Raw genomic sequence first — 72,089 nt, 5'->3', positions numbered from 1 at the left:
ACATTAGCAATTTTTCCACCCACTAACCCATCCATCCACACCCCCAAACATAATTACTTTATCATTTCCTGTCAGTCACCTTATGTACAGACACACCTGTACCTGGCGTCACTTTATGGACATACAATCAACCTATGTATATAAGCTATCTTACATACATAGGTTGATAGTATGTCCACAAAGTTAAAAGTAAAATTTATTATCAGAGTACATATATGTCACCACATCAAACGCTGAGATGCTATTTCCTGTGGGCATACTTAGCAAATCTACAGAACATTAACTGTAAACTGTAAACAAACTGTAAATGCAGATATAAATAAATAGCAATAAATAACAAGTGTGAAATAACAATCTAACAGAGTCCTTAAATGCATGTAGTTATTCCCTTTTGTTGAAGGGCCTGATGGTTGAGGGGTAGTACCTTTTCTTGAAGCTGGTGGTGTGATTCCTGAGGCATCTGTACCGTTTACTTGAGCATGGCCTGAGAATCCTTGATGATGGATGCTGCTTTTCTATGGCAACGTTTCATGTACATGTACACAATAGTCAGAAGGGTTTTACCCGTAATGTACTGGGTTGAATCCACTAACTTTTGTAGGATTTTCTATTGAAAAGCATTGCTGTTCCCATTCCAGGCCATGTTGCAACCAGTCAGCACACTTTCCACCACATGTTTAAAGTTTGCTAAGGTTTTTGATAACACGCTGAATCTCCACACACTCCTGAGGAAAATAGAGGCGCTGATGAAGGGTCTCGGCCCGAAACGTTGACTGCTTGTTTCCACAGATGCTGCCCGACCTGCTGAGTTCCTCCAGCATTGTACGTGTTGCTTTGCAGTTTATTTTGTGTTTAAGAGGCGCTGTTATTCTGTCTTTGCAGTAGTATTTATATGATGGGTCCTAGACGGATCCTCTGAGATAGTAGACACAAGAGTTTAAAGTTACTGACCCTCTCCCCCTCTGATCCTCTGATGATTACTGGCTCACGGACATCTGGTTTCCCACTCTTGGTTCCTTTGTCTTATTGATACTGAGTGACAGGTTGTTGTTATTACACCACTCAGCCATATCAGTAATTATATTTATTTCCGGGGATAGTTCTCCACTACTGTTAAAAATCTAATGCTTAGTATTTGGGAGATTTTAACATTAACCTCCAACTGCTTTGGATTTACTTCATATCATCATTCAGGAGAGAATTTTGAGACTGAAAAGCAAGTAGGAAAAAAAATTCAGTGGCAACTTTATTAGGCGCACCTGTACACCTGCTCGTTAATACTAATATCCAATCCACTAATCATGTGGCAGCAACTCAATACACAAAAGCACGCAGACGTGGTCAAGAGGTTCAGTTATTATTCAGGCCAAACACCAGAACGGGGAAGAAATATGATCGTGGTGACTTTGATCATGGACTGATTGTTGGTGCTAGATGGGGTGGTTGGAGTATCCCAGAAAATGCTAATCTACTGGGATCTTCATGCACAAGCCTCTGGACTTACAGAGTATGGTGAAAAAAACAAAAATCATTCAGTCAGCAGTAGTTCTGTGGGTGAAAATGCCATGTTACATAGAAATACAGAAACAGAAAGTCTACAGCACATTACAGGCCCTTCAGCCCACAATACTGTGCTGACCATGTAACCTTCTCTAGAAACTGCCTAGAATTTCCCTTCTGCATAGTGCTCTATTTTTCTAAGCTCCATGTACCTATCTAAGAGTGTTTTAAAAGACCCTATTGTAACTGCCTCTACCACCATTACTGGCAGTGCATTCCAACCACCCACCACTCTATGTGGAAAAACTTACCTCTGACATCCCCCTTGTACCTAATTCCAAGCACCTTAAAGCTATGCCCCACCATGTTAGCTATTTCACCCCTGGGAAAAAGCCTCTGGCTATCCATACAATCAATGCCAGTCACCATCTTGTACACAGAGAGGTCAGAGGAGAATGGCCAGACTAGTTCAACCTGACAGGAAGGCGACAGTAACTCAGATAGCTACACATTACAATGATGTGCAGAAGGACATCTCTGAATGCAAAACACATTCACCCTTGAATTACAGCAGCAGACGAGCATACACCCTGTGGTCACTTTATTTGTTCCTCTACCTAAGAATTTGATCCCCAGTAGTCAAGTGGATGTTGCTTTTTCAAGGAAGCTTTGAGCACAACCCAGAAAGCTTTATTCTGTCTGCCTGTTAATCTCCTCCCATGATAGAGTTAGGAACCAGCCATCTGCTCTGGGAGTCTGGCATTAGGCTTGTGGATGACTTGTCTAACACAGCCCACAGACTGGGCCCGTATACTTGTATTTATTTATTTAGAGATACAGCGCAGATCAGGCCCTTCCAGTTCTTTGAGCCATGCTTGCCAGGACATGGATAAACTTTTAGCACAGATGGTTTGTGCTTATTCTATGAAACAGCATCAAACTGACTCCCACTGCTATGTGGATGGAATTTCCCCATGAGGTGAGTGGGTTTCCTCCGGGTGCTCCAGGTTCCTCCCACAATCCAAAGACCTACCAGTTAGTAGGTTAATAGGTCTTTGTAAATTGTCCTGTAAATAGGCTAGGGGTGAGTTAAGGGTTGCTAGCCGGTGTGGCTCAAAGAGCTTATTTCTCAATAAATAAATAAGTATTTTTCGATTCTTTGACATAACTTCCTTTCCTGACTCTCCTCCCCTGATAATCACTTATATTAGCTAAACTATCTAATCTATCTCATTACTAATGTATAAAATTATGAAAAGGATTGATAAGATAGAGGCAGGAAAGTTGTTTCCATTGGTAGGTGAGATTAGGACTAGGGGATGTAGCCTCAAGGTTCAGGGGAGTAAATTTAGGTCAGAGATGAGGAGGAATTGCTTTTCTCAAAGAATGGTGAATCTGTGGAATTCTCTGCCCAGTGAAGCGATGGAAGCTACCTCAAAGGTTACATTAGCATCATCCATTCCCATAAGGAGCATCCATCATCAAAGATTGCCACCGCCTAGGCCGTGCTCTTTTGTTGCTGCTGCAATCAAATAGAAGCCTCGGGACTTCCACCACCACGTTCAAGAGCTGGTATGGTGTGTGTGTGTGTGTGTGTGTGTGTGGGGAGGGTGGGGGGGGGGAATCTTCTGCTCAAGATCAAAAGAAGATGCAGAAATTTGTAAAATTAGTCAGCTCTATCATGGATACCATCCTCCATAGTATCCAAGGTATCATCAAGGAGCAGTGCCTCAGGAAGGCAAAGTCCAGCATTAAAACCAGAACATGCCCTCTTCACACTGTCATTGTTGGGAAGGAGGTACAGAGGCCTGAAGGCACACACTCAGTGATTCAGCTTCTTCCCCTCTGCCATCTGATTTGTAAATGGACAGTGAACCCATGGGAACTACCTCACTATGTTTTTATTTCTGTTATTTTGCACTACTTATTTTAACATAACTATTCAATAGACATATATAAGCTTAATGTAACTCAGTATCTTTTCTCTATATTTATTTATCATGTATTGTGTTGTACTCTGCCGGAAAGTTAACGAATTTCACGACAGGCTGGTGATATTGAATTTGATCCTGATTCTGATTGAGTTACTATTCAGAATGCGTGATTTCATTAGATGCGGAGAAAGCATTTGACAGAGTTGAATGGCCTTACTTATTTAATGTGTTGGAGAAGTTTAATTTTAGTCCGATATTCATATCGTGGATTAAATTGATTTATCACACTCCAGTAGCCTCAGTGTTTACCAATAATCAAAGATCTCCCTTTTTTCGCCTATTACGGGGCACTAGACAAGGATGTCCTCTTAGTCCATTACTATTTAACATTGCCTTAGAACCTTTGGCAATTGCCATCAGACAATCACAGGATATTTTGGGTATTAATCGTGGGACAGACATTCATAAGTTATCTTTGTATGCAGATGATTTATTACTATTCATTTCTAACCCTGAGAAATCTATCCCAGCAGTTTTATCATTGTTGGCTCAATTTAGTGAGTTTTCTGGGTATAAGTTAAATCGTAATAAAAGTGAATTGTTTCCTTTGAATAGACAGGTCCCAATTTATGGAAATTTACCTTTTAAATTAGTTAATGATTCTTTATTTAGGGATCAAAATCATAAAAAACCATAAAGATTTATTTAGATTTAATTTTTTACCCTTAATTGATCAGATTAAAGGTTTGTTTACTAAGTGGTCACCATTATCTTTATCTCTAATAGGTAGGATTAATGCTATTAAGATGGTTATTTTACCTAAGTTTTTATATATTTTTCAAGCGATACCAATTTTTATTCCGAAATCTTTTTTTACTAACGTTGATTCAAAAATTTCCTCATATATATGGCAGAATAAAAATCCCAGGTTAGGTAAAATATATTTACAGAAGACAAAGAAGGAAGGCGGGTTAGCATTACCTAATTTCAGATTTTATTATTGGGCAGTTAATATTAGATACTTGGATCTTTCGGCCCTCATTGGGTGAGTTTAGAAATTAAATCTGTATCAGCTTATGCTCTGGGTTCTATTTTAGGGACTGCTCTCCCTTTTGTTCTTTCTAAATTGCCGAAATGAATTGACAACCCGATAGTTAAACATACTTTACGTATATGGTTTCAATTTCGGAAATTTTTCGGGTTGACTCAATTCGCTTTAAAGAGTCTATTGTATCCAATTGTTTTTTCCACCCTTCCATTATAGATCAAGCTTACTCAGCTTGGAAAACTAAGGGATTACTAAGATTTTCTGATTTATTTTTGGACAATTGTTTTATGTCTTTTGAGCAATTATCCAACAAATATAACTTGCCTAGATTTCATTTTTTTAGATATTTACAGATTAGACATTTTTTAAGTTCTGTACTCCCTACGTTTCCAAATTTTGTGCCTTCAGATATTTTGGAGAGTTTGTTTGAATTAGACCCTTTTCAAAAAGGGCTTATTTCAAAACTTTATAATATAATTATGAAGATACGTTCAGAGCCCAAAAAAGGATTGGGAAAGAGAGCTTAACCTTATTATTTCTAGTGAGAATTGGAAGAGAATTCTTCAATTAGTTAATACATCATCGATATGTGCCAAACATTCATTAATACAATTTAAGGTCGTACATAGGGCCCATATGTCCAAGGATAAATTAGCTCAATTTTACTCTCATATTAGTCCTATTTGTGATAGATGTCAATCTGAAATTGCGTCTTTAACTCATATGTTTTGGTCGTGTTCATTTTTGGAGAAATATTGGAAAGATATTTTTGATATTATTTCTGCGTTTTTGAATATTGATTTACAACCTCATCCTATTACCGCAATTTTTGGTTTACCAATCTTAGACTCACTGCATTTATCTTCTTCTGCCCGTCGAATGATTGCATTTCTAACTCTGATGGCTAGAAGATCTATATTGTTGAATTGGAAGGAATTTAATCCTCCCACTGTATTTAATTGGTTCTCTCAAACTATGTTATGTTTAAATTTAGAAAAAATTAGAAGTGGTGTTTTTGATACTTCTATTAAATTTGAAAAGTTATGGAGACCATTTATTCAACATTTTCATATGATGTAATATGACCCTGTTCCAAGTTCATTTGATTTCCCAGCTTTTAGCTTATGTATGTTGAGAGGACCAGAAGTGACGACATTGATGAATATTTATTCTTGTGAGATATTATAAACAGCCCCCTTTTTTACTTTCTTTTTCCAATGTTTCTTTTTTTTTCTTTTTTTTGCTTCTTTTTTCTTCTTTATTAGTTATTAGTTATTAGATTAGTAGACTAGCTAATTTTGCATTATATTTTTTTTCTTTCTTTTTTCTGTTTTTTTATATCATATATTATGAAATATTTAGACTTACCATGTTCATACATATACTGTATGGTTTATGTCTTGGTAAACTCATTTATACTGTAACTATTGTTTATGTCTTTTTTCATCTGTAATGGAATTTGTATTTGTAATTTCTTTATTAATATATCATTTGTATTCTGTCCATATTATTAATAATAATAAAAATATTTAGAAAGAAAGAAAAGAGTTACTACCCTTCAACCATCAGGGTCTTGAACAAAAGGAGATATCTATGCTCACTTGCCCATCGATTGAGATATTCCCACAATAAATTATCTCATTTTTAGGACTCTTTATCTCATGTTCTCATTATTTATCATTATTTATTTATATTTGCATTTGCACTGTTTGTTATCTTCTGCACTGTGGTTGATCTTTCATTCATCCTGTTATAGTTACTGTTCTATGGATTTATTCAGTATGCCCGCAGAAAAATGAATCACAGGGTTGTATATGATGACATAGAGGTACTTTGATAATAAAATTTACTTTGAACATAACTTTGATACTTTGAGTAACATATTCGATCAGTATGCAGTAGCATTTTGTTTCTCCAATAGTTTTTTTGTATTGTAGTAAATGTAACATTTAGTTAAGATACAAAGCCACAATCATTAGTACAGAATAAGAAATCAACAACTACGATCTGTTTAGAAAACTTAACTTCAGACGTGGTTCCTTTTCCTCACAGTGGTTGCAGTATTTTAGGCTTTGTACAGTAGAACTTTAAGTTACCCCATATCTATTAACTGTTGACTTAATGCCAGGCATACTCAAAAATGTGTTCTCTGAGGAAAATAAATTCATACATAATCCTACTTTTTGATGAAGCTGGAATAAAGCTGAACTATTGTATCTGTTTAGCTGAGTAGCAGGAAGCAGCTATATGATGAAAAATGTTGCTATGTCTAAACACTGCTGATAAATATTCGGATGGATTTTCTACAAGAACTTCCTTAAATGTGTCACAAGAGTATTGTTCTTTTTAGACTATTTCCAACTTACAAGTTATTAGATTGAGTCCAAAATGACTTTGCAGTTATGATGAAATGAAGCAGACATACACCAAGGAAGGAAAATCCACAAAGAGAAATGAAGTAGAAAAATGTGGCTCCTGATTTATTTATAAAGGACCAATTACAGTAAATCCAAGACAGCTTTATATATTCCATTCAATATTGCAGTTGACCCAGGGGTGTGTAATGGAAAATATCAAGCATTAGCAAATCAAGGCAACTGGACTTGCTGTGTTGTCTAGAAGACGTTTCACCACTCATCCCAGAGGCATCTTCAGTTCTGATCCATGGTGAGTAGTTTTCTGGCTTATAAACTCTGTGAGTTGTTTAAAGCTATAGCAGTTACATAAGGGTCATTGAGAGTTATAGATGCAATGAGAGGGTCATTAGTCTTATTGTGCTGTCTTTACGACAGTTATTTAGTTTATAATATTTTCGCTTAGTAATTCATTCAATAGTATTTTCTAGTTAGAATTAGAAGTGTTTAAAGTGTATTCATTGCATGTAAAATATATCGGCATGCGATGACGTCACATCCGGTTTCGCCGCGTCTTGTGGGAAAACACCGGTTTGAAATTAGCGCGAGGGTGGGGGCTCACCACGAGGCACACCTGAGCACAAGCAGTTTGCAGGCATGAGAAATCACAGTGAGAGCAACGCTGTAAGTTAATAGATAATCGATATATTGAACTAAGATGTTAATGCCGATCCTGTTAGAAGTAACGACGGTAGATAATGTTTATGCTTTCGTTAGTTAAAGAGTCGCGGATAGTTTGCATGGAAGTGTATTTAAAGTAGTCAATGGAGCAGGTAAACTCTGCCTGTATACTGCACCTTAGTGTAATGTGGTTATAGTCACCTTTGCAAGTATTTACACTTGAAATGTGATATTAAGGAAGGAACAAATACTGTATCAATCTTGTATTGTTTTATCAACAGTTTTCACCATATGTTAATGTGAAGAGTGAACAGTAAATGGTTAATCTTACTGCGATCTGGTTTGCATTGGCTGTGGTTTATCCGGACGTTAAATTCGGCGTTTCGTTACACCCGAAGGAGGACGTTACACTTATCTTTGCATGAAAGGAGGTGTGAACTGCTGTGGAGGCACTGGGGTAGGGATGTTAGGACTGCATTGTAAGAGTTTAAGACAGAAAACTACCTAACATGGATCAGAACTGAAGAAGCCTCTGGGATGAGTGGCAAAACATTTAGACAACACAACAAGTCCAGCTGCCTTGATTTACAACTGCTTGATACACAATGACCAGGATGACTGAGAACCTTCATAGACTTAAATACAGTACAAATACAAATACTTATAATTTTAACAGAAAATTATAGTCACTAAGATAATATCCTCTAGTCTAAGCTGTGATTTAATGGCAGGATTTAAGCATTTATTTTAAAGTTCCAAGTAAATTCTATGATCAAAGTACATATAGGTCACCATATACAACACTGATATTAATTTCCTTGTGGGCATACTCAATAAATCTATAAAATAATAACTATAACAGAATCAATGAAAGATCACCCAACTCGGGCATTCAACCAGAATGCAGAAGACAACAAACTGTGCAAATTCAAAAAGAAGAAACAATAATAATAAATAAATAAGCAATAAATATTGAGAACATGAGATGAAGAGTCCTTGAAAATCAGTTCATTGGTTGGGAACATTTTAATGATGGGGCAAGTTGGTTCAAGAGCCTGATGGTTGAGGCTAATAACTAACTGTTAATAAAATAAAAAAAACTACTTTTATATCCAGAAACTAAAATGCCTACTGACATTTTCAAATCACATGTCCATTACTTTAACATTCATCACTGAAAATCAGCCAGTTTTATAAAACATTTCATCTGAGAATGTGGGCAGTGCTTTAATTAAATGTCATAGAGTCAGTGACTATCCAGGCAGTAAACACCTTCCAGAATAAGTTCACCCCCAATAAGTTACACCTTTTGTTTTGGAATTATCCTTGAAGGACAATAATGAACACTGGACAGGTGCAAGTTATTGTGCTGCAATCTCATTTCCATGGAAGTTAAAGGGAGAAATACAAATAATGGTCCTTTCCACCCGCTTTGGAACATAAAAATTAGTAAATAACTTTCCAGATATTTCATCCTTAACATGGAAATGGATATTAATTATGCTGCTACTTCTCCAGATTTTCATCTTCACAGATGCAGATGGTTCTATCTTTTTGTCAGTTTTTATGATTTTTGTTTACCCTTGAAGTTGGTTCAAGGTCAACTCTTGAATGTAAAGGAAACTGTCACCTATTCACTAAGAATCCAATTTGCATGACTCATTCAGCAAAGGTCCTTGATGTGTATAATACCTCAATCTACATCTCCAGTGCTTCACTCTTGTCCTCAATCAGTCTTCTCTTTGATTAATGCCCAATCTGATATTGCAGCATGGATGGAAATCTCAACCACATTTGTAGAAACATAGAAAAAAAACATTGCTGATCTCCTTAGTGCTGTGTCTCTATCGAGGTCATAGATTTGAGAGATGGTTGTTTTATAGGTTCGTAGAGATGATTTTGGGGACAGAGAGGGGAGCTAGGGGTCATGCTAGGGCTTAGGGACAGGGTGTTAAGAGGTCTGACAAGAGTCTAGGCCTTTGCTCTGTTCTCCATATTCAAGGGCCAGTGATGTAGAAATGTAACGAAGGACATCTGTGACAGATGTCGGGCTGGCAAACAGCGTGGACAAAGATCAGCAAGGACAAAGGCTGGTGGCCCCACCACCTCAGCTTGGAGTTCAGGGTTAGGTCATTGAGGGTACTGGTTATGTGACCACCTTCGCCCAGGCAGACATTCTCTAAGTAATATTGATAATGGCTGAGGTTATCTGCTTTCTAAGGAGTTTGCCCAGAAGGTAATGGCAAACCACTTCTGTAGAAAAATTTGCCAAGAACAATCAGTATTATTGGAAAGATCATGATTGCCCTCATCATAGGATGTGGCATGTGATAATGATGATGATTAATGGCTCACTTTTTCTTTGATTATTCTAAGTCATTCACAGCATCTGCTGTAAACCAATGGTGTTGTAGGCAAGAAGCCAGCTCTGGGAACCAAACAACAGTGCAGATAGAAAAGCAGGAAGCGAAGTTGCTTGCAGATTGCTGCCCTTTGAGATGGGCAGAAAAGCACCGGCCCATGGGCTTCAGTTTTATTGGTTGCATACAACCATTCCTCCCACTTACCACATTGTACCTACTTCCTCTATATATCTCTTCATAAGAATTGAATGACTCACTTCTGCTCCAAGTAAATAATTCTTTTTAAAAAAGCAGCTGGTTGAAATCTAAAATCAGAAAGCCCTAGAATTATTCAGCAGGACAAGACATCTGTGGTTAGAGAAACAGAGCTAATGTTTCAAAGAACCCTTGTTGAAACTGAAACATTAGCAGTTTCTCTTCTGACTGATGTGGCTTAACCTAGTGGCTACTTACAGCATTTTCTGTTTTATTTCACTTCTCCTTCTGTTCTGTGAATTCTGAATTACCTGCTGAGACCAACATCAGACCCAAAGACCCCATCACTGGAGGGACAGGAGTGTAGTTTGGGAGATGTTCTACTCCTTCCGCAGTTTACTTCAAGCTTCTATGTGCTTCTAATTATCAAGAATGCATCTCACCCCAACCACGGACTTTTTACTCTCTTCCTATCCGGTAGGCGCTACAGGAGCCTCCGCTCCCACACCAGCAGGCACAGGAAGAGCTTCTTCCCAGAGGCTGTGACCCTGCTGAACCTCACATCACATTAGTATTGCACCCATATTGTACTCTCAGTACTTTTATATTTGTGTGCTGTAGCACTTATTTTTATTCACAGTTATTTTGTAAATAACACTATTCTTTGCAGTTCTGGTTAGATGCTAACTACATTTCATTGGCTTTGTATCTGTATTGGGCACGATGACAATAAAGTTGAATCTAATCTAATCTAATTGGCTCAAGCTAGCTAATGCCATCCAAAACAGTCTTTGCCCATGTTGAACAGCCATAGTTTAGGAATCCCTGAGTCGATGAGGATGTTATATTTTTAAACAAGGAGCTATTCTGAACATCTTGGATCCTCGTCTGTTACCCTGTAAACTCTTACTGAGATTAATGTGCTTGTTCTGGTGTTGGGCACACAAGTACATTGTCTACCCAATAGATTGGTGAAATCAAGTCTGAGACAATGGCCAGGGAGTGAACACAAACATCTGTTTGCTTATTCTACAAGTATATTTACAGGATTTTCCAGTTGCAATGGCTTGAGATGGAAGATCATCCATATTTTTCGATGTCTTGCTGTTGACCATCAGAAGAAGAGGGTAATGTTGTACACTGGGAACAGGTAGAGGGCCTTTGCTTTTCATATAGCTCATTCTCTCCATTTTTCAGTGAATTGCTATGCTTTCTCAAACAATGTACGTACAATTTGAGCACCAAATTTGGGATGACTTTATTTCTGGGGTGGATAAAATTCAAACTTTTACTCACCTCCCCTCCCCAAATTACACCATAACCTCCTTTCCAATTCTCTTACGCAAGTACTTAAATACTTTTAACAATTGGGGATGTTTCTGATGAATTTATATTGCTGCTGCTCACATTTCTTCATTTCTGCACTTTCTCCTCCAAATCCTTTTTACAGTTGGATTACCACCTGCAATGCGGTTAAGACCATAAGATATAAGAGTAGAATTAGGCCATTTGGCCCATCAAGTCTGTTTCACCATTTTATCATGGGCTGATTCAATTCTTCCAGTCATTCCCACTCTCCTTTCACCCCATACCTGTTGATGCCCTGACTGATCAAGAATCTTATCAACCTTTACCTTAAATATACAGAGACTTGGCCTCAACAGCTGCCTTTGGCAACAAATTCCAGATTCATCACTCTCTGGCTAAAGAAATTCCTCCTCATCTCCATTCTAAAAGAATACCCTTCTATTCTGAGGCTCTCTCCTCTGGTCTAAGACTGTCCCACCATAGGAAACATCCTCTCCACATCCATTCTATCAAGAGATGTCACCATTTGATAGATTTCAATGAGGTCATCCCTCATTCTTCTGAATTCCAGTGAGTACAGGCCCAGAGCCATCTAACGCTCTTCATATGACAAGCCATCTAATCCTGGAATCACTTTTATGAATCTCCTTTGAACCCTCTCCGGTTTCAGCTCATCCTTTCTAAAATAAAAAGGAGCCCACACCTACTCACAATACTCCAAGTGAGGCCTCACCAGTGCTTTATAGTTTCAACATTACATCCCTGCTTTTATATTCAAGTCCTCTTGAAATGAATACTAACATTATATTTGCCTTCCTCACCACAGACTAAATCTGCAAATAAACCTTTAGGGAATCCTGCACAAGGACTCCCAAGTATTTTTGTATTTTCTCTCCATTTAAAAAATAATCAACCCTTTCATTTCTTCTACCAAGGTGTATGGCCATACACTTCCTGACACTATTCCATCTGCCAGTTCTCCCCATCTGTCCAAGTCCTTCTAGAGCTTCCCTACTTCCTCAAACTACGTACCCCCACCCCCACCTATCTTCATATCGTCTGCAAACTTTTCAACAAAAACCATCAATGGGCCCGTAGCTTGTTAAGCAGCCTCAAGTGTGGCACCTTGTCAAAGGCCTTCTAAAAGTCCAAGCACCTATCATCAATGAAACAATATATGACAGTCAGTCGTTGAGTACCATCAGCAGCTACACTGAATACAGACTTGTCTTGCACATCACATAAATACACACCACCTACTCTGTCACTCATTACAGACTAAAATTGTGCTGGAAATCAAATTAAACCTACTCATCTTGCTTGATACTTCCCTATTGGTAACAACACAGATGTTCTACTGACAACTGAGCATATTGGAAAAGATTGACATCAGTTGGTTAGGTCTTTGTGGGCAGCAGAAAGCACCAACTGCTGACCACAACAAAATAGTTATCCATTAGCCATTTAGACCTTTAAGATGCACCAAATGGAAGTAACACAAATGCTGTTTTTTTAAAACTTCCATTTGGTACAACATCTTGAAGGATGTTAAATCCACATCCAGCTTTAATAGGAACATTGCCACAATAGCCACCATCAAGGCTGGAGAGCATGAAGATTTTTAAAATTATTTCTATTTGGTGGTATGGTTTATTTTGAATTTCAATTGAATTAACTGAAACACATTTGGAATTTGTGTTTCATTGATGGACCCTAAAAGGACCACCAACACTCACTCTGACAAAGCACACCTTAAGGTATAAATGTTCAAAGACAAAGTATAACCCTAATTCACCTGAACATTACGTAAATGGTTTTGTAAATGCTAAATTATGAAGAGAGATTGATCAATCAGGTTTAATTTCTCCGGAATATGCTGTGAAGTTGTTTTATTAGTATTCCCCAAATTATTAGACGTTAAAAATAATGTGAGGCATTAAAAATCATAGGTTGGATGAACAGAAAATATTTCCTGATGGAAAAATCCAGATGTAAACAAAAAAAGCAAGTAAACATAATGCAAGTATTAAGAGTATCACCAGAGATGGCCAATACATGCTGGCTGAGCTGCCGACACCCACATCCCATAATTGTATTTAAAACAACTTATGCTTATATAATAAAAAAGATCAAATAACTGAAAAATTGCAATATTTTGATGACTGTTTTAATGTGGTTAAAATAGGGATGTAAAATTAAAAATTTGAGACACGCATTAATTATGATTTAATTGAAAGATTAAGGAGGCTTAATGAATAGTCTTCTTGCTTTTAGAACCCAACTTGTTATAAAAACATGTGGACAGTGAATACAACGTAGAAAGGGAACACTCTCCACAGAAACAGAAGCAGAGTTAAAACTGCTTTCCTTGTATTATCTGAGCACAGTATCATAGTCATTAACACGCCACTATTACAGCTCAGGTTATTCCAAAGTTTGGAGTTCAGATCCAGTGCTGTTCTGAAAGGAGTCTCTGTAGGTCTTCCCTGTGGAACGTGTGGGTTTCCCGCAGGTACTCTGATTTCTTCCCACAGTCCAAAGGTTAATTGGTCATTGTAAATTGTCCTATGTTTAGGTTAGGATTCATCGGGCTTGTGAGGTTACTGGGATCATATGGCTCAAAAGGCCAGAAGGGCTACTCAATGTTGTATCACTAGGTGAAACACAAAACCTATGTTACAAGTACCTTAGAATATTTAAATATTGCTCTATTTTAATACATTAAGTAAAACAGAAGAGATTAAACTCTTATCTGAAAGAAACAGCACAAATTTGCTCAAAACTCAATGGGCCAAATAGCCTAATTTATCTCCTGTGTCTTACGGTCTTAACTGCAATGCTTTAACATATGAAAATAGAAAACATACAGCACAATACAAGCCCTGCGAACAAGCTGTGCCGAATATGCAACCTAGGCTTTACCCATAGCTCTCTTTGTTTCTAAGCTCCATATAGCCATCCAGGAGTCTCTTAAAAGACCCTATCGTTTCCACCTCCACCACCAGCCAAATACAAGCACTCACCACTCTCTGCATAAAAAAACTTACCCCTGACATCTCCTCTGTGCCTTCTTCCAAGCAACTTAAAACTACGCCCTCCTGTACTAGCTATTTCAGCCCTGGGGAAAAGCCTCTGACTATCCACGCGATCAATGCCTCTCATTATTTTATACACTTCTATCAAGTCACCTCTTATCCTCTGTAGCTCCATCTAGGGAGGGGTAGCACCTCTGGTGGAGGGGCCTGCTGTGGCCTTTTGCAGGGCAGCTCGTCCATCCTTAGTCCCCACCGGGCGCTCAGCTCTCACCTGGGGCTCCAAGTAGCTGTAGCAAATGCAGCAGCCACACCCCGGCAGACGGGCCAAAGCAGGTGAGGGTAGCCGGCGTTGGGATTTGTCTTTCCCAACGTGTGAAGTCTGGCCCTGGTGGATTGAGCGGAGGAGACCGAATAATCGTCCAACGGTCAAGAAGGCAGGCCAGCAGGTGTTTGTGGAGCGCTAAGAGCACAACAAGACACTCAGATGTCCTGGTCATCCGCTGCAAGAGGTGGTGATCTCTTTAAACTCACGCGGCTGAAGGCAATGTGCAGGAAAGCACAGAGTCGACTGTACTTCCTCAGAAGGCTGGCGTCATTCAATGTTTGTAGTGAGATGCTGAAGATGTTCTATCGGTCAGTTGTGGAGAGCGCCCTCTTCTTTGTGGTGGCGTGCTGGGGAGGCAGCATTAAGAAGAGGGACGCCTCACGTCTTAATAAGCTGGTAAGGAAGGCGGGCTCTGTCGTGGGCACAGAACTGGAGAGTATGACATCGGTGGCAGAGCGGAGGGCGCGGAGTAGGCTATTGTCAATCATGGAAAATCCTGAACATCCTCTGCACAGCACTATCCAGAGACAGAGAAGCAGCTTCAGCGGCAGGTTGCTGTCAATGCAATGCTCCTCAGACAGGATGAAGAGATCATTACTCCCCAACGCCATTCGGCTCTACAATTCAACCACCAGGGGCAAGACATGTTAAGTGCTGGGTTTAGGACTGAGCTTAAGTTACCACTCAATGCACTTTAGTAAACTATTTAAGAACTTTTTAAAAGCTATTTATTAATGCTTTTTGGGAGGGTGATTTTAGATGCACATCATATTTATACTGAGTTAAATACTGTATGTAATTAGTTTTGCTACAATAAGTCTATGGGACACTGGAAAAATGTTGAATTTCCCCTTGGGGATGAATAAAGTATCTATCTAATGGCAAACAACTGCTGTAACCTGCCAAGAAAATGATTTCCCAATATTTCAGAGCGGCTTGGAGGGAAATCATCCGCCAAATGTAAATTCCAGATGCAACCTGATGACGATTCTCATAAAGCATGCTCCCCAATCCAGATGACATCCTTGTAAATCTCCTCTGCACCTTTTCTATGGTTTCCATATCCTCCTTAACGTGAGGCAACCAGAATTGAGCACAGTACTCCAAGTGGGGTCTGAGTGTTCAATACAGCTGCAACATTATCTCAACTTGTAATCTCAATCCCATGATTGAGGAAAGCCAACGCACCATATGCCTTCTTAACCACAACCTGCGTACCTGCTTTGAGTTCCTATGGACTCTGACACCAAGATCCCTCTGATCTTCCGCACAGCCAAGAGTCTTACTATTAATACTATATTCTGCCATGATACTTGAGCTACCAAAATGAACCACCTCAAACTTATCTGGGTTAAATTCCACCTGCCACTTATCAGCCCAGTTTGGCATCTAACCAATGTTCCATTGTAACCTCTAACAGCCCTCCACACTATCCACAACACCCCCAACCTTTGTGTCATCAGCATCTTTACTAACCCATCCTTCCACTTCATCAAGGTCATTTATAAAAATCAAAGAGTAGGGGTCCCAGAGCAGATCCCTGAGGCACACCACTGGTCACCAGCCTCCATACTGAATATAACCTGTCGAAAACTACTCTTTGCCTTCTGTGGGCAAGCCAGTTCTGGATCCGCAAAGCAATGCCCCCTTGGATCCCAAGATCAAATGTCTTGCTAAAATCCATATACACACCTATGGCTCTACCTTCATCAATGTGCTTGGTCACATCCTCAAAAAATTCGATCAAGCTTGTAAGGCACGAGCTGCCTTTGACAAAGCTATGCTGACTATACCTAATCATATTATACCTCTCCAAATGTTCATAAATCCTGCCTCTCAGGATCTTCTCCATCAACTTACCAACCACTGAAGTAAGATTCACTGGTCTATAATTTCCTGGGCTATCCTACTCCCTTTCTTGAATAAGGGACCAACATCTGCAACCCTCCGGAACCTCTCCCGTCCTCATTGATGATGCAAAGATCATTGCCAGAGGCTCAGCAATCTCCTCCCTCACTTCCCACAGTAGCCTGGGGTACATTCCATCTGGTCCCAGTGACTTATCCAACTTGATGCTTTCCAAAAGCTCCAGCACATCCTCTGTCTTAATATCTATATTCTCAAGCTTTTCAGCCCACTGCAAGTCATCTTTACAATCACCCAGATCCTTTTCCATTGTCACACTTGATTGGTCCTACTCTCACGTCTTATCCACTTGCTCTTCACATACTTGTAGAATACCTTGGGGTTTTCCCTAATCCTGCCCACCAAGGCATTCTCGTGCCCCCTTCTGGCTGTCCTAATTTCTTTATTAAGCTCCTTCCTGCTAGCCTTATCTTCTAGTCACATCATTACCTAGTTTTTTTGAACCTTTCGTAAGCTCTTCTTTTCTTCTTGACTAGATTTACAAGTCTTTGTGCACCACACATCTTGTACCCTACCATCCTTTCCATGTCTCATTGGAACATTCCTACTCAGAACCCCATGCATTTGCCACATTTCTTCAGTACGTTTCCCTGAGAACATGTTTCCAGTTTACACCTCTAAAACTTAGTGTTATGGAGACACCCATATTAAAGAATGTGTTAGTTTTTAAAAATAAAGCCCAACTTTTTAAATATTTTAAGTCTCAACCTTGCACTGTCATGCAACTAGTAGAGCTGCTGCCTGTGTGAAATTTGCATGGTCTGCTTCTCAATGACAATGGTTTCTTCCAAAATCCCAAATATATGTAAGTTGGTAGATGATTTGCCCCTTATAAAAAGCATCTGTGTGGATGAGTGGTAGAATTAGGAAGAGAAATGTGGAGGTAATTAAAATAGAATTAGTGCAAAAGAATACTTTGATTTGGACTGAGTAGTTTATTCGTGTGTTGCACAATTCTAAATATACAAATATAGGATGCTCAACAAAAACAACACATTTCCCAAATTCTATAGATACTAAATTTACCATTTCCATTCATTTGTCTTACCTTAAATATCAAGGAATTTAAAGATTACACAATGCAAAAGAAACTAGTTAAAATAACTTACAATAAGAATTCAGGAGAAGCAACAGCATGAATTGGGTGCAGAGTAAAGAGGGATACCTCACCCCAAACACACCAGCTATTTCACCAGGAATAAAAATTTCTCATTCTTGATGCTGTATCATTCAATGAGGGGATAATTTTGTGCCCACACGGTCCCTATGTTTAAAATAATAGTGACAAACTTTATGGGTTTAATTTGTTTCATCTGGTAATTTAACCGCTATTTAAAAACAAATTATCAGATGAAATAGAAATTAAACCCATAAAGTTTCAGATCATCTTTTTGGGTAACTTCAATGATTAATACCTGTTAGAGCATGCAATCATTAAAAGTGGGTAACCCTATACTGTATATGCAAGACAATCTAACAAATGGACATGTAAAATCTGTTTAAAATCATTTTATTTTTTTTTAAATACAGAACAAAGTATTCTAGACACAACAATGTCATTTTCTGCATGTATTCATAATCCACCCATACCACACCTAACACTCAAATTAACAAACTTGCGCTTTTTTTTTTACAGTATGAACTGCACCAACATGCAACCACTCAAAACTATTTTTAAAATGAAGTTTAATAAATGGTACAGATTTTTGGTCTGCACTGGCAATTAATAAATGGCACGTTTTACTGGTAAAATTAAACAGGTGGTTTAGACATGATTTTACATATTACAATTTTAATTTTAGACTTAAAACACTCCTGTGCAGACATCCTGAAAACATTCAACCTTGCATTAATTTTATATTGTTCAGATATCTTAAAGGTTTCAAAGCACAGCAACAGAATTAAAACTTAAAAAAAGCACTGAAACTAATGTTACTAAACCTAAAGTTGCCTAAAGAAATAAAATTTAAGGCTTTAGTTTGAAGTTTACTTTGTATAATTTTACATACCATGTTACGGTAGAAGGGAAGATATATTAACATAATTTTATGAAACACAGCCATATACTGCATATCTTGGGCAACTGGCTATATCGGTTCTGTACAAATGAATAGCTTTTTTCTTTTAATAACTAATTGACACAAGTGTCATTAATTGTGATACCTATACAAGAGGACATGCTTTGAAAATCATCAGTATTAAATGTTCTTTATATATTTACATATGTAACCTGCACCCAAATCCCCTTTCTGTAGATGTACGCACATATGTAGAGTACATTTTTAATAGAACCACAACAGTGCAAGGGATGCCAGCAATCCAAATATAGCTAGTGCTTCTTTTATATTTTCCTGATTTTTAGAGTGTAGTGCAACCCACTATTAAAAAAAATGCTGCCTCCTCTGCTGGGTTTTTCAGGTATTAGATGCTGAAACTAAACCAACTCAAAAGCTGAAGGTCAAACATTAAATTGAAGGGTGATTTAGAACTTCCGATAAAACAGCAAGTAGCTGGTCTGTGGCAATGAGAAACTCTTTAATCTTAAGCCTGGTTTTAGGAGACAAGGCATTAAAAATCCCTTTATAACAGTATGTATGTAATTAATATAGAGGAATGTTCAAATTAAAGAAGATTGTCAGAAGTCTGGTAGACATTTTCCCACTAACACTGTATTTATTTTTAAATTCAGACAATAGCACTTCATTTTCAAAATAAAATTCATCATTCTCGATTACTTCGCTCTTCAAAACCAATTAACAGATTATATATTCACACCTCCCCCAGCCCCTCCCCATTCCAGAGAAAAAGAAACTGGGAAATACTTCACATCCTCCACCATGAGCTCAGCTGCGATATAATTTTCAAAATATTCAGCTCTAAAATAAATAGTCTATATTTTCTTCATGGTGTCAGTGAATATTGATGTCATTAGAAAAATCTTGGCTCCTCTATGAGGTAAACAGAATGAGTCCCTGCTCATTGTGTCTGGTAGCCTGCCATTCCAAAGCCAGCCTGATTAGGTATAACAGCTGTACCCTGTCCTTGGGGTGGCTGAGCACCAAATCCACCTACCCAGGCTGTTGTAGACGGAGATTGACTGTAAAGGAAGAGGAAATAAGTTTGTTATTTATGCACTTTAAGTGAAAATATCTGAGTTACACGATACAAGTTTCTCAATCAACATCCAAGTTACAAGATTGCTCAAGGTGATCAGGAACATGCAGACAAACTCATTCACTACAAGGAAATCACAAGAACACAGTTTTGCATGCCCCCTTTCTCACAAATGCTAGAATTTTCTTTGACATTAACAAGTTTAATCTTTATTCAATACATTACTTACTCTACTCCAAATCCTTGCTGATTCCATGTTTGGCCATACATTCCATACGGGGGCACCTGCCAACCATTGGCTACATATTGACCATATTGTTGGGCATTGCCGTACCACTGGCCCCACTGACCCCAGGGCTGAGCAAATTCCACCTGAATAAAAACAATAATATTGATGGAAATTAGATTCTAACATTCACTAGTAAAAGTTCCGTTTTCTTGCAAAAGATGTTTTAAAAGAACACATCAAGTTACCTGTTGATACTTGTTGGTGGTATCAGTTGTTTCTTTGCCCCAATAGCATTTAACAACATGACCTTCAATAGTAGTTCCATTGACCGACACTATAGCATGAGCAGCACTATCATGTGTGGCAAATCTACAATAAAGATGAGAATGTTTATAAAATACACCTGAATTTTGTAGTATGTTACTAAAATTTGGCAAATCACAAAGGTTTGTTTTTGCTGGCAGGAATACAGAACCCATACTGGAAAGGGATATTTTGCTCAAATCAAAACTCTTAAATTTCCCTAATGTATACTTGACCACAAGCTTATTTTCTTTCAATTTTTTCCTTTTCTGGAAGATCATATTTACTTGATGATTCAGAAACTCAAGCATTGTTCAAAAAGCCACTCATCAGTGGGTAAAAAGAGGCACGTCAAGAATTTCAACTGATATACTTTCATCTAACAGTCATGGGCATTTCTAATTATCTAACCTGAGACAGGAACTTTTGAAAGAAAAGAGAAGAGTAAAGATTTAAACTAACAGCTTTATACAAAGTGCAACCAAATAGATAAAACTGGGTGTACTGTTGAGAATTGCAGTTATGAAATAAAAAGAATAAGATCAACAAGTGGCAATGCAAAAATGCAAGATACACAAACATCTGCTTAAATAAATATTTTATATTTCAATTAACATCTTCTATTTTTTAAATAACACAAATAATTGTGGTACAATCAAAGCTTACCTGACAAAGGAGTACCCTTTCTCAGGAAAAACTCTGATTTCCATAATTTGTCCAAATGGCGAGAAAGTCTGACGCATAAGTTGTTCTAAATGTTAAAGGATTGCAAAATTCAAAAGATGTTAATACCAGAATACTTAATACACATTGCTCCTGTTGACACATACCAAATGAACATTATCCATACCTGTAAGTCCTGATGATATACCTCCACAGTACACTGTACAATTTGAAGGACTGGATTGAGAAACTACTTCTTCGAATCTTAGCTGCTTAGAACTATCTAAAAAATTGGGGGGAGGGGAAAATCAGGTTACTTTTGCACATATTCAAAGAGTAAGGAATAAATATAAGTCATAATAAGTATGGCTCATTTACAAATTGCTCTGCCTTCTGGGGTGCACCACTGATTAGAAGCTTATCTGATCTAGCCAGATAACACTGCAGATAGAACATCAGGCCAGTGGCAGGGCATCCTGGAGCAAGTGACTCATCTCCTGATACCCCAGAGTGTTCCCAGCAGCTACAAGGCACAAATTAGGAGTGCAAGGAAATATTTTCAACTTGCCTGTGTGAATGCAACTCCAAAATCAACAGCAGCTGACACAAAGATATAGTAGTTCACCTAAATGGCATCCATCAGCAATCAAAACATTCATTCCATCCACCACCCACACAAAATGTCTGCAGCATGTACTATCTACAAGATGTAGTCTGGTTAGAAAGGCTCCTCTGATTAAACCTCCTTAACATCATGGAAACCAGTTTCCCCCTGCATGGACTGTCTATACTTCTCACTTCCTCAGTAAAGCCGTCAACATAACCAAAGACCCCACTCACCCTGGACAAGCTCTCTTCTATGAGGCAGAGGACAGATCAGCCCAAAAAGAAGCACAGCCTCGACCTCACTGTTATAAGACTATTATGGTTCCCTTGTACGAAATGATGACCTCTTGATTTCACAGTATACCTCATTATGATCTGTCATTTTTTTTTTATGTGCACTGCAATTTCTCTGTAGCTTTGTTCTGTATTGTTTTACCTTGCTGCACCTCAAAGCACTGTGTAATGATTTAATTTGTAGGAACAGTATGCATGACAAACTTTTCACGGTATACGCATCACAATAATAAACTAATTCCTAATCCATGAAGTTGACTAGCAAGGACACGGGCACTTGGGAACTCCATTACTACTTTCCTCCAAGTCACTGCTTTGGAAAAATACTGCCAGCATATTTTTGTTGTTGCTGTGTTTAAATCTTGTAACTCCCTACACATCAGCAGTAATAGGACTTCCTTTCCCCAAACAGTTGCCAGATGGATCAAAATGGTTGCACACAAGCACCTAATAAAGGGCAGTTAGAGATGAATCACTAAAGCTAGCCTTGTCAGCAACTTCCAGATTCCCTCTCGCCCTCCCCAAATAAAAAAAGTTTTTTAAAGATGTTACAAAGGTATGAGAGTATTGCACTGTTTCACTATTAAACAGTAACCCTAAGCAAGCCAATCGTACAATGAAAGGGGAAATTCAGATAATGTAGTAGTCCACAGTAGTGTTGCTTGCTTTATGAGCTGTAATGGTAATTTCCTATCACCAGTATTCCCCGTGTAGGTGATGGCAATCACTTAAATCAGTGTAAAATAACGTCCATGTCAGTGATAAACTCCAGTCTTGCAGCTTTCTTCTGCTTTTCCCCAAATTGCTGAATTTTGTTTACAAGTTGCTTTCCTTGGGTGGTTGTTTTCAGCCACTTCATTAGAAAGCATCTTCATGTACAATCACTGGTGTTTAAAAGAAACTATCTAGTTTCTTCTATGTGTGACAGCTTGTTTCATGATAACAGCATCCCATAAATCAGTGCTGCACCTTTATTTTTAAACTGAAAATCATTAATCATGAAGCCAATGCACTGGATCAGAAAAAAGCTGTAGAGGACTGCAAACTCAGTGAACTCCATCATGGACACAGCCCTCCCCACCATTGTGGGTATCTTCAAAAGGTGGTACATTCTTTATGGACTCCCCCCATCCAGGACATGCCCTCTTCCCATTGCTATTGTCAGAGAAGAGGTACAGGAGCCTGAAGACACACACTCAACATCTTAGAACAACCTCTTCCCCTCTGCCATTAGATTTCTGAAAGGACAATGAACACTACTACCTTCTTGCTCTCATTTTGCACTACTTACTTTTTAAAAATATTTCTTATTGTAACCCATAGCTATTTTTTCTGTATTGTGCTGTACTGCTGCCACAAAACATCAAATTTCACAACATCAGTGATAATCAAATAATTGATGAAATGGTATCAAAATGCTATCAGAATTAAAATGAGAAAACACTAGCATTTTGGCTCATATTAAATTTCAAACTCAATTTGACATCACTACCTATGGCATTGTGCCAAGGTGGTCAGAGCAAACCACAGTTTGACATCCTTGAAAGAAGGTGACCACTTTCTGACCATATATCTGCTTTCTTAAGTCCATGTTGCTTATCTCAAACATTTAGATAATTTCATTGTTTCCTCTACCTTCAACACCTATAACACCTAACTTGTGTCTTAGAAAATAGATGGTCAAAAATTTCAATAACACCAGAGTGTTATCCTAATAACAAGTGGACTGAGAATAAATAAAATTCTCCTCTTAAAACTATTCACATAAATGGATTGAGAAACCTACTCTCTGGTGCACTCTTTGGAGCTGGTGGTTTACGTGTTGCCCAGTTGGTTCGAATTTGCCGGCCTCCAAGCCACTGTCCACCCATGTGCACAATTGCATTTTCAGCATCCTATAAACAAAATACAAAAGAAAATGTAACTACTGATAAATAAATTAATAGCATGAATTTTCAGGGTCAATAGCCCCCTCCCCCAAATTATGCCAGAGATAAAGTGTCAGTGCCAAGAGCCCATAAATTCACCCGTCTCGTAAAATGACTAATACACATAATTAGGTATGCTTACACCAGATTACCACTGCTATACCATCCCAACAGTATCGGCATAACAACATAACACTGTGACAATAGTATTTATACTCGAGTTGATGCTTACAAGATCAAATGTGATGACTTCAGATTTACCAAGACATTAGCTCTCTAGCCTCCAAGTTACCACAATCATCACTTCCCAATTTCTTTCTGCCTTAACATCATTAATTCAAGAAGGCATACAATTACTTCAAAATAACATGTAATCTTCAAATAAGGCTAAAGTGAGAATTCAAGTTTTGTACAACTACAAGAAATTCACACTGAAATTTGAACAGGTTTATATTTAGAATTGACAACTTTAGCACAACAATTTACAACTGATTAGGGAAAAGGTATCTCACAATTATAGTACTGCATGATTAAAATTAATCACCAGTTTGTGTAATCAGAATACAATTATTAAACAATAACAGAATACTAATGATTTTCCAATGATGCAACACTCAGTGTTAAACCTTAAATTTCAACTGGTACAATGATTGCTGTAATTTAAAAACTAGTTTGATCTTATCACAACTTACTAGACGGGCCTCCATAAAACTGCTTGGTTGCATTCACAAATGTTCGTTAAAAAATTGGATTTTTAAGAATCAGGATGACTAATCTAGCCCATGGAAGAGAGTAGTGACCCAAGAGAATTGGGTTAAGAAGCCAAAATAGTTTGGAAGGAGGGAAGAAGTGCACACTTTCCCACCCCAGCCCACCCACAAAGGTCCTGTGCCAAGAATTTTGAAAATGGAATATTACTATCACATGTACCGAGGTACAGTATAAAGCTTGTGTTGTGTACCATTCATAAAGATCTAGTTATTACACGTGCATTGAGGTAGCATTAGGTAAATCAATAGCAGTCTGCAGAATCAAGTGTAACAGTTATAAGTAGACAATAAGGTACAGGGTATTACTAAGGGTTATTAACTCAAAGGACAAAACATGGCATCATTAGAGTTAGACACATGTGATTCCAGGCCCAAAGCAATATGGTTAACCCTGGGAAGAAAAATACCATTGGAAATGGTGCAAATTGTGTGTTTGCTGGGTCATCTTCCCCTACCTTAAAGTGGGGTGGGGATATGAGGAGGGAAGGAATCTCAGTTGACCATACAGCATTTTGCCCCAGGAGCTGAATTCTGATATAGTAGTCACCGACAGACCTCTCTATCATGCAAAGTCTTCTCCAAACATTTTGAGGACTGGTGTCCAAACTGGGAGAGTTACACAGACCAGTCAAGTAACAGCTTGATTACAGTCTTACTCACATTGGAGATAGGCATCAACACAGTAGTATTTACACAGGACATTCCAACCCTGGAGGTCCTCAATAGTTACTCTTTAACCCCTCAAAAAATCTCCTGACACTAAGTCTAACTTTCCCATTATACCTTGATGTCCATCTCAGGTGATAGTCAGTGCTCTTTGTTTATGACAAAACAATGTTAACAGTAAATGTACTCAAGATGAATAATTCGATGTCCATCAAGAATGGTTTGGTAGCATCACAGATCAATCCATTGTTCTGAAGGTATGAGATGTTAAGTTGTCTTTGCAGTGATAAACATCATTCATCTCTGACTCCTTTCTGGATTTCTGATTCAGTTTATTGTCATATACACCAGGGTGCAATGAAATTCTTTGTTCACATGAAGTTCGCAGTTTCCATTTAACAACAATTTTCCATTAGAACATATGCGGGTAGATCCAGAGCCTGATCTGGAGCCTACAACTAGTAAGAGGACTCTGCGGAAATGTGGGGCGACAGCAGGGCCAACAGCAGAACAGGCTAAGCTGGCTTCCACCCGAGAGAGAAAATGATTTGGAGGATGAAGACCTGGATGTGTGGTATATGCTGCCTCTTGCTAACTCCCCACTGATTTTGAGACTTCCAGTCCTTCTCCTGCTCAATCAGGTGAAGTGGGGGGGGTGGGGGGGCACTATCTGTGGATAGCCTGGGTTGCAGCAGGACTCTGCAAGTGGTGAAGTGGGCCTGGCCATGGGACAGAGGGGTCCGAGTGATAAACCAGGGGAAGCCTTGCCAGGTAGACCAGAAGTATCCCCAGTAGTGTCTGAAACTGAAGAATTAGGTGAGAAGGAACAGAGGTCTCAGAGAATAAGGAGACGACCGGATAGGCTGGCCTACATAGCACCAGGGGAACAGAGTGTGACCCCTACCGTTTTAGGGAGATATGTCACTGCTTTTTACACCTGGGGTGTACTTATGTGTTTTGCAGTAAGGGTTGGTGAATTATTTCAATGTCATGAGGACATGACTAAATCTGGTGGGGAGAAGAGTGTGATGTGCTAAGGTTTCACAGCTAATGTATGGTTTCTTTGTAGCAGCAATGTTTGGATTATGACTAGTGATAACAGGGGCTTTGGAATGTGAGCCATCCAATGAGAGGCATGTTGTTCTTTCTTGTGGACCTGAGAGAAAGGATTTTGCGGTTTTTTGTCGGTGAGAGAGAAGACAGAAGACACGAGTGGAGAGAGTTGGTAGACATCCGGAGTGGATTTGGAGCAAGGGTCCGGGGGGTCAGCGACACTCGGAGGAGGCCAATGAGGAACAAATGGACAGAACTGTGAGCTCCAATGTGCCTATTAGACTGTTTCATTAAAATGGGCCCTTTTTATTTTCTTTACTAATCCTATAGTCAGATTAAGATTTATAAAGTTCAATAGTAATTGCATACAGTGTACTGCCTGATATTTTGCGGTACAGATCTGTAACCAGGCAACACATCATGCAACAGCCACACAAACAAAATTTCTCAGTTTGGCTGGGCCAGAGGCCGTCTTCCCCTAGACAAACGCATGCTGGCTGAACCAGAGGGTTACACATACAAAAGTACAGCAGAGGAACAATCCCTTCAGCCCATAATGTTGTGCTGAACTAGCTAAAAAAAAATAGAAAACACCCAAATACTAATCAGGAACTCCTATGCTGACTATATTGTTCCTACATTGTCCAATGTAAAATTCTCCATTCTAATCTCAGCTCTTCATCTCTACTGCATCTGCTCTATGGCAAGATTTTCACATATAATTTCTGCCAGCTTCAACAAGAGTACACTACCAGATATATCATCACCTCTCCCTTCAACATTTTGAAGCAACCACTCCCTTTGCAAGTGCTGAGTACTTTTCCATACTCAACACTCACCAATTTTTATGGCTCTTTTCTCATAGAAATGGAGAAGATGAAAAACCTCTTCACTCACTTTTTCCCTTCCACCATCAGCTCACCAAACAGTCCTACTAGGTGAAGCCGCTACTCACTCATAATTCAGGGTAATGCAATGGAGAAAACATTGGCTGAGTGACTTAGGAGCACATGTTCAAATCTGCAAGTGTGAACCTGAGCTTCCAATTGCCTATTAATTCTCCATCCTACTCAACTCCGATCTATCTATGGCATCCTATAGTGTAGTGGTAGCCAACCCATCGATTGCGAACAACTGGTCGACCTTTGAGACTAATACACAAGTACTATTGAGAGATTGTTTCCGGGTTGCTGGGTTTTAGGTCCATTCTTTCTGCCCAGTACACATGCGTGTAGCTCCCCCACATTACACAGTGTAATTCTGTGGTCCCCAAACACCGGGCCGTGAGGAAATGTTATGAGTCAGCTGCACCCTTCCTCATTCCCACTGCTTAACTTAAACACACATGAGGTCATCAGTCATCTAAATGCATTGATACCCTCGTGCCAGGGATCACTGGTTGGCCTCGCACGGCCTGCAAGAAGTGCCGATGCTACTGGCCTGGAGCAGATGACATAATTTGGGCTCGGGGTTTTGTAAGTAGCCGAGCAGCTACCGCACTGCGATCTACTGAAACAAACTTTTGTCCGCCAATAGATCCTACAAGGGGGGCGGGCACATGCCCTAATGCACTCTTTGCTCGGTCGGTTGCGACCGCTGCGGCCCTGGTACAGGAACAGCCGCACCTGGCCAAGGCGTCTGGCGGGCGGGAGGTTGTCTAACGAGGCAACAAAGCACTCAAAACTGTTTCCGCACTTTGAGTCCAAGCACCCTGCACTTAAAGACAAACCCATTGAGTTTTGTGAGCAGAAAAAACATGAGCAAGCGGGACAGAAGCTAAGTGCTGAGAGCTGCGAAAACTAAATTGCGGAATAGACTGAACATAAGGAAACTGCTTCGAGTATCCTTGTATTCTGGTCATGTTTTACAACCCCACCCTCCACAATCAGCCAGTCCGCAAGAATATCGCCAATATTAAACCGGTCCATGGTGCAGAAAAGGGAGGGTATCCCTAGTGTTTATACATTATTTCTACTTCTGGGTTGTGGGATTTTACTTCTGGTCTTTTGAGCCCCGGAGCACATGCGTGTAACTAACCGATCCGAGGTTGATCTTGCCTTTCACCAAGGCCGAGGTAGGGGAATTTGGGCTTAAAAAGGTTGGTGACCACTACTATAGTGTTATAACAAGGCCCAAGGCAAGACTCAGGAACACTAACTCATTGTCCAGCTGGTAAACTGCAGTCCCAAATTCAATAATTTCAACTAACCTGCCTGTGTTCTATCAGAACTGGCCAATTCCACTGTTGGCAATCTATCTGTGACATTAAGTCTTTTTCTTCTCTTCACTAATAGTGTCTAATCTGCTGCTGGCAGTAATGCAATAGTGTGGATGCCAACTGCCATAAAATCTCAAGGAAGAACTAGTAGTAATCTGCTGGGCTTTCCAACAGTTATGATTCATATTTTATAACTTTTGCGCATCTCTTTGTATGCGCTCTCTCTCTCTCTAAATAATCTCATTAACTAATCAACCACATGACTTCATCAACGGCTTATTTCCACATCAAACTTGGCTTCAGTATTTTCTTGTCCTATACATTTCACCCATCCCTCAGGGTCTCCACAAACTTGGTTTCTGTTTCCCCAGTTTTGATGAAGAATGGTCAACTTCAATTGTTCACTCATTCTTTCTACAAATACTTATCTTCAAAGTGCTTCCAGCAATCTTTTCAGCTAACTTCGGAGTTAGTTTTTTTTTGTAGATTTTCAATTTTCATTTTGTTAAAACTACTCCAGTCATCCTTAACCATCTCCCCTGTGGAAGGTCCACGTCTTCAAAAGGATCATCTGAACATACTCAGTCTGACACAACAACTGCACTGAAAACTAAACTGGCACTTCAAATCAGCAGCAGTAAAGCAAGCCAGAATCTATAAACACTAGGCATGGAATATACCTCATTATACTGTAATTATACCAAAAAAACAACCAGGTTCTATAATAAGTATAGAAGAGCATTCCTGAAGTAGAATTAGATAACCTTAAAAGATGTATTACCAAACCTAGTGAAGCAACAAAACAGAAACATAACAAAACCTAAACGTCCCTCAACCCATTGAGCTTTATAGTTCTGCCACATTTCATCATAAATCACAACAGATAAGGGTGAATAGGAGGCAGTTAAACAAGATCCTCAATCTGAACAACGTTCAGTCCTCAAGCTGAGTCCTAAAGAACTCTGGCCTAACCAACTTGGTTTCTGGAAGTTCTTAACAACCGAGAAGTCAGCCTTGTGTCAAGGTGGCTATGCTCATTGATGATGCTGTTATTGATAAATGCACTATGTTCATTTTTATTTTCAACCTCCCATTGAATTAAACAGCCCATGCTTCCATACAGTAAAAACTAGGTAACAAAATATCTGTGTTACCCAAGTGGCAGGCAAACAGCATCTCAGAGAATTTAACCACCTTTAACCAACCTCAGAGACTAACCCAGCACTTCATTACCATAAAGATGAGAAAATCTGCAGATGCTGGAAATCTAAGCAACACCCACAAAATGCTGGAGAACTCAGCAGGCCAGGCAACTTCATCCATTACCATCCATGGCTGCCCTTGAGAAGAACATGGTGCTTTCCTGAACCACTGTAATTCTTGAGGTGTAGGTAAACCCTCATGCTGTGAGGAGAAAGTTCCAGGATTCTGACGCAGTGACAGTGAAGGAACGGCAAGACTTCCTAATCAGGAAAGTGTGCAGCTTGGAGGGCAATTTCCAGGTGATGATATTACCATGTCTGTGCTACTGCTATCCTTCCATCTGCTAGAGATTATTGGTTTGGAAGATAATGTCCAAGGGGTCTTGGCAAGTTGCTGTAGTGTATCATGTAGATAGTAAAAGTGCTACAATTGTGCTCCGGTGGTGGAGTGAATGAATTGTTGTGAATGGGATGCCATCAAGCAGGCTGCTATGTCCAATATGTAGTCAACCTTCCAATTTTTCAAACTACACTCATTCAGGCATAATCAAGTCTTCCATCAAGCATCCTAGAGATCATTCTAATTCTGATTTGATCACATTAACTCCTATCCTCTCTAGACACTGTCCAACCTGATGAACAACAAACATGAGGAAATCTGCAGATGCTGGAAATTCAAGCAACACAGACAAAATGCTGGTGGAACGCAGCAGGCCAGGCAGCATCTATAGGGAGAAGCACTGTCGACATTTTGGGCCGAGACTCTTCGTCAGGACTAAGAGAAAGGAAAGATAGTAAGAGATTTGAAAGTGGGGAGGGGAGAATGCGAAATGATAGGAGAAGACCAGAGGGGGTGGGGTGAAGCTGAGAGCTGGAAAGGTGATTGGCAAAAGGGATATCAAAACAGGTGCACCAGAAGGCTGTGTGCTCAGCCCACTGTTCTACTCACACTATACTTTTGACCTTGAGGCTGACAGCATATTAGCCAAATCAAAAGTGGTGTCCAATCAGTATATAGGAGGGAGACTGAAAATCTGACTGAGTGGTGCCTCAACAACTTCTCACTCTATACCAGCAAGACTAAGGAGATTATTATTGACTTCAGGATACTGAGAGATTCATGAGCCAGTCCTCATCAGGGAATCAGAGGTGGATAGGGTCAGCAACTTTAAGTTCCCTGGTGTTATCATTTCAGAGATGTGTCCAGCACGCAAATGCCAATGCAAAGACAGCATGGCAGTACCTCTACTTTCTTAGACATTTGCAACAATTCAGCATGTCATCTAAAACTCTAACAAACTTCTACAGATGTGTGAAGGAGAGTATATTGTATGCTGCATCGCTGCCTGGTATGGAAGCACCAATGCCCTTGAATGGAAAATGCTACAAAAGATAGTAATTATGGGTTAGTCCATCAGGGGTAAAGCCATCCCCACCATAAACCACATTTACATGGAGCACTATCACAGGAAAGCAGCATCATGAAAGACCCCACCACCACCCAAGCCATACTCTCCTCACTGTTGGCACCAGGTAAAAGGTACAGGAGCCTCAAGACCCACGCTACTAGTTTCAAGAACAGTTAACACCCCAACTAACAAACTCTTGAACAAGAGCAAACAACTTCATTCATCCCATCACTGAACTGTTCCCACAACCTATGGACTCACTTTCACGGACTCTTATCTCATGTTCTTGATAGTTACTGCTTGCTTGCTTGTTTATTTATTCATCTGCTTATTTCCTTTTTGTATTTGCAGTTTGTAGTCGTTTGCACGTTTGTTGGGGGCATTCTTTTATTGATTCTATCATGGAACGATTCTCATGGATGTATATGGTAACATCAATATATGTAGTTTGAAATTGAACTTTGAATTTCAGCAAATTAGTGAATTACTCATCACAGCATCTATCTGACTTTCAGCATTTGCAAGCCACAGAACAGCTGATTGATGGAATACTCCGTACTTTCCTGGACAGTACAATTACAGGTGCAACATAAGGAGACTGACATGAACCAAAACTAGTTTAAGATATTAAAAAGCCAGAGGGAATACAGAAGTAATGGAAGAAATTCCAAGTCAGCAAATTTGTAAAAAAAGATCTAAACTTCATTCAAAATTGGTTGTCTGAAGCAATTGCTGCAATGAAGCAAACAAAACGAGCAATAATCTGTGCAAGAGGAATGAACTACTTTTGTTATAAATAATTATGAAGGGTTTGAGAGCACATGGTTTAATTGAGAATCTTGAGACATTAATTTTAAATGATCAATCAGTGAGGGAAGGAAGAAAAAACTTATTTGGAAGTTTTTGCGACATGTGAAATTTTGTCCTATGGAATATAAATTTCCTTAGAACATTAAAACTACTTTTTTCTGAAGTAGAATGCCATGGAGGCATATAGATTATCCAATTAGTAAGACATAAGATGAATGAATTGGTGAATCCTATTAATGCAAAGAAAAAAAGGAAAATACATCCAGAATATAAGATGATCAAGCCTTAGAAGAGTTTTCCAAGGGAGACTAGACAAATTTGTTCCACATTGCACATTTAAAATTGCACAATTCCTGCATGAAACACATTCCATTTCTTCTGTTCCTCATTGCATTCTAATCAAGATTTAAGAAAACCAACCACTGAATTTTGGACATCACTGACTGCATGCTAAAAAAAATTGCTAAGTAGCAGTTTTAAAATTTCGGCCACTGTTTTTTTGCAACATACCAGTTTACTGTAGAATGACACAAATCCGTATCCTTTGGATTTTCCTGTTGCCAGGTCTTTTACAACACGAGCATCCCTGTGTGAACAGATACATATGAATGAGTGAAAAAGACAAAACAACTTTGAACAAATTAAAAAAGGAACCACACACACTGTATTGTCAGCACAAGTCATTTTTGAAACAAAAAAGGGATTTTTATAATCCCACCATAACTAATTGTTCTATCCTTCTGTTATAGTTTAACCTTCAGTGTAGTAATAAATAGCAAACATGCAAACTCTGGTATCAGCTTAGTTTCACTGATTATATTGAACTGGAAACCAAGAGCTCAATAGTTTTTACACACTAGCCCCTCACTACCAGTAAACTGCGAAAGTCTGCAATACAAATACAAATTTCCAATTCCAATTTTCCTTAACCATGCATTTCTATATAGAGCCTTTAAAATGTGTTCTACCTAGCCACACAGATATTGAAATATAAAAATTCAGAAAAGAGAAAAAAAATAGGAATTAAAAGGCATACATCGCCTGTTAACTGAATTCTTTATTTTTCGTGGTATGGTCAATTCTCTACCCTCTTTTTGGACTGTGGGGAGCTGTAATTTTGAAAAATTGAGACTTTCAGAAATTTTGAAAATGAATATGAAACTAAAACAATACTAAGCACACCAGTACGAACAACATTTACATAGGATTCGTAAGCACGTCAATAGGATTGGGAATACGAAATTCGCACTATATAGAGCACATTAAAATGTTAACAATCAAGTCTAATAAATTTATAAAAAAGAGAATAAATAGAAATGAGAAAAAAAACTACAACTGAGTTAATGAACTTCCAGTGTGCACAGTTCCTTGCAGTTAGCCATGGGGATCCTGTCCATTCTTAACAGCAATTCTGTAAAATAACCAGAATGCTATTACTTTTAATTATGACTTTAACTACAAAAAAGCTGCACATTTGTCCATTATTTTCTGTAGCCGGTGTACAAGCAGTCTTACAAGTGTTCATCTGTTGAAATTTAAACTAACTTATTTACTAGTATTTAGATAAATGAAGTAGATGAGAAGTACAAAAGCAATACATGCTGGACCAAAGCCATTACAATGCAGATAGCTGGTAATAATACAAAGGGTACTCAAAGAATGCAGGCTTTAAGTGCTAACAAGCTTGAGTATTTTCAGTGTTAATTGATGGCTTTGAATACAATGTAACATGTACTGAACCTCATATTTTTAATAAAAAAGCAAGCATATGATGCAATGGCCCTGGCATGCGCTTTGAAATAGTTCTAAAGTCTTCCAGCAACATCTATTGGTAGAAAACTAGTACTGCACATTAACATATTGCCCAAGTACAAATAAATGCCCACTGATTTAGTTATTAAAATGATGGGAAAATGGCGAGTTCACAACACAACAGAGTAATTTTTTAAATTTTGAATAGGGTATTTGTTATGACAGCAATAAATTAATAGCAAATCAGCACAAATTGCTGGATAACCAACAGTGCTCAATTAGCCTCAAAGATGAGATCTCGCCGTCAATCTCCCCATGCATATAAAGCAAATTGCTGGATTTATTCCCCAGAAGTTAGGCTGTCATTTAAAGAGCAAGGACTCTGTAAAGGAGCAATTAACGCTACTCAACTTTTAACAGAAAGGTAACAATCAAACCCACTGGCTCAATCTTACAAGTTAGCTAATTTCTTCATTCTTCTCATCTCATTAATCTATCAAAGCTAATTATCTTTACACTCTTCCTTCTACATCATTTTCTGATGTTTATTTTTTGCTCCCTACTCTCCTGTTTACACCAAGTCCACATTATCATCTAGCACTTCCACCAACTTGCATTGCAATACAATGTGGTACCAAAAAAAAAACAAATCAAATACTGCACTTGTCAAGAGAAGAGGAAATTCTGATCCACTTTCACTATCCAAGTAAGTTTAAAGTTAAGTATTCATTTTAAAATGTTGGCAACTGACAGATTACCCACAAACATAAAACATTAGAAACTATTTTGGTGTGAAATTCAAACTTAAGATATTGAATCAAAATATATTTAACCATAGCATCAAAGTTTCATTTATGTCTTTTAGATAACATTTTGGCTGCATTACTCGATCTTACTTTAAGTATGGAAACTATCAGTGCTAACTTTCAACCAGGTCTCACCACAATCTAGACAAACCACCCCTGGAAAATTCAAACTACAAACAATGATGTCCACTGAGACACGGTTCCTAATCAAATCTTCATTCATCAGTTAAAACCAGACCTCTACAAACTCAAGACCTACTTTCCACAAGTAAAATCAACATAAACATAACCAAGATAGCCCACAACCACCTGTACCTTCACAGTAAGAACAGTGAATAAATAACCCATCCAGCAGAAAAAAATTGTTTAACCAATTTGAATTAACTTCCAATGAAGTTACATTAGGTTGCAAATATTCCACAATACTGTCCAACAACAGACAGAACAAATGGAATGTCATGGCAAATATGAATAAAATTCAAGCTGTCCACATAGAAAACAAACATTAAGATAGACCTAAAATTACATCAGCTGATTTTGCCTCGAATAATGAGCCCTTTCAGTTTTGTCACACATAGTACTAAACTAGAATTGCTTTTGACAGAGGTGTGAAGTACATTGTGCTAACTGCTCACGTTTCAACACCAATTGCTGTTACTGTACAATATCTTGTATTTACATCCCTCTGTAACTCAAACCAACACTTTCACATCGACCCATTAACTTAAATACTTAATTATTCCTTATGCAAGCAGAAATGTAAAATTTTAATTTAACAGCATACGTAATCTTTATTATTCAAGAACTACAGATAGTAGCTTAAAAAATCCTACAAAAGATCATCAAATACTGTGCAAGTCATTTACCTCCAGCAATGGAATCAGTATTCCACAAAATTCAAACAAAAGCAAAACAAACAACCGTGCACTTTAGGACACACTCTTTAAGAGACTAATTTACTTTTCCAACACAATATATCAATTAAACTGCAGTACCTACACATCTTGACTTTATTCTGCAAACACTATTTCACATTCTTGGCCATTACATACATGTAACCTCATTCACAGATCTGCCATGAGTTGGACAATGACACAGACTTCAGAATTAATTACATGTTATATATAGTGTTCTTTTTTATTGCATAAGTAGAGGCCCAGTCTTGCCTCATGATTTCATTACGTAGTTGCAATGTAATTTTTATTAGCACAGCTGGCACATACTTAACTAGAACTACCGCTATGGGCAAAAAAATTACCCATCATATACAGTGGATTCCGATTATTTGGACCACCAGTTAATCGGGGCAGCTGTTTATTTAGGATAGCTTGTAAAGAATAAAAACTAATGAAGAAAATAGCCAGGATTCCCTTTATTTGGGACACTGTTACTTAATTGTGGCAGGAGACTGTTGCTAAACAGCTTCTAACTAGTGTCAGTCGCATGCAGTTGTGTGATGGTTAGAAACTTAATTCAAACAGGATTCAAATAGCGTCAGCTGCGTGTGCTTGTGTTCAAAAAGCAGTGATTTTTGTCACTGATAGTTGTGCACATAACTATTGATTGCTATTGTGTTAAGGTATTATCCTGTGCTTCATGCTTAGCCCCAAACCACAATCAATTCTGGTACGTTTCACATACTGGCAATAAAGTAATTCCGAAATAAGCAGCAAGACAATTCAAAACTGGTTCGATCACTGCAGTTTCAAACATTCAGGCTAAGAGATGACAGAAATAGCCGGGAGTGAAAAGGAAACCATCTCACTACTTCACAAACTACAAAAAAAAATTTGAAAGAATCAACAATCAAGAATGCATTTGCCAAAAGTATTGTATGAAGTAAGTCAATTATCTGCACTAGGTGCCTGAGCTGATTTTGTCCATTTGCAATTGAAAGTACATGACAACATACACTGGATGCATTCCTCTGTTGATAACTTAAGAACTAACGGCTGATTTATACTTCTGCATAGTAACCTACACTGAAGCCTTCGTAAGTGGCCTGCAACGTTGTGAGCATTTATACCTGTGCATTGGTGTGTCTGCGTCACTCTATAATTCACCGCAAAAACTCTAGTTGGTGGTGGGGTTTCTATGCCACTGTGTAGAGTTTCTTTATGTACTTCAAACAATGGCCACTGAGCGCATCATGTTGGAGTTGGAGCTAATAGATATTGAACAAGAGTTTTATTGAAATTACTGCAACGCAGAAAAGAGAGAAGACATCGTAGGAGATGGTATGTACAACCATTGAGGCAGAAGAATGGTGAATTTTCTGTGCTTGTCTGGCCACTGAGACATGGACGAGGAAATGCATTTCAAATATTTTCGGATGTCAGGAGCTAGATTTGACGATTTGGTTCATCGTCTCCAACCATTTATTTCACGTCAGTGTACGCACAGTATGCCTATAGACAGGAGGAAATGCAATGCTACCAAGCAGACCGATCGCAGTTATTGCTGTCTGCGTCGCTGCGACGCAGTTACATTTTTGGAGAGGTGCGTGTTAGGCTACGGTGTAGGGTACAGCGTAGGTTACGCAGCTACATCATACCCACGATGTTCATTTGACGAACAAGACTTAACAGAGTTTCATAGTACTGTAGTAGTATTGGTAGTTATAGAAAACTACAGCACAGAAACAGGCTCTTCGACCCATCTTAGTGTTCAAATCTGCACGAATTTCTTTTAAATACATAATTTCTTACTCAATTTATCTTTTTTATACATTTCAAACTATATCCACGAAACCTTAGCTAAGTAGGGCAGCCACTTAACTGGGCCAAAATGTACTGGTCCCAATTAACTGGAATCCACTGTATACTAAAATACTATTATTTCCCAAAATAACTCAAAATAAAAATAATCAAATCTATAATGTGTCAAAGGAAGTCTTTCAGAAGTGGAACTGGGATACAATAATGGTGTACAAAGGTACCAGAACATACAGCTGCTGATGGCATTTGACACCAGCCAAGGGATCAAAGAAAAAAGAGCAAATCTAACAGTTCAATATAGGATTCTTATTCACCAAAAAATTGAAACCATTCTTCAAAATTTACTAAAAAAAAATACAACATTCAGCAATATCTTCTCCACTGAGCACTATAGTCATATGGAGTGGGGAGGAGCAGCAGAGAAAACAGCAGTGGCAAGAGAGGAAGACTAAGAGAAAGAGAAATCAGCATCTTCTATCTATTAAAACTTCCTGCCCTCACTCAGCCAATTTTCTGCTTTAGCTCTCATTCATGTTATTGCAACTTTCAAAGTGAACAATTCCAAACTCTTCTGAAGGCCTGAAGCTTTCATTCCTTTCAGAACCTGATCCAAAGTGGTTCAAACTCATTCTATTGTCATGCACACTCAACATCCTCTTCTCACTGATCTGCCCCTTGCCCTGCTTCAAAAATTTCTCATATGTTCCAAATGCATGTTATTTCTAACCAAAGCTTCACCTCATCAATGCCACCTGTGCCTTCAGTCTTATCACTGAGAGGGAAACACGGGGAGCAAGAGAGCGAGATCTTTCATCACTATACAATTAACTAATAAAATTTTAATGGCCAAATTCTGCAGTTAATTTCTCTAACCAACTCAAACTAACACCCAGTAAGTAGCCCTCTTAAAAATCAGTATCTTTTTAAACTTATTGCAATTGTGTAGTTATTGTCTAGTACATGGCAGATCTTACAAGACAGATCCTGCACTTGTAAATTATACTTCTTACTTTTGAGTAAAATACATCATTATTTTCCTGAAGCACAAGGAATACATCCTCTTCAACTGTCAAGTGACAGCACAAAGTCCAAGCATTCAATTTCAGTGTTGATTTGATTACTTGTAAAAATTTTGATGAATGAAATGCTCAAAATACAATCTGAATTTTGAAGGAACTGAAAAAATACTTACGATATTCGACCAAAGGGGGCAAAAGCAGATTTTAGATCCTCTGTGCTTATTTCTGGACTTAAGTCACCCACAAACACATGAAAATGATCTGAGAAGACAATTTCAAGCAATGAATGCACATCTTTAATTCAATCAGGCCTACAATCTAATGATGTATAAACTTACATCTATATAAAATGCAAATCAGAATCTCTCTCCTAGTTATTTAGTAGTTGTCCTTTAGCAGTTAGCTTGACTAATTGGAACTCAAGACACTTTAATAAAAGCAAGTATCAATGAACGAAGAATTAGACCAACTATTTGAATGAAGCACCTTAGAAATATATGCACAGCCAGTAACATATCATGGGGAATTTGTCCTTCTCAAAATTGAAGTGGATTTTTTTGCTGATGAACAGAAACCGAATTAAAAATATATTCACAAACATTTGTAATTAAACATCATACTTTCAAGAAACTGAAAGTCTTCACCTCCCCAACCGAGAAATGGCAAGCTGAACAAAGATTTGAACTGGCTAACCAAGTCCATATTCTTCTAAAACATCAAATTAAAAATAAAAATGAAAAAAGTGCAAATGATGCACATGGCTCAAACTTTAAGTGATCATTTACACAACCCAAATTCTAACACATCTTACACGAACAAGTGTCACATGACCTTAACGTTATACAATTCAACAGTAGCAATGTAAAATTTAAATTATGTATCAGAGCAGACCAAAACATTTCAATTATTCAATCTAATCAAAGTGAGCAATGCTTGAACATCTCTTTGCGAATGTAGAACTCTACGATCCATGAACGTCATGCTATTTGCTGAAAGGTTATTAACTATTTACTTTAGCCTCTAGAAAAAATGTAAGAACATAGCACTTACTAGTTGTGTCTTTCTTCTGGCTACTTGGTGTTGTTGCCCAATTTACTTTGACTTCCTAAAGTAATGTAAAAATTGTAATTCATTAATATCAGTAATTTAAACAAAAATATATATGAAAACCTGAACAATGTGGCTTTGTCTACATGATAAAAGATAGAAAAGTCCAAAACCTAATATTACACGGAGTTTACTCAAGGGGTCCAAAAGCTTTCATATGCTTTTGTCATCATTGCACTGAAACAAACAAGAACCTCAAATGCTCACCTAGCCAGGAGGTTAATTTGAATTCAGCAACTATACATAAGATATGCCATCTTCCCAATTTACTCTATGAGAAAAAAATTTGCAAATTGATGAAAGTTTCTGATATTGACCAATTAGTTTTGTTATAAAATACACTAGAAATATTGCTGTTTGATGCTGCCTCAAGAGGGCACCATCTATAAAAGGTCCCCAGCACCCAGGCCACGTCATTTTCTTGCAGCTGCAAGAGAAACAGAAGCCTAAAATCCTGCACCACCAGGTTCAAGAACAGCTATGTCCCTTCGACCATATGGGTTTTAAACCAACTCACACAGCCTATCATTACCTCAGCATAGTAACAAGACAACTTTGAACAACAATGGATTTTTTTTGGCTTCTTTGATCCTATGTGCCTGTGATGCTGTAATCATAAGTATATAACATCAGATAAACATCATTCAGTGATGACTAAGTTTTTCACTGTACTTCTGCATTTGACAAACTTGATTTTGTCCCCTGAGATGTTTTATAATACTGTTGTAAAAATATAAAAGTATTAAATAGCAAATTCACTGGCCCTAAGCACTTAATTGTACATGCCTCAATTGTAATTCTCTCAATACTGCAAATATAATGCCATGCTTGAACTATACAATAGGTTTTACATTACAATTTTATACGCACAGTAAAATATTTATTTTACCTCTGCAAAATGTTTTAGTTATGCATTTTCCTCCTTACTTGCTGCATCCCCATCCTTTCAGCACAACAAGCTGCTTTGTCACTTATTGCTGTTCACTGTTGCTGAGCTTCAATAAGACACACTAGGATCAGGGTGTTGCATGTCAGAGATCACAAGGTTCTGGTGGACTGCCTGAAGTACCTGATGAATGCTGATGCTTCAGAGCTGACTACAAAAGCCAGATTAATAGCACATTGAGATGTTCTCAATATCTATATTAATGGAATGTACTGTGCAGAAGCAAACTAACACAAGAATTAAGATGGATCATTTAATGCATCTTCATATTCTTTTATTTACCTCAAGCATGCATTTACTTTTCCTCTTACATGTTTTAATGCTATTTGGTTACCATTAAACTCTAGCAACAAATTGGAAAAAAAACTTAACATTCCCTTTGTCCTATCCACCCTTTCTCACCTTCTTTGCAACTGGAAACTGACTAGCTCCCTCTCTCATAATACTGATCAAGGGCCTTCATAAAAACTGTTTCTCTTTGCAGATGTTGGCTGCCTTGCTGAGCATTTTCTGTGTTTTTTTGGTCTACCAGATTATTTATTTAATTTTAAAAACTTTGCTGAAACTAGATATTAGATATCAATAGAGGAACATTTCTCAGACGGACATGCTAAGTACAACTTCAGATGTTCCTTGTTGAATTTTCTAATAGACAAACCTTGCAAAGGAAGCCAATTTCTTCTAACTAACCACAAATAGGAACCTGTTCCGTGTGGTACTGCATTATTCACATATACAGGTTTCTTCACTCACCCTTTATATACGATAGCTTACCTTACCCATTATTTTACGCCCATTCATTGCAGCCAATGCAGCTGCTGCATCTCTATGCTCAAAGAATTCCACAAAGCAATATGGATCATTGCTTGAATGCTGCAAAACAGAAAATCCAACAGAAGAGTTCACCCTTCTGCTTGCGGTTTGCTGAGAAGAAAAATTCATGAAAACTTAGTACAAAAGAAAGCAAATGAAATACTTACAGATCTATATTAAAGCCTTTAACTTTTTTTTTTAGCCAATCTGTCCATAAACAAAAACAATTTAAAAGGAAATTACTAAACTTAACATTAAAAAAAATGTAATACAGGGCTTCCCCTGGCTTTGTGTATATGAAATTTTATTCAGCCCTAAGAATCATTAATTTAAAAAAATCCTATCCTGATGGGTAACATCCAAAGTCAATGCTTTGACTTTGGAAAAATATAAACATTGCGAGGGTTTAACTTTTCCAATTACTGCAGCACTGATTGCTTTTGCCTACAATAAGGAATGAAGGTGACAACATTTCATCAATGAGGGGCTTTGTTTTGATCTGGGGAAAAAAGATATGTATAACTACTACATGAACATCAATTCTTCTTCAAAGCCATTTAACTGTAAATTGGATTTCAGTTGAGTAGAGAGAGTCAACAGAAAGATGAAATGTGTTAAGTGAATAAATTTTTCTAGGCAAGAGTTTTCTTGCTTAAGACGGAATGCACGGCAGTCACTATGACTGGCCACTAAGGATCAATCCTGAACTGTGGCTTTATTAATACGAAGGAAATGCCCACTAAGTTAAGGGTATGTGCATACTTCATCTACAAATTAATGAAACCTCCGACAGTAAAAGGCAAAAAAAATCACAAAAAAGCAAAAAATATCAGTCATTGAAAAGTGAAGCACAGAAAGAGACACTTGGCCCCACTTAATCCATGCCAAACCATTTGCAATGTCAACATCTGATGAGACAATGAGACTTCTCACCTTTTTGCAATCTCTTGTATGATTTTATTTTTCAAAATGGAACTTTGAGGCATTTCAATTGTTAAATTAGGAACAATTACTTTTAGGCTTTCTAAATTAAACTGGCAGCAAATTCAATGGTGATATCAGCTCCAAGGGTCAAATAGTTTTAAAATTGGAGTAATTATTGAGAACTCAAGGATGTTGATTTACATGTTGCATATCATTACCTATTTATACTCAAGTACATAAGATCTAACAGATGTCACTGAATGTCCTTGATGTAACAATATTTTTGGAAGAAAAAATCTAGCTCACCTTAATGCAATTAAAAATATGGGAAGTAAAAGAGATGACAAGCTGCATCAGAAGTTACAAGACCAGTGAGAAGCAAAGTGAATTAGTCCACATATCTTATTATGACCAGATGGGCATTTAAGAGACCCCACAAGGATCAACACTTGGCTATTTGCTTTATAATTTTACTTCAATTCTAAACCCAAATAAAGAGGGATGCATTTAAAAAAAAATCCTTCAAGATCATAATAAATCTGACCACATGGTTGGAAAACAATGAAGAAAATGCATAAGCTACAAAGATCTGCACCACCAGTAAATTATGGAATAGCCTCAAATACTTTGTGCATTTACACTTGAAAAAGGTGGGAATAAAAAGAGTTTAACAGACACCAGTTTATACCAATGCTCAATGTGCATATTCCGCAGTTTATAAGCCCCTTACAAATAAATGTTCCTGGAGATACTGTGATACAGCTGGCACACAATGTGACATTGCTCAAGTATCCACAGTACAGGAAGCAAAAATAGCAAGCTATGGTAGCCTTGCAAATTCTATAAACTGAAAAATGTTCTAGGGTAAATGAGAATTGATGGCAAATCACTCACTTTACAGACTTCACCCAGAGATTTTGCAGTAATTTGCTTTAGTTAACATGTGTCTTCATAAACCTTGTACTATTAATCAACAATTGTTTTTAATAATGCTTAGAATTAAATGCTGACAGAGGATATTTAGGATCTAAATCAGCATGGCAATAATGCTGTAACTCTCCTGTATCACACTAGGCCAGTGATGGCGAACCTGTAGCAAGTGCAAAAAAAAAGTCATCCAATACTACCTCTCAAATTCTTTAAACCTTACCCATAATAAAAAGATACACAAGGATGAAGTTATCTGCCAAATAAAGCAGTGAATACTTTTTTTTACAACTTTAGATCAGTGACATGATTTCAAGGGAAACATCTCGCAGTTGGGGCCAGCTAACAGTTGTGAGAACGTGATCGTGGCTGGTACATTTTGAAATCCTCGCAGATTTGGTGTATGCATCTGCACAGTAAATAGTTACAACAATACTATTTAGAAAGAATTTTTCAATTTTTAAAAGATTAATATTGATAATTTCAAATGGGTTTTACAAAATGTTTCATTTAGTGATGCAGCATGGAATAGGGTCTTCCAGCCATTTGAGCTGCCCTATCAAACCTCAATAAGCCCAATTAACCCTAACCCAATCATGGGATAACTTACAATAACCAATTAACCTAACTGGCACGTCTTTGGACCATGGGAGGAAACCAGAGGACCTGGAGAAAACCCAAACATCCCATGGGGATTCAATCTGTTATACTTTTATTAATCGTAAACAACAAATACATGTAAATAAGGAGCAGGTCTAATTTTTCCTTGAAAAATCCAGATTTATTACTAATTAATCAAAGATAATCTCTGCTCAAAATTACCACGGCATAAGAGAGAATTTTTTTTTTTACATCACCAATTTCAGCATACACTCTCTAAAACGTTCGCCACCCTGCTCTAGGCAATGTAGTTCTCAATCTTTGGTATGGCCCACCAGCCATCCCACACCAAGACAGAAGAAATTAAACAGCAGTGAAAGGAAACAGGTTTGTTTGTCCCAGTTATTTAAGAGAAATCCAGATAATCCCACTGCATCATATCTTCACATTTTGTCCTTGAGTTACATAACTGCCTCTGCTTAAAAAAAATCCTTGACAAAGTAACTTGAACACAATGAAATTTCTAACTTTTCTCATAATGAGACCAGAGGAAGTGCATCACTATGAACATGACCTCAAAATATAAAAACTTCTGCTTCAGGCCAATGCTTTGTTGGAAATGTTCCTAATATTTATTTTATATTTCTTAAGGCTTTCAAGAAAGCAAATTACAAAATAAAACTCAGTGCCACTCATTATAACTGGTGATAATTTCCCTGAATTCATTATTATCTTTTCTAAATATAACTGGTGTAATACTGCCCAGGCTTGCATATCCAGACAGCTGGGATGCAATATCCATGGTCAACTCATGACTGACAGAAGCCCTCGCCTCACTCCATCACAAATTATAACCAATTCTGCTAAAGTACATTATAGCAGACACCTTTGTTGATGCAGCATAAGCTAAATAACCAACACTTAAGATAAACTCATCCTTTGACTGTAGTTATAAATTCATTTCAGTTAACCAAGGCTTGAATTCCCATGTGGTACTGAGTTCTGCAGTGACAATAGCTTTATTCAGGCTAGGGTGATAAACTAAATCCTCAACAGTCTCTCATAAAGGTTCAATGCGCAGGTGGAATTGCAAAAAAGCTCCCCAGTACTCGGGCATTTATTGCTCAATAAACATCTAAAATAACTGCTTTGATTAGTTATTTCATTGGGATTTGGTTTTCCACAAAGTATTTGCAGTGTTTCCCTACAGTACAATACTGATTATGCCTCAAGTACCTCTTCACTGGCTAAGGGATGACCAAGAAAAAATTCATAAAAGTGTATTTGTTCTTTAGCACATGGAAATATTCCCTCTGCAAAAATGCACTTCTGCTTGATTACAAAAAAAGATGGAATGTGTTTAAAATTAATCCACTACAAAGATGCACCTCAATTTCTGCATGTACTTATCCTACCCTCCTAAAAGCCAGGGAGGAATGAGAGTGTAAAAGCAAAACAGATGGTTGTTGGATTGCAAATTTAAAAGATTTAAAAGGCCCAACATAATCACTTCATTTCATAATGATAATGCCATTCTAAAAAAAATTCTTGCCTATCTTTGTGTTATCTTCACTAGATGTTTTTGCTAATACTATACTAAAGGACCAAATTGGAGAAAATACTTCAAACAGACTGGGTGGCTACATAATATTTTAAAGTTAAATGCACCAATGTAGTACTGACGAAATACAAAATCTCCACTTTCTCACTATCAGCCCCACCTGCTAACCAATTACCAGCATCAATATTGGGGGGGGGGGTTCACGTCAGATAGTTACAAGCACTTCAGAAATAATTTTAGGTGTTATCCACATTGGTCTACATCTCAACAGCAAGAATATTCATAAAGCTTTCTGTGTAATTTTTCTGTTAATAATGAAGCATTTGTGTACCAACAGTAACTACTTTGTATTTGATAAAATGCAGTCAGTTCTTTATATTGTCTTTATGGAAATGGCACCAGTTATAATGAGCTAATGCACTCAAATTATTTACAAATAAAATATTTTACTGAAAAACTGTAGGTATATTATATATAGCACAAACTGCAATGTTTTTAATTAGAGCATCAGAAGTATCAAAAAGTCCTGATATAGAATATTAAAACTGACTCAATTTGACCTGTTCCATCAAACAACTACATTAACAGTACAGTGATTTCTTAAATGTGAGGAATACTGGGGGAAATGTGGGCAGTTCAAGGAATCTTCGTTCAATATACACTCTTCCAGCAAAAATGAAATGAAACAAGCTGAAAATGAAAAACTAAATGAAACAAGCTGTGGAGAGAATGAGTTAACGTTCAGGATGACTTTTCATCACAATTTCTGGTGGAAGATTACTGACCTGACATATTAACTATTTCTCTTTTAAGATGCTGTCTGAGTTCTTAAATAGGAAAAAATGCTGGAAATATTCAGCACCATCTTTTTGTGTATTTTTTTATTACTGCACAAAGTGGTAACTGTTGTGCGGACAAGCAATTTGTATGTCACTTTCAAGTAAATATAGTACAGGTTGAACACCTCTTATCCTACGTTCCAAAATCCAAAAACCTCAGAAATCCCAACTAATTTTTTAATATAATTGCAGGCATGATATCACAAATAGAAAATTCCACACAATGGCTAGGAAGGTTCTGGGGTGATGCACAGTTCAGTAAGACAGTTCTGAGAAATGACCTCACATATGTAATGAATAGAAGTTAATGAAAAATAGAAAAACACCACATAAAGCGGATCATGAAACAAGCAAAGATCTATCATGGCAAACTGAAAATTGAACTCAATTGTGAATATTCAATAGGCTGGTTGCAGAAATTTAAGAAAAGGCATGTCATTACATTTCTGGTGTCTGCTGAGCACTAAAATCTCACACAAAAACAAGTCAATGATGCCGATTGTTTTTGTACCTTACATAAAAACTTTTAAAGGTAAAATACAAATACAGTGTACTGTAACCTTTTAATCAAAACACAATTGTAGGTGGAGACTGAACGCCTTGTTGTTGTTCAACAACTGACTCAGGTACTCTCTTGCTGCAGTACTGCCTCTGTTACCCCGCACACATTATATTTTCATTATATTAAAGGTATATAATAATTTTTACTGTTAAGTACATATGTATGATGAACAAATGTAATGCAGACTACTTACTGGTAGTACATAAATTCAGATTCAGAAATTATGATGATCCCAAACTGTCTCATTAAATATACCAAATTCTGAAAAAAAATCCAAAATACTTCTAGCCCCAAGCATTTCAGATAAGGGTACTCAACCTGTATCCACTCTCACCTGCCACCGTCACTTCATCATCCACTGATAACATCTATAATTACTAACACAATCATGCAGCCCTAGTTCACAAATTAAGAATTCAGAAAAAGTAATATTTATCTTTTATTTGGAGATACAGTGTGGAACGGGCTCTTCCAACCCAACGAGTCATGTTGCCAGGCAATATTACTAGCATTGCCAGTTAACACATGAAGACCTCTCCAAGATTATTGATCTTGAAGTCAGATATGAAAGCTAAAATAAAATCATAGTCAATTTAACATCTTGTCTTCCACAAGGTAGAATATTGATCCCATGTGCAATAGTAATGAGCTCTGTCTGGGCTTCTTCATTGGTGAAATAATTTCAGGGATGAAAACAAACCCACACTGTAAAACAGAAAGAATTACATAGTTCTTGGGACCGGGCATGTAACAATGCTGTCATCTTACCTCTGTAATCATTTTGCAACTTTTGCATGGTCCGATCTGACTAAAAAGTTGAAGTATGAGGGCTTCCGTCACATCTCTGGAGAGGTTACCCACATAGCTGGAAAACAAAGGCATCTTAATGTTACAACTACTGCAACTTTCATGATGGTATACCTTCCTGTAGCTTCAGAATTTACTTAATCCACAAGAATCATTTTGGCATTTTACAATGTTCCCAACTGAAATATGTTATATTTTAATCTTCTTTTCCACTGTTGTGTGCATCACCAGATACGGTACTGTAAAAGTACAGTACAAAAACCTTATTTTGGGAAAGGAGGGCAGGAAGACCCCAAAATAATCTGAGCTGGGCAACAGGATAATGGGTCTTTATCCAATAAAATGCTGAATATCAAAGAAAAATAAAAAAAATTAAAAATACATTTACACTAAATTTTCATATTTCAAATGCAGCTTCACAACTAATAGAACCAAGGATAGCAGTCCGGAAAGTGAGCAAAACAAACTTAGCTAACAAAAGCATTATGTAAGTGCGTATACTCATATTTCCAGAGAAATCAGATACATGTCCGCAATAGCAGCGTGGCCAGATTTCCATCCCAACAAAGAAATGGTAAATTATCAAACTCAAGTACTTTTACTAAGCGAATATTAAAGAAAATAAAACAAGTTTTACAGGTAGAGAAGGGATGGACTCTTAGGCCATTAAGAGATGGGTACATTTCTACATTTAAAGTCGGGAAAAAAACGTGGCAAAATTCCAATTTTACTGAAAACAATGACATGCCACAAGTTAAGACTGAGGGAAAGTGTCCCCACTTGCTGCACTGTTGCCCTCAAGGAGAGGCAGGAAACTTTTCCCTCACCCCCCCCCCCCCCCCCCCCCCCACCACCCACACGCTCCCCTCGGCCTCCCTAGGAGGCTGATATCCGGCACCTCCCGATCGCGGTCTGGGCCAGCCGCCGACTCTCCCACCTCCACTAATCCATTCCAAACAGGTGGCCGGCATTGCCCGCACCCAAAGGCCCCGGATCGTCCGGCTTCCTCAGGGGGAAGGAAGGAAGGGAGGGAGGGAGGAGCGAAAACGAGGGAAAACCCGGCTCCTCGCCATCTTCAAGCCCCACGCACTCTCCTCTAAATTACGTTCAAGATACCCTTCCAAACGTCCAGCGAAGGGAGGACAGCCGCCGTTTCGTTTATATTTCAAGGGGAGTGGGGACTTACAGGGTCCGCGGGTACGAGTCGTCGTCCATGTCTCACAAACCGGCGAACGCCGTCCCGCTACGCGCCGACTGAGCTCAAAATGGCGGCGAGAGAGCGGTGAGTCAGCCCGGGCGCTGCGCATGCGCCGCCGCCTCCGAGCCTCGCAACCTGTTGGCTGAGTGTCCCAACTGCAGCCCACTCCTCCACTCACGCCTGAGGGAATCTCCTCCTCACTCCTATTCCCCACCACCCAATTCCAGACCTCCCCTGTGCAAGCCTATCAGTTTCGTGCCTTCATTTTATCCTAATAAACTACATCTCCCAGGCGTCATGCCTGAGATTGGGACGTCCCTCATCCCCCTCAAAGAAAACCAGGAAACTGAAACGAAATAAATAAATAAATCCCCCCCCCCAACCTTTTTTTTAAAAAGAAATCCCGAGAAATATTGCCACGGCGAATTATTTTTCGAAGAGCACCCTTGAAATGGAGTGAAAGAGAAAGCACTCAGTCTGTAAAAGAAGGAACAGAGTTCATGTTTTACCTCAAACTTTTCAACAGTTTTGGAATTCATCAGGTCCGGCTCTTACAAGTGTTCGTATGTCTGGGAGGTGACTCTGTGCCCCCTTCTGCGGGCTGTACTCGATTCCAATGACAATTGCCATTATGTTCCCAGTGTTAGAGAAACAAAGGGTTCTGTGAAAGGGTGGTGAATGCGAGAGGGTTTAAACGACAAATTATTACAGTGAAAAAAAAGTCATAATGTTTGAAAATAGAGGAACAAATATTGGCAGAAAACAGAGAATGGGAAATAGAGCAAATATTGGAAAATCAGCATAATGTCACATTTAGCATGAATACTGAGCCTAATAAAATCTAAACAAAAATATGAGAATCACATTGCAAAACCATTAATATTAATTATGCTTCCTTTACTGCTGAAACCTTACCAGCAGGCTTGTTGGCCTACTTTAAAAACAAGTTAACATTATGAAGTGCACAAGTAAATGCAGCAGTTAGGAACTCGTAAATAAAAACAGAGAAACTGTCCATAGATGATACTTCACCTGCTGAATCTTCCCACCTCTTTCTGTTCTGAATTAAAATAGTGGGGAGCTTCTTCAGAAATAACTTGTGATGGAACTATATCCAAGGTTTATGGGTAAAAGAGGGTTCAATAGTTCACTGTTACCTTTTAACAGATCAACTCTTTTAAAAGATAAACTCCCACCACCCACAGAGCAAGCAAACAGCAAAGCCTCCAGACCATGATCTGCTGTCCAACAAATACTATGGGAAAGTGTTAGCTTATGTGGACAATCTGTGACTCTGTTAAAACTAATTAGGAATGATGACTCTCATCATCAATCATTTTTGTGCTATGGACTCAAAAGCTCAGAAATTTGGCAAAAACTGATCATTGTTTAAATTAAATCAGATCAGGTTACACTGAGATGGCATAGCTACCACTCAGGCAAAAGTTGGAATGCAGAAGAGCTTCTCGACGTTCAGTAAGGCAGATCGGTGTATAGGAGGCATTACCAAGGTGACTGTGAGATTTTGCTTTAATCAGTTTCCATTTCTGATTCTTTGGCAGAAATTGTTGTATGGCTTTTATCTTGTTCTACAGATTCCTTCTTCTCCAGCCCTTTACCTTTCTTACCCACATTGCTTTTCCTATCACCTTCCAGCTATCTTCCTTCCCTTCCCCCCACCTTTTTATTCTGTCATCTTCCTCCTTTCTTTCCAGTCCTGGTGAAGGGTCTCACCCCAACCGTATATTTACTTCCATAGGTGCTTCCTGAGCTGCCAAGCTGCTCCAGCATTTTGTGTGTGTTGCTTTGGTTTTCCAGCATCTGCAGAATTTCTGGTGTTTATGAGATGACACTCTATGGGTTGGTATTACAAAGGGAGAGCTGAAAATTACCTGCCAGAAATGACTTCAATGGCCCAGCCCTCAATGTTCTTAAAGTCAGCTCAAGGTTGGCTTTATCAAGCAGCAACCAAATGGAAAGTGTGGATAACACTGACTCTCTGTTAAAACTAATTAGCAAATGATGACTCCCATCATCAGTCATGATGAGAGAAAATCTGCAGATGCCGGAAATCCAAGCAACGCACACAAAATGCTGGAGGAACTCAGCAGGCCGGGCAGCATCTGTGGAAAAGAGTACAGTCGACATTTTGGGCTGAGACCCTCCAGTCCTGATAGAGTGACTCAGCCTGAAATGTCAACTGTTTACTCTTTTTCCTATGTGCTGCCTGGCCTTCTGAGTTTCTCCAGCATTTTGTGTGCGTTGCTAGGAGGTGAGTAATTTCACTCAGGACGCCCAGTTTCTCCTCTGGCCACAGTACTTATATGACGAGTGTAGTTTAGCTTTGATCAATAGCAAATGCACACATGTTGATGGGGGGTGTTAGCCATTCTCATCTATGACAATGCTACTGACTATCAGGTGTTTAGATTCCCTCTTGTTGGAGATGGTCTTTGTAAAAATAAGAGATCTTTCTTATTACATTTACACTATCAGCCCATGAATGAATACTGAGCAAGCCTCGCTGTGTACTGGCTTCGCTTGTTAAGAATCTGCAAATGATTCGATTATCCGCAGCATTCCTGGATGAATGTGGATGTCTCTGTATTTTCTTTAGCATTCGCACTTAGGGGTGTATGGGATGTCGTCCACCTTTGATCCCCACCTGCTGCCCAGCTCTCACCTGAGTAACTGTTTGCATTGACAGCGGCCACACTCCCATACACTGCTTTGACTGGAGGGCTAAACCAGGTGAGGGCAGCTGGGAATCTCTAACCCCAGTGAGATAATGTTATGCCCGCCCCAGCATAAGAAGCCATTTCCGGCGGATTGAATAGATGGGATCAACGACAAGATCCAAAGGCCAAGAAGGTGATACTGCAATGCATTGTGGAGAGTGAAGGCATGACAAGCCGCTGCAGTTGAAGAAGTCTCCAGTCGTGACAATTTTTCATACCATTGGACCAAGATTTCTGAGGCTGAGAGAGTGGAACTACTCCAGCTCAATTGTTTTATCACTATAAAACTCCCCCCGCTCAGGTTTATCATCACCATTGGAAACAATGGACAACCAACACATGTTTAGGGTCTTATCATTGAGAATTGGATTGTTGTCAGAGCCTTCTCTTCTCAGTGGCTGTTTAATTGCAGACCTTCAATCCTAACCTCAACTTCTTAAAAAGTGAAAGGATGTCTCGACTCTTTTTTTATTCCCAGCTAGTTGCAGGACATACAGTGTCAACAAGTACGTTTTTATTATGCCACTCAGTTTCACTGTCACTACCGTCACAAATTAGATTGATATGATTTTAAAATGAAGAATGCTTCCAGCTCTGTTTTGTTCAGGCTGGATAGCCTTCCTCTCTTCCCTGACAACTCCACTTCCCACAGCATTAAAAGCAAAGTTAGCAACATTGGCAATCAGGAAATTAGACCAATCAAACCTGAGCCGGAGTTGTCAGCCTCAGATAACACACTGTAAATGAGCTCAGTATAGCAAGCGCAAACAGATTGGAATGGCAGAATGTTCCGTCAGCCCCCAGACAGTGAATGGCAGTTCACAATGCAAAAAGCTCACAGAACTTGTGATTCACTGAGGAACTCTGCCCGTTGGAGAGAAACAACATAACATTATTTTCATTTTGTTTCTTGTCCAGGTGATTTTTGCTGTCACCTGTGCTTCGTTCTACCTTTTACGCGGCCGTTTCTCAATATCTTCTCATCACTGCAGTTTCTTTCAATGTGCTGGTTACTCATGCAGCAGATTTATCTGCCTAGAAATGCCCTTTCTCCAATCATGTCCCATAGTGTGATCCTTTACTTTCTAATTTCACTTCCTTACAGCCAGCCATATTCAGAAACCTGGATGATGTCTAAATGCAAGAGAATTTTTAGATGCTGGAATTCTTGAGCAACAAACATAAAATGCTAGAAGAAGATAGGAGTATTTCAGCTGTAGTTCCCTCTATTTTTTTTACAGCTGCACAGACCAGCCATTGTTCTGAGTGGGAAATTTTTACATGGCTTGAAAACAGTGTGGCACTTTATATTAATACCATATAAAAGAAATTTTCAGCTGCACGATAACAAAAGCTATGTGTGTGGGGGCATTTCAGATACTGTGCGGCCATGCACCCATGCAGCTTAAAGAGATCAGTGAGTACAACGATCTGCGACTACATAGACAACTTCCAAATTCCACAATGTGGAAATATGAAGCCCCTCAGCATACAATTGGTATGCCTTTGCACAGTTTATTACACTGTTTTCCAAATGTTTGTATGCTACATTGGGACTTTATAAAATAGCTGACAGAGTAAAAGCATTCAAAGTTTAATGTATAGTCTTACTTCACCATCAGAAGCAGTATGTGGGTTCATTGAGGGCAGCATGGTAGCGTAGTGGTTAGCACAATGTTTTACAGTACAGGCAACCTGGGTTCAATTCTTGCTGCTGCCTGTAAGGAGTTTGTATGTTCTCCTCATGACTGCGTGGGGTTCCTCCAGGTGATCCAGTTTCCTCCCACAGTCCAAATATGTACCGACTGGTAGGCTAATTGGTCATTAGAGAACCAAGAGCAATCAACAATTAGCAGAATGGTCACATTTGCAAATGTCAATAATCAAACTTAAATAAATGTGAACATATGAACAAACTCAATAATTATCAACAAGACAAGGAGAGTAAGAAAGTCCATTTAACAGATGTTAAGTTTATTTACTCAGAAATGACCCTATTTTAAAAAAACAGAACACAATAGTAATGTCTCTGTTATGTTTTGTAACTTCGAATCATTAAATTAATTCAAATGAAGATGGGAGTCAGAAAGTATGGGTGTAACTTTGTCTTTTACTTTAAGCAAGGTGTGTAGTAGCATGATGACATATGCAATTAATACAATTTTACATATAACCCATAATTAAATACTTAAGCAAACAAGAATGCTTAAACAATATATATGTATGTCTGTGTGTGTGTGCGCACGTGTGTATACACACACACACACAGGATTACTCAATTTTATTGAAATACTAAATACACAACAGTCTCCGATGTAATTTTGAATCATAGCTTTATACAGAGGTACATCATGGAAATATTCCTTTCAGCCCATCAAGTCGGTGCAACCATCAACAGTTCATTTTACACAAATCTTACATTAATCTTGTGTTTTTTTCTCTCTCTCTCTTCCCGCATTCTCATTCATTCACTTATAATTTTACATTAATTGAGTTTACATTACAATTCCGGATTAATTAGCTAGAAGGAATAAAAAACATAGACTATTTTCTAAAAGGGAAACAAATTCAGTAATCAGAAATACAAAGGGGACTTTTATTTCTCATGTCACAACCACAGATCCTGCCGCGATGTCAGCCCTCCATGCGGGTGGCTGCAGAACAGGTTCAGCAATCACGCTCATCAGAGTGTGTGTTCCAGTCAATCAGTGTTTCATTAGACCATAAAACCATAAGACACAGGAGCAGAATCTGCTCCGCTGATCCCAGATCCCACCAAACCCTATGCACCTCCCCTCTCACCATTTCCTTTGATGCCCCGAGCAATCAGAAAATGATCAACTTCTGCCTTAAGTATACCCACAGATTGTAGTGGTAATTAACTCCCTCTCATTTGTTTTAGTCTTGTTGAGACTTGACCAAAAGCAGAGAACTATCAATGCTCCCTACTTACTGTGATCCTTGTTCCAGGAAAGGAGACCACTGTTTAGGCTGACACTGCCAAGGAGCAGTATTTATTTAGTATTAAGCTATTATTGCCAAGCCACCATCTCAGTGGTAACTTTAGTTAGCAAGTTCTAGTTAATGACCCTGTTGGCCAAGCATTTTCTTCTCCCTTTATTTCAGCACAGTTCATATTAAAACCAGTGAACTGTTGATCAGCTTTAGCTTCTCTCTCCCTCAGCACTTGAGCCATACTGCACATTCTTGTCGGCAAACCTCATCCACAGAAAATGGACCCAGCAGAAAAAGAACAGCTGACCTCCGCCCTGATATTCATTGACCAGATAGGAGAGAAGTTACAGTCAGTTGAAGCTGTGTTGGGAGAAGTGTCTGCAGCAGTGCGACAGATACTCTCAGAACAACTAGCCCAGTCCCAATTGGAAGAACAGGTGTCAGCTCTCTCAGCAATGGTTTGGCAACTCACCACAGACTGCCGGAATCAGGTGGCAGTGATTACTGATCTCATGGCCGCCATCTAGCAGCTTACTACCAACCGCCAGAATCAAGTGACAGCCATTACTCCCACAAACCAGCAGCCTTTAGCCACGTCAGTTCTACTCCCAGATCCTCCTCTTCAACAGCCTCAGCAACCTCGACATGATTATAGGAGTTGGCCCCGATTCCCTCAACCGTGTTTGGATCAGAACCAAGCACTCCTCCACCAGGCAGATACTCCGGTGACTCCGATGGCTGTAGGAATTCTATTACCCAGTGTGAGCTGACCTTCCGTCCTGCCTGGCCTGTTGGGTGATTCTGCAGAAGCTGGAAATCTGGAGTAACAGACACACCACAAGCTGGAGGAACTCTGCAGGTTAGGCAGCAGTAATGGAGAGAAATAACCAAGGTTCTGGCCCAAAATGTTGACAGTTTATTCCCTTCCATTGATGCTGTTTGACCTGCTGAGTTCCTCCAGCATTTTCTGTGTGCTGCTTATTAGGGTTTTCCCTTTCTTATGTCTTGATGGAAAAGTGGGTAGGAATAAAAATTAGCAGAAATCCCTGGATATTAGCAATCCAGCAAATGAACTGTGTATTGCTTGAGAGGTGGCTGGTGATTTATCAGAGCATGGGGTATGGATATTACTTGCTACTTATCTCAACAGGTTCTTCAGACTGTAGATGGAGTTAAATCAGAGGAGGCCATGTCACTGGAGAAGGCACTATTACAAATTGCATCACACTGTAATATACCAATACCCCTCAGGGTGGAGGAGCAACATTTTATATTCCACCCGGGTGGCCTCCAACTTGATGGCATGAATATTGATTTCTCCTTCCAGTAAAGAGTTCCCTCCCTCTCCCCTCTTCTTCTATTTCCCACTCTGGTCTCTCACTTCCTCTCACCACCTGGGTTCCCTCCTCCTTCCCTTTCTCCTCTGGTCCACTCTCCCCTCCTATCAGATTCCTTCCTCTCCAGCCCTTCACCTTTCCCACCCACCTGACTTCACCCATCACCTTCCAGCTTTCCCCTCCCCACTTTCTTATTCTAGCATCTCCCCCCTTCCATTCCAGTCCTGAAGAAGGGTCTCGGTCCAAAACATTGTCTGTTTATTCATTTTCATGGATGCTGCCTGACCTGCTGAGTTCCACCAGTGTTTTTGTATGTGTTACCAATACTGGCTATCCAGGCTAGAATGTTTACTAGTGTTGCTGACAAGTGTTTAAACTAGGAGCGATGGGAACCAGAGCGCCAGGCTGGGAAGTGGGGAGATTGAGAGGAAAACAGAAGGAAGATAAAAAATACAGTAGGGCCAACAGGTAAAAATGTGTCTATTTTAAAGCTAGGAGTATTATATGGACATTGGAGCATGGATCAATATATGGAACTATGATATTATGGGCTAAACAGAGACTTGGTTGAGAGCAGGAAGGAATGGATGCTTAATGTTCCAGGGTTTCAATGTTTTACAAAAGATAGAGAAGGAGGTAAATTGGGAGAGTGTTGTGTGGGTGGTGAGGGGAGTTGTGCTATTAACCAAGGGCAATATCACAGTTATGCTCAGAGATGGTATGGTTAGAACTCAAAAACAAGAAAGATACAATCACTCTGATGAGACAATATTACAGACCACTCAATAGCCAATGGGACATTAACGAATAGATATGTAGACAGATTGGAGAAAAGTGTATTGCAACAGGGTTGATGTTGTGGGTGATTTCAAATTCCTTTATACAGACTGGGACCTCCTTCACCCAAGAGGTTTAGATAGGGCAGAATTTGTTAGCTGCACCCTGGAGGGTTTTTAAAATCAATATGTGCAGTAGATCACGACTCAGCACATGATGATGATGATGGTGACAGCAGATCATCCAGCAAGAGGATTGGCCATAATGTACCTGTTGTAGGGTGATGAATTTGCTCAAGTGACTTATCTTAAATAAGAGAACAGTTATGTATCTGAGATCTAAGATAGCTATAAGTAAGGATAATTACAGTATGGACCTTGCATATGAGTACTAAATTGGAACAGGGCAAATTATGAGAATATTAGGCAGGAACTAGGGAGAGTTAGTTGGCAGCAACTGTTTTTGGTTAAGTCCATGTGTGACATATGCAGGGTAGTTAAAGTCCAACAGTACTGAGTACAGGACAGGTATACTCCAGTACAAAGGAAGGTCAAGAATGGTGAGGAAAGGGAATTTAGTCAAGAAGAAAAAGAAAGTGTAAGTAATGTTTGAGAAGCTAAAATCAGACAGAGCTCTTGAGGATAATAAAGAAGCCAGAAAAGAATTCAAGTAGGGGATTAGAAGAACCAGTAGATCTTGGCAAGTAGTATTCAGAAAAATCCAAGGCATTCTATGTACACTGTACATCAAGAGCAAGAGCATAACTAGGGAGCAGGTTTATAACCACCAAGGGCGAAGAAGGGAATATATGCTTGGAAGCAGAGGAGGTGGATGAAATTGCACATGAGTACTTATCAAGAAGAAGGGTGGTGCTTGCTGATATCATCATCATTATTATGTGCTGTGTTTTGTGATGTGGCTGATCATGGTCTTTACAAGATGGGTGATCCCAGCCTTAACCAATACTCCTCAGAGATTGTTTGTCTGGTGTCAGTGGTTGCATAACCAAGTCTTGTGCTATGCACCAGCTGCTCATATGACCAACCAGCACCTGCTCCCATGGCTTCAGATAACCCTAATCTAGGAGGGGGGGGGCTTTGCCCAAAGTTGACTGCAGGCTAGCAGAGGGAAGGAGTGACTTACACCTCCTTTGGTAGAGCTGTATTACCACCCAGCATGATAATATACTGAGGCATTTTGCATAAAGGAGGAGGCAATGTTGCGTCTCTTAAAGAACATTAAGGTTTATAACTCCTCAGAGCTTAATGGGATATACCCTAGATTATTGATAAAGGCAAAGGACAAGCTTGCAGGGGCTTGATCAATATCTTGGTGTCCTGTCTAGATACAGACAAAGTCCTGGAAAACTGGCAAGTAGCTCGAGTCTTCAAGAAGGGAAATAACTATAATCCTGGAAACTGTAGACCAGTGAGTTTCACATCAGTGTTAAGAAAGTTTCTGTTGAGGATTCTTAGGCATACAGTGATCTCAATTCTATCTCCTTTACCATAGCATTGGAGAGGGATAGGAACAGACAAGTTAGGAAGGCGTTTAATTGGAGTAAGGGGAAATATGAAGCTATCAGGCAGGAACTTGGAAACATAAATTGGGAACAGATGTTCTCCGGGAAATGTATGGCAGAAATGTGGCAAATGTTCAGGGGATATTTGCATGGTGTTTTGCATAGGTACATTCCAATGAGACAGGGAAAGGATGGTAGGGTATAGGAACCACTATCTAGAAAATTATAAGGCTGGCAGAAAGGAGCTAAAGAATGAAATTAGTAGAGCCCGAAAGGGCCATGAGAAAGCCTTGGTGAGCAGCATTAAGGAAAACCCCACAGCATTCAAGTATGTGAAGAACAAGAGGATAAGACATCAGAGAATAAGACCAATCAAGTGTGACAGTGAAGAAGTGTGTATGGAGCTGGAGGAGATAGCAGACGTACTTAACGAATTCTTTGCTTCAGTATTCACTATGGAAAAAGGACTTTGGCAATTGTGGGGATGACTTATAGCAGACTGAAAAGCTTGAGCATATAGACATTAAGAAAGAGGATGTGCTGGAGTTTTTGGAAAGCATCAGTTGGATAAGTCACCAGGACTGGACAATGTACCTCAAGCTACTGTGGGAGGTGAGGGAGGAGATTTCTGAGCCTCTGGCAAAGATCTTTACATCAGCAATGCGGATGGGAGAGGTTCCAGAGGATTGGAGGGTAGCAGATGTTGTTCCCTTATTCAAGAAAGGGAACAATTATAGCCCAGGACCAGTGTGTCTTACTTCAGTGGTTCGTAAGTTGATGGAGAAGATCCTGAGAGGCAAGATTTATGAACATTTGGAGAGGCATAATATGATTAGGAATAGTCAGCATAGCTTTGTCAAAGGCAGGTCGTGCCTTAAGAGCCTGACTGAATTTTTTTGAGGATGTGACTAAGCACATTGATGAAGGTAGACAGTAGATGTAGTGTATATGGATTTCAGCAAGGCATTTGATAAGAAGCAAGGCTTCTTGATAAAGTAAAGAGGCATGGGATCCAAGGGGACATTGCTTTGTGAATCCAGAACTGGCTTGCCCACAGAAGGCAAGAGTGGTTGTACACAGGTCATATTCTGCATGGGGTTTGGTAACCAGTGGTGTGCCTCAGGGATCTGTTCTAGGACTTCTCCTCTTTGTGATTTTTATAAATGACCTGGATGAGGAAGTGGAGGGATGGGTTAGTAAATTTGCTGATGCACAATGGTTGGGGGTGTTGTGGATAGTGTGGAGGACTATCAGAAGTTACAGCGGGACATTGATAGGATGCAGAACTGGGCTGAGAAGTGGCAGATGGAGTTCAACCCTGATAAGTGTGAGGTGGTTCATTTTGGGAGATCAAATATGATGGCAGAATATACTATCAATGGTAAGACTCTTGGCAGTGTGGAGGATCAGAGGGATCTTGGGGTCCAAGTGCATAGGATGCGCAAAGCAGCTGCACAGGTTGATTTTGTGGTTAAGAAGGCATATGTTGTATTTCAAGAGCCGAGAGGTAATGTTACAGCTGTATAGAACCCTGGTCAGACCCCACTTGGAGTACTGTGCTCAGTTCTGGTTAGCTCACTATAGGAAGGATGTGGAAACCATAGAAAGGCTGCAGAGGAGATTTACAAGGATGTTGCCTAGATTGGAGAGACTTCCTTACAAGAATAGGTTAATTTGGCCTTTTCTCCTTGGAGCGACAGAAGATGAGAGGTGAATTGATAGACTTGTATAAGATGGTGAGAAGGATTGATCGTGTGGATAGTTAGAGGCTTTTTCCCAAGGCTGAAATGGCTACATGAGAAGACACAGTTTTAAGGTGCTTGGAAGCAGGTACAGAGGAGATGTTGGGGTAAGTTTTTTACACAGAGAGTGGTGAGTGCGTGGAATGGGCTGCCAGCGACAGTGGTGGAGATGGATACGATACAGTTTTTTAAGGTGCTCTTGGATAGGTACATGGAGCTGAGAGAAATGGAGGGTTATGGGTAACTCTAGGTAATTTCTGAAGCAAGTACATGTTCGACACAGCATTGTGCCTGTATTGAGCCTGTATTGTGTTGTAGGTTTTCTACGTTTCTAGAGTTAGTGAGCTTTTGGAAAACCATTGCCTAATCATGAGTAGTCAGCCTGACTTTGTGTGGGGCAAGTTGTGACTTACTAATGTGATTGAGTTTTTTGAGGATGTGACAAAGGTGATAAAGCTGTGGATGTTATTGACTGAATTTATATTTATGAGGTAAGCACACACAGAATAAAGTATATTCTCCTGCAGTTATTATTATTATTACAGCTTATTAACAGACCCAATGTGGTGCAGTGTCAATAGCTTTGGCGACCTTAACAAAAACAGTCAACTGAATTCTAGTTCTTCTTTTCCCAGCAACAAATAGCCTGACACTTTTTAAAGGAAGTTCTTTTATTTGTCCAGCAGCAGTGATGTCACAGGGAACTGAGCTGCTAACTCGGATAAATACTTGTCACTGAAAGCGATCTTGTTAAAAAATCCTTTATCTTTATCATAAATAATTTCGTAACCATCCTGCATTAAGTCCAATAAAAACAGGATTTCTGTTTTGTTTATCAAAACCTATTCCACAACCTATGGACTCACATTCAAGAACTCTGTTCTCAATGAAATAATATACTGTATCTATTAATTAATTAATTAATTAACTTGGGGTTTTTTTTCTTTTTGTATTTGCACAGTTTGTTTTCTTTTGCACATTGGCTGTTCGTCTGCCCTGTCAGGTGTTGTGCTTCATTGATTCCAGAAAAAAGCCTACAGCACAATACAGGCCCTTCGGCCCACAAAGCTGTGCCGAACGTGTCCTTACCTTAGAGCTACCTAGGCTTACCCATAGTCCCTATTTTTCTAAGCTCCATGTAGCCATCCAGGAGTCTCTTAAAAGACCCTATCGTATCCTCCTCCACCGCCGCCGCCAGCAGCCCATTCCACATACTCAACACGCTCTGTGTAAAAAACCTACCCCTGACATCTCCTCTGTACCTGCTTCCAAGCACCTTAAACCAGTGCCCTCTTGTGCTAACCACTTCAGCCCTGGGAAAAAGCCTCTGACTATCCACATGATGAATGCCTCTCATTATCTCTTTCTATTGTGGTTATTGGACTTACTGGGTATGCCTGCAATAAAATGAATCAGTGTTGTATATGGTGATATATATTTAGTTTGAACTTTGATTTGTTGTCTTTTGCACATTGATTTGTTTATCTGTATTTGTGTGTAGTCTTTCATTGATTCGATTGTATTTTTTATACTTACTGTGAATCCCTGCAAAAAATGAAGCTTAGAGTAGTTTATAGTGGCATATATGTAGTTTAATAACACATATGCTTTGAACTTCTTTGAACTAACTTACAAACAGAAATATCTTAAATTTTGTTTAAAATATTTAAATATTTTAATGAATTTTCTTTATGGATTGGTAAAATTGATCAGCACTCATTACACTTCTGATGAAAATTAAAAGCTCAGTTACACAATCTGCAAGGTTTTAATTGTTCTTTTATTTTAAGGGAAGGATTGAGGATGACCTTAAATAACTACTTCCATGTTAATTGCCCTGGCAAAGTTTGCAACAGCACTTCCCTGAGTGCGAAGAGTAACACTAGAAGTAGCTCTGGATTTCAGTAGTTAATTGTGTACTCCAGTTAGATGGCCTCCACTGTACCAGTAATTTTTGATTGTTATAAATCACAGTTCTCATTGCAAACTTCAAATCAGCATTGCATATCTATCTTTAATTGCCCCTCCACAGACATTTTAAACAGAAATCACTTGAAGTTCGGTTGCACTGTGATTGGTATTTATGAAAATGGATCCAAGACATGTTTTTGGAAATCCACCTTATATGGAATACCATTCAAATAAAATGACATCTAGTTAAGTCCTTTTATCATTGCTTATCCTTAAATCCCTCGGTGAAACTTTTACCATATTTGGCCATACGGCGACATTTATAGACGGCTTCTTCAAAATTACAAATAAATATTTACTTGGTAAATTTAAAGGGATGAAGAATAATGACTTGGAGCTGGGTGGGGGTGGGGGCAGAAAGACTGCTCTCTGTCAATAGATTCTGACGGTAAAGCTCCTCCCTACTTGTACCAAAAGCCAGTACAGTAAATACGAGCCACTTTCTCAGCACCTATTCCAGGGTTACTGGCGGACGCACTGTAATAGCTTATGCGCGTTGGTTAATCATCTAACCCAGACATTTTCAGAAGAGCGGAGAAACAGCCAGAATATTCCAGCTCTTGGAGACTCTTATTGCTCACTGTTCTTAGATCGTATTCCAGTCCCTTTCCAGCCCAGCCGTAGCCTCCCTCGTCAGTCTATATATTACAGAGAGGGAAGCAAGAGCGCAGAATGGCTCAGTTCACCGTCCCGAGCTTTGCAATGAAGGTTTCTCCCATTACGAAGACCGACGCCGACGCTCTTCCACCAGGCTGGGAGGTTAAGATTGACCCCCAGACCGGCTGGTCTTTCTTCGTCGACCACAACACCAGGACGACAACATGGAGCGACCCGCGACTAGAGTCACAGAAGGTCAGTGCTGTGTCCTTACAGCTTCACAGTCCAAGCGGCAGGCAAAAAGAGTTTCCACCTTTTAATCTGCCGCAGCTCTGTTTCTTGGCGCATTTTAAAAGTGTTTTTCTCGAGTTTTTATTGGGTGATGTGATGTTCTATTTAAGCGCGTGTGGTTGTACCCTCGGTGCGCAGAGACTGCAGTGGCCTGTTATGAACAGTAACCTACCTCTGTGCAGCCTTCAGCAGAGCGCCGCACAAGGGAGGAGGTTCGCTCCTGACCGTTTTTGCACATTCTCAATCACTGTAACAATAATCCAGTTTCCATCTGGGAATAACGATGGCCAGGTATCGTCTTTCCCGACCCTCCCTCCACTGCGCGGGAATGAAAATGACATAGCATTAACAAGTCTTTTAAAGTTACTCAGAACTAAAATGGCATCGCTATAGTTTCAGAGATTAAGACTGTGCTTCAGATGACGCACTGCAGTCCAATCTGATGAAGCGGCAACTGGGTAACCTTTTACTTTCACCCTTTAGAGAGGGTTATTTAAAGCTATTACTGTTACGTTGTTAAATAGGCAGCGTGTGTTTTGAGGGAAGTTGACCCCGTTAATATATATAATCACAAAATAGAATTCCAATGTCGAAATAAAAAAAACCTTAAAATGAGATTAAGCGGGGACATTGGAGATTAGGTTGGATTCGCCAGGAATCCGGTAGACTCAATGGAGTCTGGCAGCTGACACCTTGTTTAACTGACCGAGCCAGTTGTCAGGAGAAAGTTTAGAGACATTGAGGATCTTGTAGAGCTTCACAGCTGTCAGATGTTAAAAGTAGTGCTATGCTGGCGGTGGCATCCGGCACAGCTCAGAGGCATGTAGTGAAGTTTCTGCCGTGTGAAGTCAGCCACCAGAAACTGATTGTTTTTTTCCAGAGGCGCGCTCATAAATCTCAAGTGTTTCAAACAGACGAGGCGAGTGCCCCAGCTTTTGAACCCACGTGCTAAATGAAAGAAACATGTCCAGAGAGATTCAGTGGGAGATAAAACCAAACTGGGGAAAATAAAGAGTTTGCAGATTATAGATAATATTAGGACATACTGCCGTAGTGCCTGAATAGCCTGGTGGTAGATATTGTTGATTAATTGTTACTTAAGAATTCTTTTATGTCATTTTCGTAAATTTTTCTCGATTTTTATATTACTGTTTAAAATAAAAATACATGGGAAATGACACAAATAGTTTGTAGAAAATAGTTTCTCATTTTATTCTGCATGAGCATTCATAACATTCTAAAACTAATTAATTATGAATAATTTTTTGAGAGGCAGTTGTTCTTTTTTTTCCATTGAAGAGTGGTTTACACCCAAACACAATGCAGATTACAAAATTCTGTTGGGATTTCAGAAAGCAGATTATAACTTGATTCCTAAAACTTGACAATGTCTGGAAAGAGTGGGGGAAAGGGGATGACTAAATCCTCTTTGGAAATACTGACAGCCTTGATTTGTGGAAAGGACTTCTTTTTGCTGTATCACTCAGTGATTCTATACCCTGTGATGACCAGAAGGGTGGGAAACTCTGGGCCCTAAATACTTTATTGAGTTCAGCAGGTGGGAGGCAATATTCAAACACTCAGCAAGTCAGCTTTCAACGTGGAAGAAATTGTTTCAATGCAACACACTATTGGCCCTGAGTGAACTGAAGACTAGCAAGTTTCAATGTTGGGTGCAATGTTCCCTCTAATTATTTTTTACTGCTGCATGGACCAACCATTGCTCTGATCAGGAAATTTTTACATCGCCCGAAAACAGTGCAGCACGTTATATAAAGGAAATTCCAGCTGCAAGGCACTGAGGGCTATGTGCGTGAGAGCAGTTCAGTTACTGTGTGGCCATGCACCTGTGCAGATTCGAAGGAACAATGGTTGCGTGTGCCTGAGATTCCAACTTTGACCTGCATGCACTAAAACATTTAACTTGGGTTTTTGGAAAATTATGCTTCATGAGAAAACAATTATTAAACTTTGATAGACTTTCAGGTATTAAACTTATCTGAAAACCACACTGGAAATCTTATCAAGACGTACAAAAAAGCTGGATGAACGCAGCAGGTCGGGTGGCATCCGTTGAAAGAAGCAGTCAACGTTTCGGGTCGAGACCCTTTGTCAGGATTTCGTCTCGACGCAAAACGTTGACTGCTTCTTTCAACGGATACTGCCCGACCTGCTGAGTTCATCCAGCTTTTTTGTACATCTTCATTTGACCACAGCATCTGCAGTGTACTTTGTGTTTACTGTAAATTTTATATTGGTTAAATTTCCCTTAGCTTCCAAATCCACTGAAGTTGTTATTTTCTACTTAGAGGCAATCTGCTTGAATCATATTTTCTTTAAAACCCCACCCTTAAATTTTTTTTTCAAATTTAATCACTTCTAAACATTCTCATTGACTTGGATTCAATTGTCCCTTGTGGTAGTGATGGAAGTTCATTCTCTTGACAACTAATTGGGTGAAAACATGACAAATTCTTTTTTGCTTCCAGTAATTTCATGGATTTGGAGATTCAAGGATATGAAAGTCTGTTAGACAACTATGTGAATGCCTGTGCTGGGACAGCAACTTGACCCCTTACAAAATGTTGGAGGAGAGAATCTCACCATGTTCCAAGAAGTCTGAGTCACTGCTCTTTAAATTAATGAGAAATTCAAAGGGAATTTTAATGAACCCATTAAAAATGCAAACCTAGTAACTTAATAGAGGCCTCTGAAATTATAATCATCATCATAATGTGCCATGACGTATTGACAAGGGCGATTATGGTCTTATCCATGACCATAAATGTTCTTGACAAATTTTTCTACAAAAGTAGTTTGCCATTGCCTTCTTCTGGACAGTGTCTTTACAAGACGGGTGACCCCAGCCAATTTCAATACTTTTACAGAGATTGCCCGCCTGGCATCAGGACTTGTGATATACACCAATTGCTCATATGACCATCCACCACCTGCTCTCATGGTTTCACATGACCCTGATTGGGGATATGGGGCTAAGCAGGTGCTACACCTTGCCTAAGGGTGACCTGCTGGCTAGCGAATGGAAGGACTGCCTTACACTTCCTTTGGTAGAGAAGTACCTCCACCCTGTTACCCATGAAATTATAATAGCTATGTCATAATCACATCCAGTCCTTGAACCCATAAACACTACCTCACTTTTCCTGTTTTGCAATATGTATTTGCAATATTCATTTTTGACTTATATAATGCACAGGAATATGTGCAATTAAAATTGCTAACAACAAAATGCAATCATATGGCTCCTTGAACATATAAAAGTGTTTCGTTGGGTTTTATCCAGTAGATCAAAGGAGATCATGAACTATAAATACAGAAGTAGGAGAGGTTGGGCCATAAATCTTTGGCACTTACTGCCCATTACACCTTTGGCATTTAGAGCAGCAGTGAAGGTCCTCCATCTCTGGTGGTGTTCATTGCTTCCTTCATCATGTCAGTAGCTTCCACTGTTTTCGCTACTCTTAATCATGCAAGTCCCAGGTGGAGATAATACCACCACACTCAGATATAGGATTCTCCATTGCTGTTTCCATAACAATTTTGTTTTACCAGTCGGGGATTTTAGCGCTCCCAAAACCTGCAGGACCAGTGGACCACTCTCAGTCTGGCCTCTACCCTTTGACCTGTTTGGCATGGGTGACCCTACCAAGAGCCAAAGCATAACGCCGTGACTCCAGCTGACGTAGCTCTCTCTGTCACTGAGGCAACCAAGCCTCTGAACCATGACAAAGCTGTGGTCCTCTTAGAGAAAACAAACTTTGGTTCTGTGTATACTGCCGGTGTAACATATAAATGCTTCAGAAGGAAGTAGGTTCAGTAGTTGTTCAGTAGGTTGAACATGTTAGGTCTCTATTCATTGGAGCGTAGAAGGCTGAGGGGGGATTTGATCGAGGTATTTAAAATTTTGAGAGGGATAGATAGATAGCGTTGACGTGAATAGGCTGTTTCCATTGAGAGTAGGGGAGATTCAAACGAGAGGACATGATTTGAGAGTTGGGGGCAGAAGTTTAAGGGAAACACGAGGGGGTATTTCTTTACTCAGAGAGTGATAGCTGTGTGGAATGAGCTTCCTGTAGAAGTAGTGGAGGCCAGTTCAGTTGTGTCATTTAAGGTAAAATTGGATAGGTATATGGACAGGAAAGGAGTGGAGGGTTATGGGCTGAGTGCGGGTAGGTGGGACTAGGTGAGATTAAGAGTTCAGCACGGACTAGGAGGGCCGAGATGGCCTGTTTCCGTGCTGTGATTGGTATATGTTATATGGTTATAAGGAAACTTCATTTTTATATAATTCTTTATTTTTTATAATTGTTGAATGTTGTTTTTTGTTGCATATAGTGCCATACCCCACGGCAAATTCCCGATAAATGTATGTGGCAAATAATTTTGATCCTTGATCTTTGAACCTTTTGTTCTCCACCACTCTTTGTAATGTAGTGGTGAGACCTGGGAGAGGGGTATCACTAGCTTTTAATTTGAGGACCAGAGAGTTGTAGAAGAGATGTTGGAACTTGCAGAGATTGTAACAATGAGATTGGATGAAAGCAGCAAGAATGAGAGTAGACCATTCTGACACGCTGGTGCATTCTGCCATTTGGTTTTGCCTGAACTGCACATCATGTCTAATTGCATGATTGGTCTCGTTTAACTCCCTTTCCAAGGCAAATTTCATTTGACATACAGTAATGTGCAAAAGTCTTGGGCACATGTAAAAAAAATTAGTAAAGGCACTTTCAAAAATAATGAATTGAAAAGTTTCTAATGATCAGAAATACTATAAAGAGCAGTAAACATAATAAAACTAAACCAAATTAATATTCAGTATGACCACCCTTTGCCTTTAAGACTGAATCAATTATCTTAGGTATACTGTTGTGCAGTCTTATAAGAAGATCTGCTGGTAGGTTGTTCCCAGCATCTTGGAGAACTTACCATAGTTCTCCTGCAGACCTTGGCTGTCTCACTTGCTTCTGTCTCTCCAGGTAATCCCAGACAGCCCTGATGATGTTGATATCAAGGTTCTGTGGAGGTCGTACTGTCTGAAAACATATAAAAAATCTGTGGTGCCTGAGACATTTGCACAGTAGGAGTGAAGATTTTGTAGGTAATAACTGCAGATGTTCCACCCCCTATGTGTAAACTCCCAGAACACTACCTGATTCTTCCCTAAATCTCCTATATTTAATTATTAGATTGTTTCTCTCATAATAGATTCTCCCATATGAAGAAATATCATTGCCTTTATCTACTTTTTTGAGTTCATAGATTGGATTCTCCCCCCCCCCCCCATCCACTGTTTCATTTGGTTGTATTCATGTATGGTTGAATGATAATTAAACTTGAATTTGATTTGGTTTTGATTTTTTGGAATATCTGTAACACATCCAAAACAAGGTGGAGCACCACAGATTGATCTACCCAAGGAGTTCTGCAGCTGCAATTCCCACCCATCTTAGAACTATTTGTACACTGAGCCACACTTTGAGATAATTCTTAAAATTGAACTAAACATTGACATCACTTCTGAGGAATGACTGAATCTTAAAGAAAGAATTTCATTTAGGACATCCATGCTCTTGTCATTAACATTCAACATCGGAGCAGCAATGAGAATCTTTAGAGGTGCATGATGTGATGCTTCAGAAATGTTGACTTGCTTTGCCAGTTTCCGGTAGCATGCCTTCATATTCTAATGCAAAATCTTAGCTGTGGGCTGTCTAACAACACTCATTTTGCTAATTTACAATGAAAAGACAAGTAAACCTCTCAGTGGACATTGTCTAAACAAAGCAGATTAAAATACAAAGAGTTATTACTATTTATCAGGACACATATAAATTTGTTTTAAAGAATAATGGACAGAGGTCATCATCTATTAAGCTCATTAACCTAAACTGTACACCTTAAAATACTGTAAGTTTCAGTTCATAGGAAGTGTTGAGAGAGAGACCCTGTGGCATGTCGAATTGTCAGGTGAGCAATAGTTGTTGTTGAACCGTGGATCATGGTCCCTTTGGGGGCTTTGCTGTTTGCTTGCTCGCTGAGTGGCGGGAGTTGATACGCTTTGCTGGAATAAGTTGGGGAAAGGGGAGGGTTAATACTTTTGCTGCTGCTTGTGTGTGGAGGGAGGCTTTGGGGTTCTGACATTTTTTCCTGTCATTAATTCTCTGGGGATTTATAATCTGTTTTGTGGGTGTCTGGGGAGCATAAAAATTTCAGGTTGTATATTGTATGCATTCTCTGATACTAAATGAAATCAGTGAACCATTATCTTTTACCCATAAACTTTGGATGTAGTTCTGTCAACAAGTTATTTCTGATGAAGCTACCACTATTTTAATTTGGAACAGAAAGGGGTGGGAGGATTCAGCAGGTGAAATGTCATCTATGACAGAGAAACACAGCTAACTTTTCAGCTCATTTGCTATTGATAACTGGCATAATTTTCTGTTTTCATTTAAGGGTTCCCAACTGCTGCATTTACCTATGCACTTCATAATGGTAAATTGTTTTTAAAATAGGCCAGCAAGCCTGCTGGTAAGGTTTCATCAGTAACGAAAGCATAATTAATATTAATTGGTTTTGCAAAGTGATTCTCATATATTTTTGTATAGATTTTATTAGAGTCTCAGTACTTAGGTTATTTGTATTTTTTCATAGTTGGTTGGGTGGTTGCTTACTTCCACTTTCAAAATATTATTGCATTCCTGTAAATTTAATCCAAAGATTAAATATTAATTATTAACCTTGTGTTGCATATATTCTTCTTCTAGGAAAGGCAAGGTGTTCACAATGGCCCTCATCCATCAGGATATCCACAACCCTCACAGGATCACTCGAAACTGTGGCATGGCAAGGAATCTGGGTCTTCTAGGCCTCAACTTCGTCCAGGCTACATTCCCATCCCAGTGATCCATGAAGGAGTTCCTGAGCATTATTTACAGAAAGTACACTACTCGCCCCAGCAGCCTGACCTGCAGAGACTTAAAAGTGAAGGAAGGGCACCCTCCCTATTACGGGCACAGTCTCCATCCAGGCTGTCTGCAAGAGCTGAGTCACCTGCTGGGTCTCCATTAGAAGCTACACAAGCAGATAAACAGAGTGGACAAACAACAGCAGCTGCCTCTACTCAGCCTCAAGGGCTGGAGGTAATTTGTCTTATTTGTCTTAAGAGTTTTTTTATTTAGAGAGATAGCAGAGAATAGGCCCTTCTGGCCCTTCAAGTTTCACAGCCCAGCAACCCCTGATTTAACCCTAGCCTAATTAGAGGACAATTTACAATGCCCAATTAGCCTACTAACTGGTACATCATTGGACTGTGAGAGGAAACTGGAGAGCCCTGAGAAAACCTGTGCATTTCACAAAGAGGACATACAGATAACGTTAGAATTGAACTCCGAACTCCAATGCCATGACCTGTAATGGTGTCGCACTAATCACTACGTTACCGTGGCACCCATGGTATTTGGGTTGTGTTCACATACCAGAAAGGGCCAAGTAACGTTCTATCAGAAATTAAAGTTAAATTAAGTTGTCAGTTTCTCAAAACCACTGTTTGCAAATTGATACAAATACATGCTACTAATTTCCAGTAATATTTTACTTTAAACTCTGAACTAAGGTTCCCTCTGACACCATTACAAGGCAAATTATAAAGACGTCACCTGTTCCTTCCAGAAATCTAATTGTAGATCTATTTTTAGACTGTCATGTTTGAGGCTCTAAAAATAACTAACTCATGATGGGATATTCTTGTCTATCTCCTACTCCTCAGTGGCACATCATGTTCCATTAAAAGTTTTACATTTGCCTTTTGAACTTTGGAAATTATATTTTGAATTATAAGCATCAGAAGTCTTTGTAATGATAGTATGATTTTGATAATTTCTCTTATCAGTTCCATTCACATTATGACTGTAGTATTTAATGAACTAAAAACCCTTGGAGCAAAGCACAAAATCCTGGAAGATCTCAGCAGCTCAGGCAGCATTATGGAGGGAGATAGATAGTAGATGTTTTGGGTTGACATGCTTCATCTGGACTGAAAGAGAGAGGGATATAGTCAGTATAAAAAGGTAAAGGGAAGGTGTTAGGTGGATTAGGTGGAGGGGGGGATTGGCAGATACGGGGGAGTGGCAATGGTGTCAGAAGCTGGGTGTTGATAGTTGAAGCTGACAAAGGGATTGAAGGTGGTCTTCTTCAGCCCTTTGTTGTCTCCGCCTACCAACTCCCCCCTCCCCTATCCACATCAACCTGTTCACCTGAATCCCCCTATCACATGCCAGATTGTAAGACCGTAAGACAACAGAGCAGAATTAGGCCATTTGGCCCAATGAGTCTGCTTCACCATTTCATCATGGCTGATTCATTTTCCTTTCATACTGCTTTCTCCCTGTAACCTTTCACACCCTGACTTACCAAGAATCTTATCACCCTCCACTTTAAGGACACTCATTGACCTGGCCTCCAGATGAATTTCACAGATTCACCACCCTCCAGCTGAAGAAATTCCTCCTCATCTCCGTTCTAAATGGTCATCCTTCTATTCTGACTCCCCCACCATAGGAAACACCTTCTCCACATCCACTCCATCAAGGTCTTTTAACAATCGATAGATTTCAATGAGACTTCCCCCCTAAGTTCAGGTAAGTACAGGCCCAGAGCCATCAAACACTCCCCATATGATAAGCCTTTATTTCCCAGAATCACTTTTTGTTGTTTTGCTCCAGCCCTCCCCTTTTATGCATGTTATCCCCTCCCTATCTTCCAGTCAGGTGTTCCCAACCTTTTTTCACACCATGGATCTATATCATTAAGCATGGACCCCAGGTTGGGAACCCCTGGAGGTCTCGACCTGAAACATCCATTTCCCTCCACTGATTTGGATCTAGTGTTTTGTGTGTTGCTCCACATTCCAGCATCTGTGATCTTTTGTACGCTGGTACCTTTAATAATATTGTCTATTTTCATTTGTTTCAGAGTTCACTGTTCCAAATGAGCCCCCAGACATTTTCATCACCGCAGCAAAATCGATCAAAATTAGGAAATTCCCCGCGGTCTTCAGGTTATATTTCTATACCCGTGATTCATGAAGGTGTTGGAGCAAAGCCAATTCAGCAAGTGTATCCCCCAGCGCAACAGGCTCAGTACCCAGCGCATCAGGCTCAGTACCCAGCGCAACAGGCTCAGTACCCAGCGCAACAGGCTCAGTACCCAGCGCAACAGGCTCAGTACCCAGCGCAACAGGCTCAGCAACCTCCACACCAGGCCGAGTACCCAATCCAACAAGTGCCTCAGCCTGTGCAGCAAGCGCAGTACCCCACCCAGCAGGTGTATCATCCCGGCCAGACTGCACAGTACCCTTCCCAGCCAACACAGTACACAGTCCAGCAACCACACCCAGTCGCCTACAAGATTTCCCCTGATGACTGGGGGACAACCAGAGCTGGGGCACAGTCACCGTTAAGAATGACTCGAAAGGAACCATCAAGTCGTGAGAGTTCTCCAGCTCGGATGCCGACACAGGGTCGATCACAATCACCTATGGAGAGACCACAGGTACACCAGCTTGTTTCAGACAAATATCAAAGTATTTTAGAGCATAATTTACCTTTTAAATGGGAGATAAT

At 39.3% G+C, this 72,089-nt stretch overlaps 2 protein-coding genes across 6 annotated transcripts in view; one reads left to right on the top strand and one right to left on the bottom strand.

Moving 5' to 3' along the window:
* Positions 1–18,165: 18,165 nt before the first annotated feature.
* tial1 (TIA1 cytotoxic granule-associated RNA binding protein-like 1) lies at positions 18,166–49,040 on the bottom strand. Of its 5 annotated transcripts, none has more exons than XM_059947823.1 (12): positions 49,022–49,040; positions 47,276–47,372; positions 41,056–41,205; positions 39,279–39,333; positions 38,402–38,489; positions 32,445–32,520; positions 23,665–23,773; positions 21,166–21,261; positions 20,982–21,066; positions 20,258–20,381; positions 20,013–20,155; positions 18,166–19,766 (listed from the first exon to the last, which is right to left on the bottom strand). In XM_059947823.1, the coding sequence occupies exons 2-12, from the start codon at positions 47,285–47,287 to the stop codon at positions 19,646–19,648; spliced, it is 1,059 nt and encodes a 352-aa protein (XP_059803806.1). In that variant the 5' UTR covers positions 47,288–47,372; positions 49,022–49,040; the 3' UTR covers positions 18,166–19,645. The 5 variants fall into 5 exon arrangements, with proteins under 5 accessions (XP_059803806.1, XP_059803804.1, XP_059803805.1 ...); XM_059947821.1 differs by lacking the exon at positions 49,022–49,040 and adding an exon at positions 48,501–48,655; XM_059947822.1 differs by lacking the exon at positions 49,022–49,040 and adding an exon at positions 48,501–48,655 and having other exon boundaries at positions 41,056–41,154.
* Positions 49,041–61,983: 12,943 nt separating this feature from the next.
* The window catches only part of bag3 (BCL2 associated athanogene 3), a 13,074-nt gene continuing 2,968 nt past the window's right edge, over positions 61,984–72,089 (top strand). Inside the window, exons 1-3 of the mRNA XM_059947820.1 lie at positions 61,984–62,406; positions 69,234–69,608; positions 71,440–72,018. Coding sequence (XP_059803803.1) covers positions 62,227–62,406; positions 69,234–69,608; positions 71,440–72,018 — 1,134 coding nt within the window. The 5' untranslated portion in view covers positions 61,984–62,226. The remainder of the gene's footprint in view (positions 62,407–69,233; positions 69,609–71,439; positions 72,019–72,089) is intronic.

Source organism: Hypanus sabinus, chromosome 22 (assembly GCF_030144855.1).
Source record: "Hypanus sabinus isolate sHypSab1 chromosome 22, sHypSab1.hap1, whole genome shotgun sequence".
Classification (NCBI taxonomy): Eukaryota; Metazoa; Chordata; class Chondrichthyes; order Myliobatiformes; family Dasyatidae; genus Hypanus; species Hypanus sabinus.
Note: the sequence above shows the minus strand (reverse complement) of the source record. Positions and strands in the feature narration are given on the sequence as shown.

What these genes read in the sequence shown, in the direction of transcription:
- tial1 (XM_059947821.1), bottom strand. Translation starts at nt 48,529, where the DNA reads ATGGACGACGACTCGTACCCGCGGACCCT. An exon ending in GCCCCCTTTGGTCGAATATC is followed by an intron (nt 32,521 to 38,401) that starts GTAAGTATTTTT and finishes CTGTTCACACAG; the next exon opens with GGATGCTCGTGTTGTAAAAG. An exon ending in CAGCAAGGATTTGGAGTAGA is followed by an intron (nt 19,767 to 20,012) that starts GTAAGTAATGTA and finishes CTTCCTTTACAG; the next exon opens with TCAATCTCCGTCTACAACAG.